The 62,080-nt window shown below is 37.5% G+C and overlaps 2 protein-coding genes across 3 annotated transcripts in view; one reads left to right on the top strand and one right to left on the bottom strand.

Moving 5' to 3' along the window:
* Positions 1 to 2,764: 2,764 nt before the first annotated feature.
* Positions 2,765 to 45,253, bottom strand: agps (alkylglycerone phosphate synthase). The gene is made up of 20 exons (XM_066687349.1): positions 45,047 to 45,253; positions 38,209 to 38,298; positions 36,409 to 36,499; positions 36,166 to 36,286; positions 35,992 to 36,066; positions 34,590 to 34,661; positions 33,342 to 33,421; positions 31,204 to 31,284; positions 29,508 to 29,633; positions 29,165 to 29,273; positions 24,942 to 25,069; positions 23,060 to 23,111; positions 18,900 to 18,976; positions 18,646 to 18,758; positions 16,220 to 16,289; positions 15,441 to 15,502; positions 13,015 to 13,104; positions 11,156 to 11,255; positions 10,834 to 10,891; positions 2,765 to 5,002 (listed from the first exon to the last, which is right to left on the bottom strand). Exons 1-20 carry the CDS (start codon positions 45,214 to 45,216, stop codon positions 4,881 to 4,883), a joined length of 1,887 nt encoding a protein of 628 aa, XP_066543446.1. The 5' UTR covers positions 45,217 to 45,253; the 3' UTR covers positions 2,765 to 4,880.
* A 12,940-nt stretch (positions 45,254 to 58,193) lies between these two features.
* nfe2l2a (nfe2 like bZIP transcription factor 2a) overlaps positions 58,194 to 62,080 on the top strand; it is an 11,819-nt gene continuing 7,932 nt past the window's right edge. Inside the window, exon 1 of one of the 2 annotated variants that reach the window (XM_066688339.1) lies at positions 58,194 to 58,400. In XM_066688339.1, coding sequence (XP_066544436.1) covers positions 58,359 to 58,400 — 42 coding nt within the window. In that variant the 5' untranslated portion in view covers positions 58,194 to 58,358. Of the gene's footprint in view, positions 58,401 to 59,268; positions 59,852 to 62,080 lie in introns of those variants that run through there. The other variant, XM_066688340.1, reaches the window with a different exon arrangement.

Raw genomic sequence — 62,080 nt, 5'->3', positions numbered from 1 at the left:
ATGCTTATATTAAACAATATGTATACAAATCACTCTCGGATCCTTTAACAGCAACAATATTTACTTGACAAAATGTTTATGAATGATGGATAATAAAAAAGCCTAAATTAATCCAAACCATTCTAGAACAATAACTTATTTTGAAATTATACAATTAGATCCAGATTTGCAGTTTTGTTAAAATGCTGACAAGATTTTATGCAGTTTGCAGAATTATAGGCAGAGAGAATAGGATAAAGCCTGTCATGATATTTGTTCAAATACTATATGAATTATTTAATCTCTAGTGAAATCGATGTGTGCATAAAATAATAATTCAGAACAATTAGAGAAATTTAAGAAAATTAAGGATGCATAATTATATTTCTAGATCATATTATATATTTTGAATGACTTAGACCCTGAACTGCACTGATTTAGTGAACCCATCTCCCCAAATCAGATCTTTACGAGAGTTTCTCCCACATATGTTCTAATTTCCCCCCTTCACCTGTACAAGCAGGTAATAATCCCAAGCACACATTAAACAAGGCCGTGTCTGCATCAGCCCCACCGCGGACATCTGTTCGCTGAATGATTAATATTTTAAATTAATTGAGATGCACACTTTGTGGGGCCGAACCGCTTGGCCAAGGAGGTTGTGATCTGAAACGACGTTAAGCCATCTTCAGCTGCAGCTACCTCTCTCCCGGATCCACACAGAAAGCTGGGCTCTGCGTTGTCGAGCAGCTGTGACCCCGGCGCACACTGCACCATGCCTGGCGCTGCGCTGCAGTAAGTGGGTGGATGAGTGGGTGGAATAGACCTCCTAGGGACCTTTAGAAATGGCTTAAACTGAAAACATATAGACACTTGCGTAACTCCTTGCTGAATTACCTTGAGAGCTGCATGGACAAAGTCACTGCATGTCTAAGGCTAAGTGGGTGAGTGGGCGGTTCAATGTACTGCGTTAATGTGGACTCAGCCTTTTGCTGTATAGACCATACAATATTCTGACAGTATTCAAAAACAATGGGGAGCATGCTGGATGGTAGGGATAGGTTATACAGCACAGAGGAGATATAGGTTATTCATTTCTCATAGTGCTTTTCTGCAGCTGCTACACCAGGTTCCTCCTTTAAGAATTGCGATTTTTTTTTTATTATTATCCCCCCCCCAACAACATTTATTTTTCAGAAAATGCTTTGTGAATGCTCCTGGTTGGCTCTGGATGCTGGGTTGTAGTTTTGGAAGAGTTAGACAGCGTTAAATCTAAAACTGAGCAAATGAAACCACCACAAACCCACCTGCCTGTCCTGGGCCGCCGACTGTGAGTAACTGCACATCTTTCAGCATCACCGGCGTGTTGCTAAATCTGAGGGTAAAGAGTCCACTTAAATATTCCAATCTCAAATTGTTCCTCTTCCACCACTTTATTTCTAGTGTCTCTTGTTGTTGAAGATGTGTATTTTATTTGAAGGCGCTATCCCAAGCAATGTATCTTTATAAATGTAGACACTGAACTAGTGTTTAATATCTAATGTTTATGATTTATTACAATAATTACACAAACTTTACTGGACTACTGTTGTACAGCTTAGTGTATATACAGCAGTGAATCTAAGAGCCACAGAGAGGATGCAGATGCAATCTCTAGCACACTGATCTGTACTCTTACAGTTCTCTTCTGATTTAACTTGAACATGTTGTCCTCGTTTCCTGAACACAGGCTGTGCTGTGTTCTTCAGTAATGATGCATTAAAAGTTTGCAGGTTGGTAAGATCATGTTACTACCAATTGTGATGGTTCACATGAAGAACACTTAATCATAAAGGTTGAAATCAGTTTAACCACTACATGACTGTATTAAATGATACACTGGGTGGATTTACTTCATGTATTGGGGAGGATTTTGTGTGAGGGGGAAGTAGTTAAGCCCCAAAGAGCAGGAATAAAATACCAAAATAACTACAAACTTTAAAGACTTTACTTACCACATAATCGGTTTTGATTCTCTTTTTAGGATGTTTTGTTCCCAGTTTCGAGCAATGAGATGTGATGTGGGATTCTTAACCGCTTAACTGCCGTTTCACCCTGATTCACATTAGATTTTACAATCTTCAGGAAAATGGGTGTCTGAAGATAAATAATGCAGAATTCAAGTTATTTACATACAGACTGACCGATAGACAGACAATTACACCTTATATGCTTAAGGAACGTCTGCTTAAACACTTTCCCTTTGGCCATCATTTTGTCTGTTAGGCCACAAAAGATCCGTTCCGTACAAAATCTCATCCCTTTCCGTTCTTCCCACAGACATCCTGGGCTGCAGGACTGGAGGTCCAGTTAATCTTAGATGAGGCTGCAAAGTGCATCCCCTCGTTATTTATTTATTCTGCTTTAATTGCGTTAATTCCCAGCTATACTGAAATACTCGTACACGGCCGTCTGCTCAGACCGTTCCCCTCAGGCACCGGACCGCACTGTGAGGTATTGTGAGTAATCAGGCGACGTCAAGGCAGGGCTATGGCAGCAGAACGAAGAAAAACAACTTCTATTAGATTGGGTCCCAAGTCGGAAACTCAGGAACAGATGTAGCTTGTCCAAACATCAACCAGCTATGTCTTCTCCAAAATCACATCCTTGTCCTTTTCTCATTTTTGCCTTTTAAGGGGGTATAAACCCATATTAGAAAGCTGGGTCTCAGTTCAGTCCTGAGGAGCTGAGTTGTTAGGTTTTAGGTCAGCACTACTGCCTTCAACTTGAAGTAAAACCACAGCCATGACTTCAACCATCCACCTTTTTTATTGTTTTTTTAAAGTTGTTTATTGCACCAATATTATTGACAAAATGTACTTAATTGTTAATACATTAAGGGAATCAGAACATAAAAATAAAATAAAATAAAATAAAATACATTGATAAAATTCTGACCAAGCTCATAACATGAATTAACTTGTTTAACTGCCTTAATTCGTAAAAGCTGGAAACAGTTCACAAAATGGCTGCTGGAGGAGGCACAAGCCACTAAATTTCCTTCGCCGAAGATCTGCTGAAATGGAAATCAAGGTGTTCAAGAATTCAGGTATTACACACGTCTGATATCACGGGTGACATGAATCACTGTAAGGCAACCGTTTAAAACAAACAAAACTATAACTGCAGAAAAAGAATAATTAATTTATTAAAATTGTAAATTGTACAACATCCTGTTTTGTTGCATCTATGACCTTACAGAGTTTTCATTGGTTTAAGAGATTTTAGATTAAATTGACATATTGATCAAAATTAACAAAACTAAATAACACTTTGAAATGTCAAACTGAACTTCATATTCCTGGGTTGATATAGGCTGATTTCAGTCCAATTCAACAACAGGCCTGTAACAGGAAATCCCCAGCTATGAGAACTGAATTCAAAACTATTGCTAGAAAAAGTACATACTGCTCTTTAGAAAGGCATGAAGATTTCTGGTAAGTACAAGTAGTAGTTACATTAACAGTCACAAATATTAATAAACTTGAGATTAAAAGAGAACCTCATTCTGGCTTGTGTGTGTGTGTGTTTCAAAAATACAATTTAAATCACATGATACATATACTAAAGTGTTCATGTATATATGTATGCATGTTTACCATATGTACACCATATACAAACATATACATACAGTATGTTGGTGTGGTGCATATATAACATCTGAAAGGCTGCAACTCTTTGGTACAAACATGTGCATCCCGACTCTGCAGTTAATCAGAAGATCGTCATTTGCTTACATGTTTACACTAAAGCACACTTGATGCACAGACTAAACGAATTGGATTCTGACTGTGAGACAAGCAGGGAGGACTATGTAGGATAATGTCACAAATCAGCCCGATGGAATCTCAGCGTTGCCGTTTATTCTAATTCTGCAATCGTCAGGGTGATATAATTAGCATGTGCAGTGGGGGGGAACATACTTCACTTTTTTAATGTAATGTAAAGTGTTACAACAGTTCCCACACACAATAAAAACATCTTTCAGGCAAGTTTCTTTCAAGATCACGTGTCACATTGCATAAATTCAACCATATTTGTTGGTTTCACACAAAACAGCACAAGAAAAAAAATTAAACTGGGCCTAAGAATGGTCTGTGAAGACGAGGGATAGTGATTGTGCTCTAAACCTTCACTCACAGAGAGGTATTAAGCACTTTAATCTTGCTTTTTACACCTCCCCAATTGATACAGCTAATTAAACTGTAATTGACCTAACCGATGAGCACAATAATACAAACTTAATTGGAATACAATGGTCGTAAAGGAAAAAAAGTTAGACACTGAAGGCACAATACAAACAAGATCCATCTAAACACTAAAGTAAAACCGTATGAATAACTAATAATAATAAAACAAAATCAAATACAATGGCAGGTTACAAATGGGTTTATAATAATTGACTACATTTAGCCAAACTGAAGTACAATGATTTTGACTGTGCATGGTGTGTGTTGCAAACAATTGACAACGTTTTTGAATGTAAAGGAAATACTGTGCAACTAAACAATCACACAGATTTGGAATTAAAATTTCTGGGAACTGGAAATGCTGACACCAGGAGCAGTTTTAATATTAAGGTTAGATGATCGTTGCAGCAATGCAAGTGCCATTATATACGATGCCGTGCAGGGAAATATATATATATATATTTTTTAAATGAAGCACGTTAATACAGTTATGAAATAATGCTTGACGAAGTGGTGTTTTAAACTACGCACTAAAGACAATGGCTTCAGCAGTATTCCAAACCCTGTTTGCCATCTCTGGTAAGCTTTTTTGTTCCTTTTAGTTTTTCAATTTTTTTCCCCTCCACCGCCTGCTACAGTTAAAAAAAGAAAAAAAAATAGTAGTAATAAAGATTATAGGAGGTTTCTGTTGCCAAATATGTTATTGGGATCCACATATTCTTTCACAGACTTCAGCATTCCAATGCCCACGTCCGAGATCGTCTCCTGCAGCCACCGCTTCCGTAACTTGCCCACTAGAAAGAAAAAGAGAGAGAAAAACTAAAAAAAAAAAAAAAAAAGAAAGAAACAACAGAATGCTTGAGTGTTCACCAGGCTGCTGGGAGCCAATCAATCTTGTAAGTGTGAGTGAATAAACACTGTGTGATAAATGCTTTTATTCAAAAATGAGAAATGTTTTGCATTCTGTGATTTATGGAGCCCACCAGACTATCAAACTCATTAGGCTCAATGCATTCCCCAGAGGAAGGCTGTGCCGCTGCACACTGTCTAGCTTCTGCTCAAGCTGGGAAATGCAGATGAAACTTGGGGTCCAGATAACAGGCCATTTTTATTGACACCGAAGTGAAGGCTGTGTGCGCTTTAGCAAAACCTGCATCCTTATGGACTTTTCTCTGGACACTAGATTAGCAAAGAACAACCATCTACCCTCTATGGGGTTATTACATTAGTTTGTATATGCAGAATTCCTAACTTTGAAGAAACATGTTGCAGTTGTGGCCAATTTCTGATTGGAAAAAACAAAACAAAAACTAAAACAAACAGCATTCAATATGTATGGCCTGGCAAACGCCCGTCTCTCTGCCACTATTCTGCCGAGTCTGAAGATGTGGCACACAGTCAGCCTGGGTCAGTATCGCACCCTGATCGAAGATCTACCAGCTGTCCACGCAGACGTACTTCAGTTCTTGCAGATTGCGAAGGTGGCATCTCTGGCTACAGACTCCCTGACAAAGGCATTTTCAACTACTCTCTCTGGGACTCTAGACATTTATTCATGCATATACCAACTGCTCCTGCTTCCACAAAACCCATTCAAGTGAACCCTGGTAGACTATCCCAGAACAAAAAAATATTGTCTTAAAAAACAAAAAAAACAAACACAAACAAACAAGTCCTGTGCACTCTTTCACAAAGTATGTTTTATATAGTTTGAAGCCACAAAGAACATCATTGAATTTGCCTTTTTCCATATTACCATCTCACTCAATACTAAATTAACTTTCATTTTTCTTTTAAAGGTATACCTATTTTTTTATCATTTAAAAAGTATAGCTGAAAATGTACAATGTGTGAGGTGACTAAGCCTGAAAACTGAAACGTGTTTTATAGATCTCTCTAATTAATTGAAACCTTTACTTCAGTTTCCATTTGCAGAAGGTTACATTTAAGTTAAATCCAAAAAAGCTCATGGACTTCATTGACACCTCACTTCTCTGGGGAAACAAAGTTTCAGAGGAACTGGCTTCATAAATATAACCTTTTTGTAAAGCCCTTGGTTAATACAAGCCACATTTGTGTTTTATTACTTTATTATAAACGTATCATTGTTCTGTGCATGGGAAGCCTGGAGCCAAATGAAAATGCGAGTCCTACAGAAATTCTCCCAGGATTTAGTTTTTGACAATGTTTATTTTGCCTTTGCGTTGCCTTCACCACGTAAAATAAGTAAGTATTTTCACTAATTGTATCCTTAAAAGATCTACGTGACCTGTATGTATGTATGTTTTTATTTCTAAATAGATGTATATTAGAATTTGAATGACCAGAGAAGGGCCATGTCTCTAAAAGTGTATTGTGTTAATTTATAATAAAAATCATTCCCCTTCTACAGCCCTGTCCTGACCGAGATCAATCCTACTTCCGTTTCTATTAAGAGGTGAAAAAATGCCCCACAACCTCTGACATTTGCATGAAGGTTAATTGTAAGGGTGGCTGTAATGTTTTCCTTAAAGAAAAGTTAAGATGGTTTCTTTTCACTTGAATAACTGAACTGCCATTTAAAAGTAAATACAGCTGTTCTCGTTTCAGCACATGGAATTGTGTTCAGTTTTTACTGAGCAAAAGCCCTTTACTGACTTGACCTCAGCATCTTTGAAGGCGTACACACGGGTGGGGAACGCAGCGATTCTGATCCTAGAGCCCTGACAGCCATATTCTGCCCATCTTGATCCAAAGTCTTTGGTAAAACAAGTATCCCAAGAAGGACAGAGGGTGTTCTGCTGGGGTTTGATAGTGCATAGGTGTGGAGAAAGAAATCCTTGTCTGTGCACTGGTTTAGGCCCAATCCATACCCAGGAAAGTTAACATACCCTGTGAGCTGCCGACGCACCTATTCCCTGTTTGCAGTGTCAGGAATAGGAACCAAATGGCAGGAAGCGTCTATTTATGACATCTTGGGAGTTTTCGGCTGCCACCACCATCCCCTGCTTTAATGAAGCTTCAACTGTTCAAATATGTGATTTTAGGTCAGCCTCCTGTTTCCACTGAAGCCTGTATATTAAACCCCACTCAGATTTATGGGCCCTGCTGTTATCTGGCCTGGTGGTGCGCAGACTGAGCTCACCGTGGGAGCTCCTTGTGAGATACACAGCACGGCCGCTTGAATGCCGAATCCTATGCCAGCCGAGGGGAGTCTCCCTTCTCTCGCCGCGAGGCTGATATCTGTCAAACTACAGATACATGTAACACATGGATAGACTTAGCAAACGAAGGGTGGTCGAGGACTTAAATCAAGCGCTAAGATGCGGTTCACACCGACCGAGTCTGCGCGTCACCCCGACTCTAACCCTGGATATCAGCAGAGGTCACACGGAGCCGTATCGGGGAAACTCGAGCTCTTCCAGTCAAGCGAGGGAATGGAGAGAGCAAGGAGAAAAAAAAAAAAAAAAAAGGTCTCGGGAGCTAAAGGTTCACCCAGGAGCGCAGGGTGTTATCATAGCCTCTGTAAACGTGGCCTGTGATTACAAATGTAATCGGCCAGTGGAGACGACAAAAGTGTCCCCTGACAAGCCGGGACAGATGAGAGACCACCGAGGCCACAGCGCTGCCAGCTTGCGCGCTTCACCCTCCGAGCGCACGGTTCCAGATGGGATCATACAGACAGCACCGCGCAACGACCCTATCAGCAGCCCCTGAATATTTAACAAACTTCGTAAGGTTCCCAAACGACCCCCCACCCCACCGCCGCCACCCCCCTTCTGGTAGAAGGGGAAGGGAAAAAAAAAAAAAACAGAAGGTGCTTGGAGTGCATCATTAGTCCTGTCACAGTGATAATTTACACATCTATCTTGTCACATTTCCTCAGTTTTTGGTGCTACTGTAATAAATCTAATAGGTTTTTGATCGGGCAGATGAAAAATGCAAGGCTGTATCCATGCCATGTATGGAATGTAAAGGGGGGCATTATTTGCAAAGTTCAAAATAGGAGTTTAGGGTAAAGGGGAGATTTGGGGGAAATTGAAAAATGTGTGAAAAGCACACATATGTGATTAACCTTAATTTATAATAATCCATTACACTTTCTGCTCAGACAGGGATACAGTTACACTTACAAGACGGGGATTATTTTGAAGCCCTATTAAATCCACATTAGGTGAAGGGAAAGCATACATTCAGTATGGATTTCTACATCAAAATAAACGGGCCACTGGGAAAATGTCTTTAGATTCCTCAGTGTTCCCAGGTACTTTTAAAATTGATGTTAAAAGTGTGCTGATCTGCCTTTATAATAAACAAACCCTATATACAAAAAAAAGACCTCTTACTGGTCTAATACAACAAGACAAGTATCAAACTTAAAAGGGCAGCCAGTACTGTAGACTAAAGTTAATTGGCAAGCATGATTGATTCAGTCTTTGGGAGATTAATGTTCTGTAACCTTTCTACTTCAACTTTGGTGACCCAATACACCATTACATTTCCTTAAACAGGGGCTTTAGAGCCTTCCTGATTTCACAAAGCCTTGCCAACTTTTATCCGGTAGTCCATACTGTGATGTTAAAATACAATCAGTCTTCTCACTGCTGTTCACACACACACACACACACACACTTTTTATTACAGTTGGAAAACACATTGGTGTAGGCGATATTTTCAAACATAAAATATTTATTTTCCGAGTTAGATGGCTCTGATGTTTTAAGTCAAACTCGTTTTCTTTGTGCCTCATGTATGCGCATCAAGTATTTATCAAAAAGAATTAAGAATCAAACCTTCAAAGGTTTCACACCCTGGTACACATGTGGGGTGGGGTGGGGGGGTATGTGTATGTGCAATAAGCTGATGAGACATCCATCTGTTTATTTGCAAGAGATACAAATATGTACAAACCAAACTAGATCATATTAAATATAATACAATTTTACATTTCTATCGTGCAATAATAATTGTGCTAAAGTGTGGATATAAATTATTTTAATATCCCCACCACTGTGCTGCTGACCTGTGTGAAGCCCTCTCCTTACTTGTGGTAGTTGTTGTAAACACTGGGTTAAAAATAATTTATATTTCCTGTAGTGCCCTCCCACCTCGCAGTCCCAGACTACATCTGTTTTCTTTGATACACAAAACCGAGTTAAACTAGCTCCATTTGTCACAGCGTGATTGTGGGCAGACACACCAGTCTGTCTGTATCCAGATAGCAAACCCAACTGTTATTAATCACAATTACAAGCAGGGCTCTGCAAGAGAAATTGCATCAATATTCTCTTTTTTCACAATGACAGTTAAATGCTCAAGTGAGAATGTCAGGACCAGGCTTTTGGGTCAGTAAATAAGACTGATAACAATAGGATCATTTACAGTAGCAAGTTGATTTTTTTTTATTACTGATCTTTTAATTTTGAAGCTTCCCTGCCCTGATAAAAATTGGGATTTAATATCCTAACTGATTCATTACAGGCCCTTTTTGACATGTGTGATTAATAGCCTGGAGTGATATATGAAAACAGTAAGGCGGATGGCAATATAGATAAGGCAGCCATTTAGTTTAAACCTGATAGGATACTTTTTTTTCTTCTCTTCCCCACATTTCATTTCTTCTGTGTCCAACTGAACAAAGAGCAAACACATGGACATTGTCTAGTCTTTGAACTTTAAAGCATGTGATGAAATGGCCTGCCTGCTGGGTGCCCGTACGAGGTGCAGTAAGGAACACTTCAGAGAATAACTACTTGTAGGGGGCACAAACAGACAAGGCAAGGACAAAAAAGTAACACTTTAAAATAGCCTGTAATCCTAACCCTGACCCTAACCTTGTTATACACGCGATTAACAGCAGAATCAGTTGCAGTGCATAAGGTGTGCATGTGTTATTCCTATGGTATTCATACATCAATTCATAAAGAATCGGTGCCCATTATTGTCAAGTGTGACCTAAATAGATGTTCTGTTGCACGAGATGTGGGCATTAGACCATCGTGTTTACATTTCACAGGTTGGGTGGTAGAAGTTTTGAGATCACAGTGATAGGCGAGACTTCTGTGAGTAGATGTTCCCTCTAAATGACTCGGCAACATTTTTTTTTTCCTCCCCTTAAAACGTAATAGACTTCTTTGAACACTTGTATGCTAATGAACCGATATCAAGACCAACAGATGAATAAACTAACGTGGAACCTTGCTTAGTATTTCCAACGTTCAGGACTGAAACTTGTGCCGGTGATGCCAGTAAAGGGTAGAAAACACTCAGACATCACTGTCAATCATCCAAAAAGGCCAACCAAACATGGCGGCGCTGCCCATTTCCCAATTATGGTTGTTTAGCCCCGCCATATGGTGCCATTGTGATATGTAGGACAACATCCCATACAACGGCTTTCTAATTGGATGTGCTTTAAACCTTAAACACTCCCCAACAAAACTTGCATCTCTTATGTTGTTGTGCCGTTAAGGAAATGGTTCTTTAATAAGAGGGATCTTGGGAAGGCGTCCCATCTGCACACGGTCTGTCTGACCAGCTGTTGTGCAGAAGACTGATGCTCCCCGTTCAGATTGAGAGTTGAAAGGGTTATGAAGCCACTGCACAGCGGAGCGCCACCAGCATCCTAACAAACATGTTACAATACCTCCGTGATGATGCGAGAGGCTCCCTCCATTGGCAAGGATCTCATCGCGCGCAGCATGCTGGAAGAAAACAGGGAGATTTGGGTCTTTTGTAATCCGCTTGCTAACCCTGCGCCAAGGACGACAAACACAGTCGTGCTCCTCCACAGTTCACAGGAATTATGTTATGTGTTCGCAAAAAAGGTTATGACTTTTAGCAAGACATTAAAAGACAAATATTTCACATACATTAAAAGTTATCTTGGCAGTATAAGAGTTTTTCATTTAATGTACTTAAAGAATTGAAAGCAAACACAGTTGTAATACAAAATGAGGTGACATTACTTCAATTTCATCATAAACCATGATGGGATCGCTGATTCCTCTGTAGTTGAAGGCAAAGTAGAAGTAAACACAGGCACCGGCATCGTAGGTCTGAGTCACCCTGCATAAGAAAAAGCGGTATTAGTGCACGGGGACAGGTAAATATTACAGTGGCCAACTATAGACATACAACAAGAACAGTTTTGTGAAAAGCACAAATATTGATTGCATTTGGATGATCAAAATTAAACCTGCTGAAAGAATTATATCCCAATAAAGTCATCTTCTGACCTAATTTTGTCAATGCAATGCATCACCCGACCCCCGTTTTTTTGTTTGTATCTTTAACTATACATACATATAGATAAACACACATTTATATTTTTTTCTAAGGCACACTTAAGGTAATTTTCAATTTAATAAAAGCATTTTAAAATGCAATAAGGGGCACGTTTGTTCACGATTCACCTCTGACCCCAATTCCAGTAATGTTTTTCCAAATACAGCTGAAGTAGGATGGATCTGTCACCTTTAATCTCATCACATTCTCCTTCCATTAAATAGCCATCAGCAATGGACTTTTACTAGATTAACCGAGTTCCCTTTCACATAATGTAAGAAATTGGACCTGCTTCCACCCAAGGGTTGGTTTTTGTACCATATATTTGTATTTCACATACACACAAAATATTACTTTTGAGAATGTTTGTACTGCATTTCTTATGGGACAAATATTAAATTACCTACAATGGTTATCATTTTTATATATTATTTATATAAGGTATTTTCCACTTCAGTTTCTGATAAACAAACTGGGGATGCAGTGTTACAAAAAAGCTGATGAGTGTAAGCATACAAACTATTATACAAAAACATTAATAAATAGCTTGGTTTTAAGAAAATTAGTTTTCCTAAAAATAGAAATAAGAGGATAACAAAATATAACTTCATCATTTGTCTGTGCAAGAGACCGATTCATACCACACACACTGCAGTATACTGTAGATTACTTACACTTCAATATCTAACCTATTTATTTTGTGGATCTGGAAGTATCAAAAAGTTCAGTAAAACTAAGTATGCTATCAAACAAAAGTGAAGTGCAGTGTGAGAAGGCCAGCGACGCAATCGTTTCCTTCGAAACCAGGAGTAAAGCACAGCCATCTCTGTTGTTCAGTTATAAATGTCCCTGTTCAAAAACATTATTCTTGCGACGCATTCTCAGGGCAGCCGGCCTTCCATTCAGTCCCCACGTCACTCAACGCGGTGTCTTTTATAGAGGTTAAATGCTCAAATCAATCTTGTCACAGTCGAAAGCCCACTGGGTGCCGGGGAAATGAATGCCAGAAGAATAATCAAGTGCCACTGTAATCTCTCTGCAAGAGCAAAGGGACTGCACTGTTACTTGTCAATGTCTTAGGCTGGGTCAAAGAGGAAGGTCAGAAGTGCTTGCAATTTAACCAGTAGCACCTTCCTCGCCAGATTGCCATTAAAGGATATTGGAATCTAATAATAGTCAACTGGGCGTATGTGCTGGAGGCTATTTGAGTTTTTGCTCATGGTTAACCTAAAACTGATTATTTGTGGGAGGGATGTGGGTTTTTTTTTTTTTTTTTTTTGTAAACCTGACTGTGTAATTAGCAACTACAGCCTTTGGTTGTGAAGTTCTGGACCTAAGGATCTACATTTTTATCCCCCTTCATGTGAATGAGCGAAGCATTTGCAGGAACATCCTACCCCAAAAACAGCACAGGAAAATGCATCTTAGTCCCAAGATAGACACCACAAACACGGCATTGTTTAAGGACAGCTTTGTTTTCAGGCATTAAAGCTACAATGTAGAACTTGTTACGTATTATTTTCTACAAACATCATCATACCTGCATGTGGACAAAGGAGGAAACTGCACCCCCTTCTCTTTGCATTCACGCACAATCCGCTCTTTGACATTACTACAAAGATCCAGAATCCTAAAAATGAGGAGAAACACAAACACAAATACAATTATTTCCCGTCTATCATGTTTCACAGAGACTAATACCATTAAAAGGATTAAAAAAAAAAAAACTAAAAAAAAAAAACAGAATTTTAGATTTCTGTGGAGAAATCTCCAGCCCTGTGGAGAGGAAGACAGTTTATTTTATACTGTAGGAAAAAGTTAGTACCCAAGAGGAGAGAGTAAAACAGATTCTTTCAGAGTTCACGACAACCCTTCTACCCCAGAGAGGAAGGGAAGATCTATTTTTTTCTAGAAACCTTCTGCCCTGGAGTTGGAAATAAGATAGTTTAAAGAACAGCAGATCATTACTGTTGCAACAGTCTTGCTGTGATGGGACTCCACCACCTACTAATGACTGCCACTCCCCATGAAAAGCACTGGCCCATGGCTCTCCGGCGGTATAATGGCCCCTTTCACATATATTCAGCCGTAAAGGCTTCCGAGCACATCATCCGTGGAGCCAGCGCTTCAGCACAGCTGCATACATTATCTTTCCTTCTCCTCATCAAGTAGATTTTAAAAGAATAAAACGAAGCTGCTTATAAAGCAGTAAGAGCATCTGAGTATGACAAGGTCACTTCCCTTCAGTAGCTAGTGCCCCACAGCAAGCATCATCCGACAGTATTTTCAGTGTGTAATTATATGTATGTATGTAGTATGTGTATCAAACAACACATTGACGAAAAACTGTTTACTGGTTTCACAAGACTATTCAATGTAATAGTGTGTAACTAAAACAAGCACATGCGTCTCTTAAAATGCTAATAAAAGGGAAATAAATGATCACTGGGAATGCATCAAAATGATGTATAAAACTAAAATTCAGCTTACTGTGTTTTTACTAATGACAGCCACTATCAGATAACTGTAGGTGTAAAAAATGGCAGCTAATGGTCTATTACAGTACAAACAGACAAGTGTAGCTTCTTTCGACAGGCTATACGCACCGCAGTATACCTACTGACGGACGCCTACGCAGTCTTTTAAAGCCTTTCATTAAAAAAATATACTTCAATGAAAAACTGAGCAATAAGCCTACAATGATTTAAAAACTATTTTTGACTTTGTTGCCGAAAAGAAACAAAGCTGTGAGTTTACTAATGAATCCACTGTATACCTTGGAATAGCACATTTTAAATATGGGTAACTTTGAAGACAGAATGGAAAGAAAATACTGCAAAAATGAAAAATATAGGTTAGTGAACACTACATTACAGTGATCACTACCTTGTGCAGTTCACTTACAGCTGATACTAATTGAAATGGACTTAGACATGGGTTATTAACTCTTAGTTAACTCTAAAAATCAAGGTACAAGAGATTTAATTTGAATATACCACCTCTATTTGTCTATACAAATACACAAACACAATTTGCTTGGATTAAAAAAAGAAAATCCTAATCCTGTAATAAATCTGCAGGGATCTTCAACACCCCACTATGAACCCCTATGTACCGACAATGTGTGAAATAAATTAATACAGATGTGTAATATACAAGAATGTAGGCAATCTTAGCACTAATCCCATTTGTGTAAGTGGCAATAAAACACAAAAGTGGAGCCCCTGTTAATCTAAGGGTGAGGGTAAATCAGGGCATCTGTGGGTTTACTGAAAAGCCTTTCCACCTACAGCAAACAATCTCCTGACAGGAAGAGAAAGAGCCTCACAGCAGAGAGTCCCAGAGACTGATGAGAAGTATACGTTTGTAACAGGTACTGAGCAAACCTTGTAGGTCAGAAAACGACCTTCAAAATCCATTTGGAAAAGCCACGGTCTAAGAACACACACGGGTTTCAGCAGCGGTTTTCTCCATATTCAGTCAGGTTCTGGAGGTAGTGGCAAGTGATACAATTGTCAAATGAAATCTAAAGCCTAAGGTCAAAGATTAGGCCCTTGATTCTCTAATGAAGGCATCGGTCATAAATAGTAGGATATTGAATCATTTTCCAATGGTGTGTCCTTCAATATAGGGTATTTTGACATCAGCAGCAGTTTAGAGAGCCCACACCAATGTCATTGACCACCAAGCTGCTCAAAAGGACTCTAAGGCACTGTGTGGCCACTGGATGTTCAGAGAAGTCCAACAACAGAAAAACATCCATGTTATTAACACCCCTACTAATGCATTACCTAAATGGATAAATAAGGACACATCCATAGGACCACAATCATACACAAAATTAAACCTTTGTGTTGTGGTTGTTACTTAATTCAATTGAACCACTAGTTTGCATCTTTCATTCTCAGTGGTTTTATTTTTCTATCCTTAAAGTGGTCAAGGAAAATTATTTAGCATTGCTTTTACCTGTCCCATGGTACGGACGTCTCAAACGATTCTCCTATCACATAGTAATCCATTCCCAAATCCTACAAAACAAACAAAGAAAAAAAAATAGTGGATTAGTAATGGGGACCAACTATAAGAACTTCAAAAGTTCGCCCATGGTGATGCACATTATCTAACAGGACCTTTAAAATTGTACCGAGCATGCCATGATATAATGCTTAAAAAACACAGCTTTGTGCATAAGGTATCAATCAAAATGCAATCTGTCTTAGCCTTTGTTGTTGTACAAATGCAGGCATGCTCTCAAATTCCCTAACTGACAGATCATGTAACTGTAGCAGTTTGAAGGTAGCATGACAAATCTATTTTAACACCTTCGTACCGCATTTATCAGCAGTAACTGAAAAACTTGCAAGGCTTTAGGCAACCATGCACAATCAAAACAACATTAAAACACTCATATATGTGATCACATAGACTACTATAAATAAAGTAAAAAATAAACGCCCAGTTGTTTGTAGCACCATTTGAGACACTGAGGAGATTTACAAGTCTTGAGGTAGGTTGTCTCAGACAGCAGGCTTTCTTTCAAGTCAGATTAGGTCTGTCTTTTGTAACCCTTGACAACAATCCTCTCTGTCGCTGAGCAATTCGGCGCACTGACGCACAGAGGTCCTTTCAGCTTCGAAAGAAATGTTCGACTTTAGAAGACTCATGGGCCTTCTTGTCCCCCATCCTCCCCTTCTTTGACAGGTTTTTAAAGGGACGATAAACATTCAGAGGGGAAAGTGACCTACCCGAAGGTAAGCGATGACAAATGTCAGCATGTAACCTCTCTGCCCATTGTCCTCTCCAGCTGCCAGGCCCCTGGAATTGGATAACACAGTTAATATTTAACCCTCTATTCATCCCCTCTGCCCTCCCGATAGCACAGCTGTCTCAGAGAAAAGATCAATGGAAAAAAACGTCAATAAATTCATAGAAGGCAATGCCTTATAAATCTCAGGCTTGCGCTTGACACCAGCAGTGAATAATTACTTTAAAATGTAGCACAAAAAACTCTATAAATAGCCATTTTCAAAGCCCCCTTTTCCCCTTTGAATTTTTCTATTCACACCCAACATTTTCCGGGGGGGGGGGGGGGGCAGAATCTAAATACGTTTCTTTCTGAAAGTCTTAAATTTGGGACTTTATTAGGAATTTTATGAAAATAGCACAAATCATGAATTCAATCATGACACTGTATGTGTATTTATACATAAAATATGCTGTAGTTGATATTACTGTGCTAAAGAAACCAGTGATATGCGAGATAAGTGACAAGGAATTATTTACACATTTTATTCTCAATTTCCAAGACTCAATTTCAACAAATCAATTATGCAATTAAAATAACCCCATTATTCACTAGTAATGATCAATAATCTTCAAAATATACAATAAACAATGTAAATTGTACCTTGAAAAACTTAATATGATTAAAAATGAGAAGACACATCACAAGCAGTATTTTAAATATTGCTTTTAATAAACCTTTCATAAAGCAAATGTAATGTGCTTATATTACAGTAAGAAATTTACCAAATTCAGCTTGAGACAGCTTTTTTCCCTCTATTCACAATGACTATGGGTTTGAATGTAAATTAAATACAAAAGGAAGATGTATGAAAAAAATGTATATACCAATAAAAGATACTACCACATACCTGAAATAAAAAACTACCTCTTGTTTATGAATGTTATTTATAAGCCTTTCAAAGAGCCATTTCTGCAAAGCAGGCTGTTTCCTGTAAGGGGTCCCTCAAACATCCAGAGCATAGTGGACGCCGGGCTGTTTGAATTTGACCAGGTCTGGGTTTACTTTGATGAGTCACAGCTGGACCTTATCAATAAACAGTATCTAACTGATGTAAATCCACTTTTACATAATCAGACGGTGATAAAAACAAGGCAAGAGCAAGGCAGTTACTCCACTCGCAAAAGAAAGTGTTACAGATAAGCAACGTGCTGTTCCTCATTTCCCAAAGCAAGGACACAATATAGGATATTTAGGCCGAGATCACTGTCATGGGCATATGGACCCTGTATCTAATGAGTTCTCTATACATGTTGAGACCGAAGTAACATCGCACAAGAGCAGATAACAAGAACTAGATAATACTCCCTCATGAAGCATAAACGTGAAACAAAAGTATTCCAGGGTGTGCGTGTATACATATATATTTATATTTACACACATACACATTTCAAACCATTTAAAAATAAACAAGAAAATCACTAAATATGAATGGTTTCTTTGCAATTTTACAACAATTCTGAAGCAATGCAATTATTTTTTGTAATAGTCCAACAGATCTAAATAATTGCTCATTAGCGTTTCCTTTTTTGAAAAAGGGTGTGCGGGGGGTGGTGGGGGGAGTGTCTTTCGTTAACTCTGACAGATAACTTATTTCCACCAGGGTTTCTATCGATCTGGCTCATAATCAATCAAAACGGGCAGGGAAAAAAAGCACCCCGCCATTACTCAGCCTGTTCACAGAGTGAGACATTCGCTGTTTCTTTCCAACAGTACAAAACAACCGATGACAAGGGGAGGGCTACAGGTAATTTATCAAATTTTGGTTTATACCCGATTTCCTTCTCAAAACACACAATCGCAAGGCTTTGGGACTTTGTTCTGTAGGAAGTAGTCCGATTCAAACCATTTCTTCTTTAGGTCAATTTGAAACCAATAAAAATGTCACACTCTGATGGCAACTCCTCACTCACTCAGCCGGCGTGGTAGAGCAGAGAATCAGGGGAAATGACCACCGTTAAACACAAAAACTATTTTATTTCAACTACGAGGGCCAAGATGTCGGTAGTATCGATGATTAGCAACAATTTAAATGCTATTTCTTTAAATTAATCCTATTAAAAATAATAGTATTTATTTATAATCCTTCTGTATGAGAAAGCAGTTATGAGACATGGGAACTGACCATAAAAAAAAATATATGTGAGTTGTGGAAGAAAAATAACAGATGCTGCACATATTCCAGGAGGATTTTGGTCATTTAAATAGATCTCTGTGATATTCCAGTTCGAGTTAATTACATGTATTTGCATTCAAATTTCCTCAAGAAGGTTGTTGATGGCCTAAGTCCTCAAGTCACAATGATTTAGTAAACAGAACAGTTATTAATCATTTAATGAAGAAACGGACAAGGACAATGATGCTTACCCAAACTTGGCAGCAATATCATAGACTTGCTTCTCGTGTTGAAGAACCCTTTCCCGATCTCCTTCAAACAGCAGAGTTGCCACGCACAACTGGTTGGGATCAAATCCTTTAAACTGGTAAAGGAAGGGCAAGAAATTAAGAAAACAAGACCTTGACATATTTGTTGTATTTATCATTCTTTTAGTTCGATCTTCAGGAAAGCTTTATATTTTCAAATTGTTACAGGGAAATGTGTTTTTTAAAGTTGATCATACCTTTGTGATATAGAATTTTTTCAGACCATCGAGGAATGAGGTAAAGATTGAAGACACCTGGGGCTTCAGAGCATGTCCTGCATTAGATAGCAAAATAAATAAAAGAATAAATGTAAACCAGCTGAATAGAGACAATAATTTAGAGGCTGTTGGACAGAATGGACAGCTCAAAGCAAACACTCGCAGCATTTCTTTTCTAACAACTGTAACATATTCTCAACATCTCACATCTTAATCTCTCACATATTGCCTTTGTGTACTTAAAAAACATTTCAATGTAAGATTTATTTCATTTTAAACAATACAAGGAAATTAGGAAATCGGAGTAAATGAACTTGCAGATAGCAATAAAGCATGGGGGTGTAAGCCAAGGCAGCAGCAATAAATCTGTTGACTAAAACAATGTCTGGTTGACACTGTAATATCTTTCTCCTTCAGCCATAAATACAGCTCTGGACAAAATTAAGAGACCACTACAAAATTATCAGTTTCTATGGTTTTACTATTTATATGTATGTGTTTGGGTAAAATGAACATTATTGTTTTATTCTATAAACTACTGACAACATTTCTCCCAAATTCCAAATAAAAATATGAATGGAATGGAACGGCTGCCATACATGTAGAGATGCTGATTTGAGAAAAAATTGCAGTGATCTCGTCATTTTTTCCAGAGCTGTATATACAAATTCATTTATTTATTCTTCATCAGACCATAAACTGTTCGTGCAACTCAGAACGACAACTGGATGCCAGGTGTAAAAGTTATCTTTCAAAATAAAAAAGACATCAGCTCATTGGAGATTTTATATATAAAAAAAAATCTTTCAGTCTTTTTAAAAGGATTAATTTATTTACATGCTTTTCATTTTAAATGCAACCACGTTTGTCATCTGACATTATCAACATAAATATACAAGTATTTCCTAACCCTACTAAGGATTTATGAATACAGAAACTCTTAAATCAAACCAGAATAAATAATTGTCTATGATTAAGCCAGTATGTACACTTTACTTTTATAAGCAGCATATAAATTACAAGATACTTTGTTTTACAGAGTTCTAAACAATTCAAATTTTTCTGAGTAACAAATTACTCTGCTACTACTACCTTATTTATTCAGTTCACATTGCACTACATTAGGCAGCATTTATGAAAAATTTGTCTGGCAATATATAATCAAGTTTATAATAGTCATTTTCCACATTCTCACTTTTTATCATAACCCTGAGGTCAATTAATTTTTTGATGATGAAAATATACATCCTGGCCTTAGTCCACATACTCAGAACTGGTACAACTAATTATAAATATTTTTCACTGGTTATTTATGTGTGTTTTGCATATCTGTAAATAGGGACTTGACTGGTCTACCAGTTACAGGACATTATGCTGAAGTATATGCAAAATGTTATTTTTACAGTTGAAAAAAGCTGCGAAATAAGGAGACAATTATTAAGAGCACAGAAAAATCTGAAGTATGCTCAATGAATTGCAGACTGGGATCATAAGGTTAAAATAATTGGCCATATATCTGAAGCCTCCCAATTAGGTGCATCTCTTGTGATTTGTTTCTAGTATCATTATAGACAAAACAAACATTTTGGTCTTAAAATTTACATCTCGACTCAATAGCTGCATTCATTCATCAGATTCACAGATCTCGCGTTTAACTTAGTCTCACATAAAGGCAGATCGCTGAAACGCCTGATCAAGCCATTTAGAAGAAAAGGATAATTAAGGAGTCAAGACAAAGCATTAACAGCTTTTGCACTGCAAGTTGTAATATAGCTCTGTGTTTTAGTTGTTAGCAAAACCCTGGAGACATTTCATCTTTCCTGCTTAATGCAAAGAAGTGCAAACACTGTAGAAAATCTTGAAATATATGGGAAGTAATGAGGTCCCATGGGAACTACACACTTTCTAAGGATGTCTGCTTTAGGCAAAAGGACAATATTTTCAATGAAAACTTATAGAAAATATTACAAAACTGCAATAAATGAAAATAATATTAATTGACATAAAGGTAATTTTCGCTATACTTAATCCTTATGTATTCCATAGTAAGTTAAATAAATTGGCAGGTTGAAGCTACTATGATTGTTATATACCTTGTTGGAATATTGTTTTTTTTGTCAAACTGTTGTCAAATGCAAACCAATGAAAACCACAATATAAAAGGATGGAAAGGGGTTGCTTAAAGCATAATCAGTTATCATTGACTGACACAAACAAATGACAGAATATCCCCAACATCAAAAACCAGCACATCACTCCAGTGCTTGTGTATTTAACTTCAACTGACATTGAAACAAAAGATAACTTCAGCTAGGGTGACTCTGTAGTAACTGTTTTGAATATCCACACACATCTCAGGGGGTTAAACCGATAGTTCAGGACTACAGAGAACTTACAGAAGAAACACATAAAAGCCTTTTGTTATATTCATGGGTTAATTCCATTCCACACAAATACTAAACCAAAGATACAATAGTCGGGTGAACCAAATGAAGACCCCACTGCATTTGATTTCCCCAATTTAAATCAATAAAAAAACAGCAACAACAACAAAAACAAAACTAGGTTGAAAAATAACTGCCTTGTGTAAGGGGAAGATTAATATTTGTACTCAACACATTCCCCCATGGCATTTACCTAATCTCTGCACAGAAAAAGTCAGCGCTCTCTTGAGATGCGAGGCTTTAGAGATAGTAGTAACAGGATAAACACAACTGACACTTGTTTCTTCCTCCACATTCAGCATTAACTTTATACAATTAACCAATTAAATTATCTCAGGACATAGGTATGTAACAAAAAATAAATAAACTTAAGTCAACGAACTGAAGTAGAGACAAAAAGGCCACAAAGCCTCGGCTGTCTTGAATAAATCAGGTAAGGAAAGAGGCGGGATGATGTAATTTATTGGAGCTGCTGAGAAGCCTTGAAACAAATAATATTTAAACAACGGGCATACGACAAATCCTGTCTTTCATAAACATATTAAGCATTTTACTACATTTATCGCATTGCATATTTTACACCAGAGGGAAAGCACAATCACATGATGGCAGCATTGTTGTCGTTTCTTCATTATTAATATAGACCTTAATGTCTGAAATAAAAGACTGAGAAGTGCCAGTAGAGGATAAAATGTAAAAAGCTTGCAGAGGAGGATACACCGGTACATATAAGCAGCCCCTACAGGGACATTAAATACTATCCCTGTCACAAAGCAATTTCCAGGCCTAATGAGGAATTCCACAGTGGAAGTCTGGTGGTTCCAATGCACAGTGATTAACTGCCTGGAAATCCCACTGTTATTCTTTCCCCGACTTCCAGATTCATTGCACGCAGCAAAGTGCTGACAGACAGGTCCAAACTCCGGATTTCCACCTCGGGGTACGCACACCACTATGACACAGGCTTTCAGTATGAAAACCGCATTTCACCAACTCCTTAGAAACACAGATGAACAGCGAGACAAGGCAGCGCTTTTACATTTAGACATAAATCATGGCGCATACCGTGCTGTTCGACTCACCTGATCCGACAACATTAGAACAGAAGCACAGAAATATTGTCTTTGGCATGACGTGTAATGTGATAAAATGCTAAATATCGCTCGGTGACCTGCACTGATCCTGAGCTACACCTTTCCAATTCCTTACAAGATCTCGTCCATGTCGATAAATGTCATGCTCTCAGTTTTTCTGTGGCAGTGTTAGATTATGGCAATGAGGCAAAAAGTTAAACCCTAGAAAAGGACCATGGGAATCCAATCTATCGAAATAAAAAGAAAAATAACTTGACAATGTGCATTCGTTTCATTTGTTGATGCTTCAGAATATCTGTTTGCTACTGGTTTCCTTGCATCTTCATTATGGTAATATATATGCTAATTGCCTATATAGCTGTAATGAAAAGACAGAAGTACAAGGGCACATCAGTGGCACTGGGCACCAAATCCAACCAGCACCAATCACTTAACATCACTTGTAAAATATACTGCATTTACTTAATCACTATCTAGCTGAAGCAGTGTCAGATTTGGTTTTTTTAACCAGTTTGTACTCCTTCTGTTTCTGAACGGCCTATGTTGTCCCCATCATCTCATTACCCAAGCAGTGGAATACTGGTAAATAAAGATTACTTACCAAACTGAAACTGTGCATTGTCCATTAGTCGAATGGATGCTGGTGCACATCTCTGTTGAGAGACATATAGGATTTAACAATCAGACGGTCATGGTATTAGATATCATGCTAAGCTACGATCAGTATTCAGGTGATTTAGGAGTATAACCGAGTCTGTTCTTTGTCTGGAGAGGGGAGACCTACCATTCCGTTTCTAAACTATTAGTCAATCCAATCTCTCACATAACAAAGACAGTTTAAAGGAAAGCAGAAGGAAATCACAATAATAATCCTATATGTGTTTTTGAGCTGTGTAACAAGATGAAATGCAGAAGCCAAGCGTCAAAGCCCCACTATCTGTCCTTCAGTTGCAGACAGCTTTCACGATAGCATTTTGGGTGATAAATCTGATCTAGCTGGTAATGGCGAGTCATATTAACATGATGACAGGGAACTTTCTTGCATGCATTAATTACATTAAAGGTTAGATTTTTCCACTTAAAAGTGTTTTAGCGCTGATTTATTAGATGTGGATCAATGCAGTTCCAAATTGCAGCTAAATAATATACCTATGAGCTCCTATTGCATGCAGAAGAGCCATAGGCACAGGAAATAAATTATGCTTAGAGCAAATAAGCACAGAAATAAACCCCTCCCAGGAGTGCTGCTCATGTGTTTGGGACTATTCCTTGGGGGCTCCTCCCAATAAAGCCCAGCAACATGATCAATAACTTAATTGTACGCTGGCAAGAACAAGTGAGGCTACAACTTAATTCATTTTTCTTGCAGTAATGACTCAATTCCACTGAGGCCCGACTGTCCAGGACCACACAAATCTCAACAACCCAGCTGTCAATAACAGTTTCATCTGTGATCTCGCTTCTACGGCCACAACAGTTTTAAGCGAGAACTGCCTGAACTTTCTCACAAGCTCGGACATTTCTACTAATTACGACACTGTAAGTGATCTGCCGATTCCATTATACAGTATAAGCCACCAGTTAGAAAGACATTGATCTGTGCCAGCACTTCCCAATCCACAATCATGACTGTACAAAGTGCTCCAGCAGCGCAGTTGTAGTGGCAGGACTCCAGAGACTTATGATCTGATGCCACTGTAAAAGCGCATGCTACTAAACACAAAAACAGCCTAATGGCTATTTTAAGGAAATCCCAAACCCTCTAGTACTTTTTGTTTAATGCAATAATGAGAAGCTAATGTATTATACATTGAGCATCTTATATTGTGCAATAGTACAATCATATGGTACAGTTGTGTCTATGCATTAGGTTGTTTTTGTTTTTTTTGCCCACCAGCTCAACCGTAAAATTGGTTCAGGCAAGCAAGGAAAAAGCAAAACAAACAAACATTATAGCAACTGTGATACTTTTGCCAACGTCTTTGAGGGAATAAATAAAAGGAGGATACCTTTGTGAAATGCTTAATTCAGAATATTGACAAGTTGAAATCTTACCATTACTGACATTGTCAAAAAGTTAACCTTCCGTGACATAATATTACATGTAGCAAAGATTACTTCCCTATTTAAAAAAATAAGAAATCTGATTAGAACAGATCTGTGGGAAGGTCACAGATTTGGCTTGCTTCACTGTCCGCCTCACTTCAGGTTTTCGCCTTATCTGCAGTTCTTAAAATACATGAAGTACTATAAATATACTTAGTGTGAGGTTTAAACTAACAAAAACAGTTTTATATTAGCTATTATATTAGAATAACCACAATAATTATATTATTGAATTGAATGGTCTATTTAAGAAAACATACCTTAGGTTATAATACATATTTTTCTAGAACATTGTATAGTGATGGACTGTACCCAATACCTGTGTTTAGTGAATTTACCATACCAAAAAAAAAAAAAAACAAGACAGATGACCATACCTGTTTAGCAACCTCTCTCAAACAAGCCACTCCCTGCTCAAAATTGGGGAAGACTACAGATCCATACTTCTGATATTCTGGGACTGGCCTTATTTTCAGTGTTACTTCGGTAATAACTCCAAGGGTTCCTGTGGAAGAAACGGTCAGAAATGTAAGGCTGTGTTGTTCAAGAAATATGTTGACTACAATGGACAGGATAATAGATAAATAGATATACAAAATATATTAAATACAATTAAAATACAAAGATGGAGCTGAAACAAATTGATTCTGGTAATCAATAATCACTTGTTTAACAATTCAAGTAAATGCAGCCTTTGTGGTGTGTCTGTATCCCACAGCTCTCGACCACAGTGATCTGGTTTCATTTAACACAAGGGTAATGACTGACACTGAAGAAAATAAATATATATACACATGTATGTACACACACAAACACCACCAATCCACTGGTAGATACATATGTGTATGTGTGTTATCCATGTGTACGTATCAAATGAAGCCCACAGCAAACATCAGACACAAATTAAATGTTATTTAGTACCTCACAGTATGAATCTTGTGGTTTCGCAGTACATGTTCAATTACTTTGATTAATCATTAATGGCTAAAAGCAGCATGTATACAAATATTTGTATGCATGTTTAATGTGTTTTATTTTATATATTTTTTATTGCGAGACCAAAGCGGATGCTGTTAACAAAACATCGAATATGACACCAAGGAAGTAAATACATTGCATTTGATTTTATTATACCATTAAGAAGAGTAATAAAATAATTAATCTCTGCAATCATTCATGGCTTATAATTTCTCTTTCAAATTTAACATCAATGCCCTATAACTACTGTACATGTAACTTTTACATTGGTGCAAGGTACAATCACGTCAACCGTTCGCTCGTTTAACGTTCAGCTTGGTATAAAAAAAGAAACAGAATCAGCAATGCAACATTGGGTCAAGAGTTCAAAGTCTTGCCCATTTCTTTCACATATTTCATATTCATTCCCAGATCAACGTGGTAATGTGGGCCATGTTTACAGCTCTCACATTAAGCAGAACTGCAAACACAAAATGTGGATATAAAACTAGTTATGCTCCTGCATATAAAAAGAGGCTTCCATAATGGTGGCATTTTAATGAGGCTGCATAAAATAGCCTAATAACAGTACTAACTGGGATCATAAAAATATAATTGCAATAAATCCATAATTGTGTAATCTTAATGGAAAATTATAAGTGAGGCTGTTTTTTTTTTCTCCTTCTTCTAAAGGTTTGACAATTATACACTCATTACATCACACATGTCATACGAATATTAACGATGGCCATTTCATGCATTTATTAGGATGGTTTTGATGTATTAAGACTGAAAATGTGATTATTTTCTTTTTTTTTTTTTTCTTACTACAAAACAAAGGCACCTGAATCTTACAGAGTGGTAATTTTACCCCCAGCACCTGAAAATCTACAGATTTAGCAAACTAAACTGTAGCTTTAGTAAATATGATGCATTACATTTTGTGAGTTTATATATTTCATGTCTTTCTTATAATGCAGGTACAGTGCATAAGATTGTTCAAACATGGAAGGACTATACATTTAGTGGACTTTAGATCAGTTTTGCAAGAACAAGCCATCCGACAACTCAATTTAACACAAACAGTTAAACTTATAATTACTACAAACATTTGGATTGCAATTAAAATAATTAGCCTTTCTGCAGCAAACAACAACAAAGCCATTAGCACGCTTGCTGCGGGTGCTGAGTGTTAATGAGCCACTAATATGACACTACATGCTGCTCTCTAGTGGCCTAAATGGTGAACGTAATCTCTTATCAGCCTTCAGCAAATAGGACTGTTTTAGTTACCGTCATTCCAGCACTGAGAGGTTCAGGAAATAAACAGGGCTGTGTGAAAAATGACTGTCAAAACTCTGGACTGTATTCTTTTGTGAATTAGAAACAGCCAGGCTTATCTGGATTAAAAGTAGTTCAGAGCAAGCCTGTTTATTGCAAAATACTTTTTAACCTTCAATCCATTTTATTAACACAGTTTCTGTTCTTTTGGAGTTATTTACAATATATTTTTAAATACAATCACTGCACTCAGAAAGACGTGCTCTGAAAGCTCTAGGGTAGCCACATTTATGTACTTTAAGCACTCTATTAGGTACTCAGAAGAGCATGAAAACCACATTCGGCCAAAAGAAGCAATAAGCATGCTGCTGTGAAATGCCACATTGCTTTGTAACCATTTTCACTCAAAGTAATTTCAAGAAGTCACATTAGCCTTAACCCTCAGTTTTACAACAGTCCTCCTAGATACAACCATAGCCCATATTCTGTATACAAACTTTCTTGGCATTAGTCCTTTGTCACTGGTTTAGAAACCTGGAAATCAGTACAAGTATTTTAAATGATGCTTCAGTTTTAGGATTAACAGATTAAAAATCAAACAAAAAAGCATAAAGGCAGTAAAATTATTACTATCTGTGCATGAAACAAAACCAGTAGTACTTCATTTTAAGAAGGACAAACATCAAAGTATCCTTACAATACATTTTAACCATTTCTTTAATTTGATAAAAGTTAACCTATCCCTACTAAACATTCCAGACAGAAATCTTTCATTCCTCAACATGCTTTTAGCGGTGCCCATGAAAGTTTTTGTTAAATGTCAGTGTGCAGAGCAATGGGGATTTTCAATCAAACAGAGTTACAGGAGGGACCTGCTTGCTTGGTGTCCCATGGCAGGTTTCAATTTTATTTGGGGCCTTAGTGATTGCCAAAGGACACACAGAATGCAAAGCACACAAGCCTGCTTGGGAAAAAAAAAAAGTGGTTTAACAGAGGGGAAAAACATCTTAATGATTCTTTATTGCCCTGCAACTCTGCTGCTATTTCCCTGGCATCCAGAAGGCTAATCAAACTTTGCCTAAAGGTCAGCAGCCAATCTTTTATAAGCCTGAGATAAAAGTCAAGAGTTTGTTCCCCCAATGCATTTTGTTTAATGCCAAAGGAAAATAAACACAGGTCCATAATTGGTTTGAGGTTGACCCCTAGTGCATCACACTGTGTAATGAAGCCAAGCTGGAGACTACAGACCTCAAACCACACAGCTTAATGATGCAATTACTGGCACAAACACCTCAAACCCAGAAGAAAATACAAAAACAGGTAATAGAAACCTTACTCTAGTTTAAAAACATTCTCAAGAAATCCAGTTCACATAATGCAAACTATATCTGCATAGATGCATCTGCCAGTGATGTTCTGTGGCAGGCAGTAAGGGATATAGTAGCATAAAAGAGCTCTAATGCAAAAAAATTAATTACATAATATTCAGAGCATGTAATTGTGAAGGGAAGGGAAACAAAATTCAATGTAACATGCAACATGCAGATAAGAACTAAAGCAAATATCTGAAACATTTGTTATAAACACTCCCCTCACCTGCTTGTCACCAAATGGAATACACCATACCAATTTGAGACCAGTATTTAAAACCTTCGATCTAAGGGAAAACTAAAAATCGGGCTTATTGCGATTTAAAATTGAATTTGTATATTGCTTACGAGATCAGTAGGGTACAGAACATTAAATTGTATTATATGGGAAATGTGCATGTATGTTGCATGTGCTTGGACTTTGTTTTAAAAGACTAAACAAACAGGATGGGTTTGGCTGCCGATGTAGTTAACAGGCCCAAAAACACATACACATGTCCTAACACACTGCCTCACACTGAGCGGGCTAATAGCTGCATTTTGTTTAGCTTGTAAGCAAGCAGATATTTAATATTACAATGCCAATACATGCTCTGCAGCACCCAGATTTTCCTAATCAAGCTGGAAGAAGCTGGCATATGGAAGTATTTTCAATGGGATCCCAAATGGACAAGGCACTAGAAAAAAGGCAGGTGTGTGTGTCTTATACACTGATCATGCTTTTGACTTTTTATGACATAAGTTATATAGTTATCTTCACACCCAGGTCATTTGGAGAATGTATTTTGTCCTTGAGTTTAGACGCACATACTTGGTTCAAATTAGTGTATTCAAAATATCAAAAATAAATAAATACAATATATTAATAAAATAGGATTGCAGCAAATTGCCCATCAACTACTCCACTCTGGTGTTCTTATAAACCACTGGTCCTTACAACTAACATACCAGCCCGTAATAACTTTACTTATTGAGAAATAGAATAGAAATACCTTCTGAGCCCAAAATGAAGTGGTGAACATCCGGACCAGCAGACATGCGGGGCACTTGACAACTCTTCTCTATCACTCCTCGAGGAGTCATCATCTTTATGTGGACAACCTGTCCGACAAGAATGCAAGAAAACAGGCATTTGTACGTCACACAGAGTCACACTAGAATCGCCTTCATCAGCTTGGTGATGATCACATTTATACACGCCTTAATCTTTCTTTGTATGTGATCAGTATGGTCAATGCCCATAGTAATGTTAGTGTAACACTTTAGAAAGAGGTATTGATTTAAATTCTTGCAATGTGTTTCCTGCATCATAAAACCATTATCCAATAGACTTACCAGGTCTTCAATGTTGCCATAGATATTCTTCTTCATGCCCGAGGCTCTGGTTGCCACCCAGCCTCCCAGGGTGCTAAACTCCATGGAGTCAGGCTCGTGCCCCGTGCAGTAGCCACTCTCATTGAGCTGAGGAGAGGGCACAAAGGCGCTGAATACAATGCATTTCTAAACTGCCATTACATGCTTCGGTGAAGTCCAAAAGCGCTATTAGCAGAACATTATTAACTGTATTGTACACATCTGTGCAAACCTCCTGTGGTCAAAACAGTCTGGAAACACCAGGCCTGAAAAGAAATATATAATATCTGCAAGGAACTAGTGCTGGTTTTAATGCAACTTTTTTATGTTAATTTCTAGTGTGCGCCTTCCAATATTTGCTAGTGCAATTTATAAGGCAATAAATATGTATTATTCATTATATATGTACCTTGATATTTTATTTTAAATGTTACATCTGTGCAAAGATACCATTAGGTATGGAGTCTAGTATTTAGTTTGTCTTCATAGTTATATATGTCCATTGTACTAGCAGAGCTAAAGGGTTCCTCTTAGAGCAGTTGAAGCTTTTGTGCGTGTTGCTCAGCAGTACAGGGAAACTGATAACAATACTGTCTTTGTCTTCAGTTTAAATCACCACACAACCATTTCACTGTGGGTTTCCAACAATGCACTGTGAATTGTTTACAATGACTTATTTGCATAGCAGTAGCTAAAGAAAGTACAGTATCATGATGTTCACTAGCCTGATAATGTGCCATTATGACCTCTTTCATCAATAGCTGAACTCCTACTAATACAAGTACAATTAGTCTAACTATATTTTGTACAAGTCTAAAGCAGATACGTGATAAATACATTGTCATGCTACAACCTACTGCAGAGAGAATGTTACCCAGCATTTAAAATAAGGAGCCAGCTTTAAGTTATTTAGCTCAGATAGGCTTCTAAATGAAATATGAGAAAATATTCCATGGAAGGTAAACTACCCTAATAAAACTCAGTTATTTCCAACTTTTAAGCCTAAACCTAAAACGAATGAGCAGCTACTTAAACAATGCGTTTGCACATGATAATAAATCTCTGGAATCCCAGAACTCTTCCTCAAAAGCGCTTCGGCCTGCGTCTTCTTCCATGTAATGTTTCGTCAAAGACACTAAAATCCGTCCCGTTTCTATGGTCTTTAAAACCAAATGAGATGTGCATCAACCTTCCAGGTTATCAAAGTAAAAACAGGCCTGCTTTATTATAAATCTCCCAAGGAAGAATGGATTTAATGTTGAGCCATCTGCTAGATGAAATTGAGCTTTCTATATGCAAAACCAGACTCTACTTGAGATGCAGAACACACATTCTTCTACATCAAATAGTAGCTAGTTTTCCATTTTTCTGAATTAGTTTGATGGAGCCATCTGTTCAGCACCTGAGTTTCAATCAATGCCCTTCAACATCCAGGCAGATGAGGCATTGCCATTACACTGGCTCAAAGACCTTTCCTGACATTTTTACCCTACGTGCAAGTTTCAAGTACCTTTCCTGCAGATTTAAATTCTGATTGAAGAGCAACCCAACACCTACTATTGAAAGCAAAGTGACTACACTCTGTTACAACTGTTGGTACATTTCGATTAACAAAGGAGATAAAGGTTACTATAGCCAGGATTTATTTAATAAAAATAAATAAAAATAATCTACTTACCAATCTCTCCAAGTCCTGTCCAATAATGCCCGCTTCTGCATGAGCCGTTAAATTTTTCTCATCAATCCACAATATTCGATTCTGTAATGAAGTTCACATTATGGTAAATGCATCATTTGTTAAACAATCTGTAAAAAATATCAAAATAAGAAACCAGATTCCATAAAATATTCTAACGGGACAGTAAATAGATGTCCAAATAGTGAATAGAAGCTGTAATAATAACCTATAGTTTGTGCAACAATCCACTTTATGTAAAGATATTTTCAAAATAAATGTTTATTATATATATATATATATATATATACACACATACATACATATATACATATACACACACACACACACACGTCTAACCCAATACCTTTGATCAATCCCAAACACAATCTTTTAAAGTGGCAGAATGTAAATATCAGAAACACATTCTCAATATTTTTCTTGTGCATGTAATTTATTTCAAATTCTATTTTTACAAAATACAATTAAGCGATTCGCCCCTACTGAATCCATATCTGTACAAGGAGATCAGGAAGCCTTTCTTACATTACATCAGAAATCTTTAAGTCAGACATACATGACCAGCATGAATGATTAAGAAACCACAAGGCTTCTGTAGACAGTCGGTAAACAGTGATTTCATAGAATTATGTACAGCATTTCAACCACATTTTGACAGCTCTAGTTTGTCTTGCAACTTGAGTCTGCAGACAATATTAAATGGACAAGTAACCTTTAGCCTTTGTATGTTATACATTTAGAAGGAAGGAGGAATTTCCTTAAATCAAAATCTATTGATTTACTGGGTTTAAAAATAAAAATATAACATATATATATATATATATATATATATATATATATATATATATATATATATATATATATATATATATATATATATATATATATATATATATACACGCTCTAACATTTTTTCTTACTGTTTACACTTCTACTCTATGCTACTCTCTTCACCAAAAATCAAGAACCTGTCCAGGTATAACAAAACAATAATAATGCACTAACGCACACAAAGGCAAATACAAATAATTCAAATGTGAACAAGATACATTATAAAGCTTAACCCCTGTTAACACTCAATTTTAAAATGCCTTTACTTTACACTGCTGGTCATGTCGACAAGTCACACAGCTTGAACACTTTCCAAACCCTTTAATCAATCATTTTTCAAAGGTAATAAACTGTCAACTGTTGTCATATGGTAGCTTTTATGTTCCATACTAAAACTCTTGATCCACATTACCCACATATATTATTATAGAGAGGTCAATGTACTGGTATTTATGCCACTAACTCCGTGACAGAGAGATTAAAGAGGTTGACAGTTTAGGACCACATCGAGACTTCCTCTAGTCCAAAGACATTCTTGATACTATAGCAAATATAAAATCAGATTTATTTATTTTATCTAGGTGTACCTGCCATTTTTGTAAAGAGAAAACATTTGTTAAACCCGGTGTGCAAAAACAAAAAGAGAGAGAGGGGGGGGGGGAAAAATGCAGTTTTTAAAGGCTCATTAAGTTTCAGGTAGGCAGGCTGGAAGAGCTCCCGAGGGCCTGCATAATGCAGTCAAAAGTGAGGCGTGAACAATGCAGTGCTTTGCTGTGAACACCCTGCCAATTCATTTTAGGTCCAACATCTCCACGGCATCCACCGCATCATTAGCCCCCTCGTCTCTGCACATGTTCTCTCCGCTTGGCCCCTGATCTCCCAGACACTGGAGGAGCCCTGGCAGGAACGCACGGCTCTGTAGGAGAGCTCTGTGAAGTGAATCCTGACTCCCCACTGCACAAACACGACCTTGTACATAAGCACTCTGTAATCCTCCATTCTCTTGCCTTAGCACAACATGAATACATGCGAGCTTGAAGTTACACACACAGACACACACGTTCCACCTCCCGTGGCCCCCTACACACAAACACATACATACACGATAATACACTGCATTTACATTCAGAAAATAATCATGGCATTCCAAGGGTGAAAATGACCTTCAGAAAATCGGCAACACCCTCTCTTCCTTCCCACTTCTCTTCTAAGGAAGATCATGATTTGTGGGGTTCAGAGTTTAATATTTCTGTCTTTTAAGGGGCAGTTCCTGGAATTTTATTACCAACCATTTGTGAGGTATCCAAGGAGACTATGGTCCTTTTCTCTTCAGGAGGGCACTCCAGGGCATTGGACACACTTGTACCTCCTGCAAAACAAGGACAACGATTACCGACCGGCTGATTTTATAGCAGGCGCTCACCTTTCCGCCTATTCTCTCTCAAGTAAAGGGCAACTGTCTCCGGACGACCCCGTACAGATGGGATTGTTTGGAAGCCGACATCTAGCTGCACGGCACTAAAGTACACCGAAGTGATTCAGGCGTGAGTCATGGTATGTCACTCGCTGAGAGAGGTCAAGCAGTATTAAAGAAAAGAGTACATTTGCAACATCCTCTGGATGAATCTAAGACACAGCAGAGCTTTTAGGCATTTTTTCAGAATATAAAACTAGAAAAAAGGTAACAATTACTTTTAATGAGAATATCATTTAAACCCTTCTTATACGGTTAAAGCAGCCAACTTTAAACAGTCAGCCAGCTTCTTAATTAGAATTTCTGAGATGCTGACTTTGTTTAATTGCATTTCTGAAGTGTACAAGAAAGAAAATTGTGCATAGACAGATCAGTGATTATGACAAATTGATTTATGGCAGAAAATTCTTCTGTTCGAGTGAAATGCGTATTTGCAATCTTTTCTTTTTTTTTTTCAAGCTTAAGCAGAATTTAAGGGTCCTTAATAACACTTTTTTTTCCCCAAGATACTTTCATTACTCTATCAGTCCTAGAAGTACATAAATGTCCGCTCATACAAAAGGAAGGAAAATAATTAATTTAACCACAATGAGAACAAAGTAAGAATTTATGTGCGGTAGCAGAGAGTAAAGTTCAATAAAAAAAATTGATGAAAAGTATCCCCAGGCACAGGGCTACACTGGGAGTCAGTATATTACAGAAATATAATCCATGAATCTGACAGCACTGGAAAACAGAGCATGTTTTCCAAGGAGAGAACCAGAAGCACTTTACTGTGAAAACTTTCAAGATATCTACGGTGGTCAGAATTTCTTTGGGGTCATTTCAGTTACAGAGTCTTGTTTAACAAATTAAATGTACCAAAAATCCATACTTATTATAAATGACAAAGAACATTTTTCTTTTTTAAACAAGAGTGATGAGAAACAAAGCGACAGGATGGAAGCAGGGAAACAGATACAAAAGTCAGCAAATAGGGCTGACTAGATTAGTTTTTCCTGTTCTTCAAAATGCTGCATGTTTTTCTTAATTAAACCTAATGTTCACAGTGTCAGACACTTACCACCATAGGGTATTACACAGACATTGTGTTGGCATGCCAGCTCCACTATTTTCACCACATCGTTATGACAGTCTGCAAGAGAAGAGAGAGTATAAAAAAAAATTACACACATTTTCATTAGCAATAGTGTCTCATTCGTCTTTTTTTTTTTTTTTTTTTAATTCCTTCCCAGGGAGTGTCAATGCAAATTATCTAATAGCTAAATAAGGGTAAAATGCAAACGAGTACAACAATTTTTTCTTTAAATAGCATTGTCCCTATCAAACAAACAATCTAGTATATCCTACAAATTATACATGAACATGTAAATTATTGGTATATAAATTATTTCAGTACCAGTCGTTAATAAACTGGCAAATGGGGTTTGGAACCCCAAGGGCACATAAAGCATTGACTTCATTAACGTAAAACTGACTCATTAAACAGCTGGTCTTATGTACAGTATTTTTTGAGGTTAGACGAAAAAACATAAAATATGATTTGAAATGAATAAACTGTAGAAATGCAATACATTAAAAGCTTTATAACAAAACATAGATTATGAATTGATTGAGACAGAGTTAGCCTATGGGCATTCTTGGAAGCCTTGCCCTTTGTCGAGGGTAGAGAATGACCCATGCCTTAGGCCTCCCCGAAGTGAAGTCAAGGAGTGTGATGCTCAGTGGGTGTTCAACTGGAGTACAGCAGACCGCCAGGGGAAATACAGGCTTGCTGCTGTAACCCATAAGATTCAGAATAGCAAGCACCCAGCTGAAGTCTCATGTGCAAGTTTAAAAGCAGTACATGTTATAAAGGTATATACATTATCCTAATGCTGGTTTACAAGAAGTTCAGATCTTTGTTAGACGAGTGGTCTCCAACATGTCTTTTTTTTTTTTTTTTAAATAAGAGATGATAGTACCACATAGCTTTTAATTTAGGTGTTCTGGTGTGAATTATTAAGAGTGATATATGCAGTAAACATTCTTTAAAATTAATTATATATATATTTAAAAAAAAAAAAAAAAAAAAAAACATTTGAGGGGTGGTGATGTTCAGGTTAGAAAAAAAAATGATTCTCCAATTTGTACACTGTAATAGAAGAGCTGTGATTTGCTACCCATTGGGGAGCCTGCTAATCAAATTCCAGCGATCAGTCAACACTCATTTGCATAATAAAATAGAGCCAGCTATAACAGCAGCGAACCAATCTCAAGAACATAATTCACGCTCACACTCTTCCGCTCAAAACCACTGAGTACTGGATGTCGATTGCACCCCCACCCCCACCACAATGCATTTTATTAAGCAACAACTCATACATATTTATGCTGTATATCTGCTGACTTTGTCTGCCGAGATTAACCCTTAATCACATAAGTTGAATGAAAAAAATAATAAAAAAACAAGACTAAAAACTCACTTGGCCACACCACAAGATCGGGAATGCGCCCACATTTTCCTTCACGAAGAGCAAAGATTTCATGTAAGCAGTGACCTGTAGGAATAGGAGGGGGGGAAACATGTTTTTCTCTAAACAATTCAAGATGTTTATTTATGTATTCATTTATTTTGAACGTGAATACTTGGTTCTGACCATGAGCACGAAATATCCGGTCTTCTGCTTCGTGGGAGAAAGGTATCCCCGCAGCGTTGAGCTCCTGCATAAACCCCTCATTGAGGATGGGTGCTGGGAGTGCAGCAGTGTTTAGAGAAGGCTGAAATATTTCAATCAGAAAATTAGATGGGAAATTCTTTAAACTTCAGGTTCTACAAAAGAAGGTATTTCAAGTCAGTTTCTATAGGTTTAAGAACTACAGAAAAAGAAAGAAAAACTCACTTTAGGTGGCGTCTTATGCTCTAGACTTGCACCAAATGTGCTTTCAAACCAATCCTTCAAGCCAGGAATTATCGTCCCGCTTAGTCGATACCTAAAATGAAAACACACATTCACCAAGAGCAGAGCCTGATTTCCCATTAAAAGATTTCATTGATTGGGCAAGATGTTATCCAACAAAAGCAGAAAATTAACATCAGGTTTTAAAAATATATCTCTTTAGATTTTGATTTAAAAAATGAATTCCATTGTATTTAGTATTAACAAGCACTAGAATTCCCCCATGAGGAATGATTCTGGTTTAAACAATTTAAATGAAGACGATTTAGTACTACAGAGGAGAGGGCAGTTTTTCAAGCTGGCATTACACTGGCTAAAACTTAATTTGCTGTCATTATAACCTACAGTCTAATTTAGCTTCTGGCAATGTTTACAGAAAATGATCAGGAGACCAGGAACTTCCCTGTCCTGCAGAGCACAAGAGAGACATTTATAATGAAAATGGCAAATGATCTGACAAGGCCTCCAATGAGAAGGCATAAGCTTTTAATTAGCATTTATTTACTAATGTTTCATTCTTAAACTACTAATGCAACTGAAACTGAAATAACTGCAGTACATCACAAAAGCAGTGCATCATTCATACAGATAAAGATCAAGGCTCATTTAATAGCTCAAATACCGATACAAAAATCTGTAAACGACTGCTACAACTTTTAAGTCACGGTATAACTAAATAAATGGACCCCTAAGCATTACTTTTCCATTTTCAACTCCTTAACCATAATGGTTCTATTAATATAAAGCCTTTGCACTCACCAAACTATGGGGACAATTTGCAGACAGAAAATATCCTAGAACAAAAACATTTTTGTAACCCAAGATCTTTTCAAATGTCCTTTAAGATTTTACGTGCATATCAACCACAAGATGGCACTGGTGTGACACTAGTAGAAAGAAGCTCATACCAAGCAGTATAAGTGTGCAGAAATATATTATCTAACTGATATCTAATTGTGCAGGAAATACAAAGGCAGAATAAGAAACATTTATGTCTGTATTTGACACACAAAAAAAACATACGAGGATTTCTTTGCCCATGTAAGCATTTTTTGTCTAGGTAGCGCTCAGATTATGAAGCCCTATAAAATACTGTACTAGCAACAGCAAAGCACATTGATTTACTAGCAGACACCTTTTAAACCTTGCACAACACATTTTGTCAGTTTCCTGGCATAACCCAATTCTGCACAGTTAGATACTGTACTATCATTCCCTTGCTAGGGTCTTTGCATTGCTGCGAAGCCATATCTGTCTTACAGCTTCCATCTATAATGTGGAGATATCGTCAACAACCAGTAGCTAAGGTTGCCAGTAGCAAAGACACTTCATTTCAACAGCTGTTATTATGGGATCATTATAACCACTGTGAGAGACACAAGTACAAGTGGTATGAGCAAGGAAATCATCTGTTCAGCTTGTGGCAGAAAATAAAATGGGCTTTGCTTTATGAAATGATATAAAACTAGGAAAAGAACATATACACCAGTCCATAAAGCCATCTGGGCAATATCGATTCACTAAAGAAAGTTAATGCAGTGTTACATAAAGGTTTGTTTATTGCTACTTAAAGGCATAATCTATACCATCAATGTAATATACAATGCAGAATGTCATTCTGCAAAGAAGCAAGGAAGCACTTATTTAATAAGGTCCAGGTGCTTGCAGTGGAGGGGTAAAATCCATGGCTAAATTGTATGCTGTTCAATCAAATAAATAATAAAAAAATAAAACATACTGTACCTTTTACCAGTAAATTCTGCTTGACCTTTCTTGTTGAACAAGAATCTTGAATCGCTATATCCCCAGCCATTCCACTTCATAATCTCCTGCCTATAAAAAACAGCAACAAAACATGTTTTAATTTAAATAAGTTCCTCTCTACAAACAACTACACAATTCTACATTCCCAAGACAGTTGAATAATACTCCTGAGAGGGGTTAAGAGATGATAAATAAAAAGATGATTGTTGAGGAAAGTAAGAGTGAAAATGAAGAAGTATATGTGAAACATCAAGACAAACAGACAAAGTATGCACTTGTTTACCTATTTGAGGCCATTAAGTCAAGTGGCTACCTGGTGCTTTTGTGTTGCATCCTGGATCTTATATGAACATGTATATAATGTATAATTAAAACACTGCATATAAAAATATAACATTTTATGTTGTTTATTTGATGATCATATTAGTTTCCCTTCTGTATTATTTAATAGATTAAACAGCTTTGGGAAAAGGGTAATACGTAAAGCTTTTTATATAATTATACTTGCACAAAGCATAAACGGAGTACATAAAATACTCGTTCCCTGGTCCCAAATAAGAGTGCTTAAGCTGATCAGGACCACAGACTTGTAATTTTAAAGTATACATAACATATATATAATTCAACAATTAACAATACAGTACTGAAAATCAACCATTAAATTATAACAACTGAACCTTAGAATGGCAAATTAGTAATGTCATAGTCCTGGTTAAATGCTAAAATGCTTGGCTGAATCAGTCTTATAGAAATATGTATTAAAATGTATATATTTCATGAAAGATATAATGACATAACCAATCATAATGAGAATGCATTGCAATTAAACTTTTTTTTTTTTTTTTTTTAATAATGCATAGAGCAGAACTGTCCTTAAAATAATGTACTGCATATTAAGGTCTTGACTCTTGCTTTTTCATATCATGAATGCAGGCCTATAGTTTACCATCACGTTTTAAGCATAGCAGTCATAACATTGAGATACATTACTGTGTGGGTAAGCGGTTTTCAATCAGTACGTTTAGTCAGCCACAGACTTGTTGACAGCTATCCCGGAGACAGAGACCCATCAGTTCCCAAAGACAATCGCAACGGAAGGCATTCATGTACCAGGCTGATTGTGAATGCACAGAACCCTTTCGCACTCATCCATGGCCAATCTACACTCTCATTCCCCAGAGTTGTGTTATCATCCAACAGACAAGAATAAGGCTCATAATTAAACATATGGCGCATAAGAGTGGAAAAAGACAAAACAACGTGTGCATCTGAGCAGTACTGAATGGCAAACATTTGTGATGGTTTTTAATACATTTCAAAAGAGTGAAAAATGGCATCTGTGTCACAAGAAATAAGAAAAGCTGACCTCTCATCAACAGGAAATTGTACAACCAAACCAGTAATACATGGCTCCTAGAATACTAAAATAAACATACCTGAACAATAACTGCGGTAACAACTGCTGTGTACATTGATAAATTGTTGTTGTGGTCCTTTCTAGTATAAGTGATTAAGACTTAACCTTAAAGTTCGTAATGTTATGCAGCTATGCGACACTGAACAGAAATATAAACGCGACATGCACAGTTACAGTTCATATACGGAAATCAGTCAATTGAAAAATTAATTAGGCCCTAATCTATGGATTTCTCATGACTGGGAGTACAGATATGCATCTGCTGGTCACAGATACCAGGGGTGTGGATCAGAAAACCAGTGTGACCACCATTTGCCTCCTTTGCATAGAGATGGCCTGTGGAATGCTGTCCCACTCCTCTTCAACAGCTCTGAGAAGTTGCTGAATATTGGCGGGAAGTGGAACACGCCTGTGGCTGGCGTGGTTACACATGGTCTGCAAATGTGAGATCAGCCTGTTTGACACACTGACAATCTCTAAAACGATGTTGGAGCCGGAGGCGGCTTATGAGAAATTAACGTTCAATTCTCTGGCAAAAGCTCTGGTGGACATTCCTGCAGTCAGCATGCGAATTGCACGCTCCCTCAAAACTTGAGACATCTGTGGCAGTGTGTTGTGTGACAAAACTGCACATTTCAGAGTGGCCTTTTATTGTCCCCAGCACAAGGTGCACTTGTATAATTATCATGCTGTGAGCTTCTTGATATGCCACACTTATCAGGTGGATGCATTATCCTGGCACAGGAGAAATGTTCAGTAACAGGGATGTAAACAAATGTGTGCACAACATTTTACAGAAATAAGCTTTTTGCGTGAATGGAAAATTTCTGGGATGTTTAATATCAGCTACAATAATATTGTAAACTATTATTATTAAATAACTCCACACACTGCTGCACTAGTGTAACATCCATGCATTGGTGGAGTAAGAAAAATCAATACCAGCATTAACAACATAACATCTGTTCCAGAGAAAACTTTATAGTAAAATATCGAATTGAATTACATAAACATGTGTGAGCAGAGGAGAACCTTCCCAAAGCAAAATAAATGAATGCAGGCTTGCAGACAAAGACTCTCTTCTGACTTGGTATTACTGTCTACCATCACAACACGAGAAAAACAAACATTCTGCACGGACAGAAAATCGTAACGCGGATGTCAGGAGATTAAGTAAGAATGAGAAACCAAAGTGATTGCTGCTGTAGTCCATCTACTAATACTACAGCAAACACCTCACACTCACAAGTTTCCAGGGAGGTCCTTGATCTGTATTAAAACACCATTGATTTTCAATTATGTTTCGGCACATAAATCCACATAACCTACCGTTCCTTAGTTCCCATTAACATTAATCCTAATTGAGTCTGGTGTAGAGCCTTCATTCTTTTGTCAGCACAAAATTATAACAGCTAGTTAAAACAGCTTGTTTGAATATCGATGAAATAAACAAATATAAAGAAATAACTGTAGCCAAATCAGTTCCTAGCATTTGACCGTGACAGCAGCTAGGGTTAACCCAGGTGAAACGGCCTCTTTATTATTTGCAATGTGGACAAGGCCTCTGGTAAGCACGGCATGTGAAAGACAGTACCGTCTACAGCACAGTGCGCCTTCTAGCCATAATACACTACTGATCTGAAATCGGATAATTAAATGGCTGTATATCAACTGCTCCAGTTTGCTTAAAAACGAATTTAACTCTAATTTACATCATTCGGACTTTGGATAAAGTCTACAACACATAACCTGTCTGGATTTGAACCTCTGACACTCATGTTGTAGGCTTTCAATTGGATGAGTCACCAGGAAGCCACAAGGGACTTAACGGTCGTACAGATGCATTATTTTGTGAAATCTGTCTAGGTCTAGGAAGCATTATCCAACTGAGCTATGTTCTTAACCTTGATACAGATTGCTACAGACTCAAGTTTAGTCATAACTGTGCTCATATGTATAAACAGTAAAATAACCCTTTTCACCATATTGTATAGGCTCCTAAAACAATACTTTGCAAAATCATGGCAGTAAAATATATAGCGATTCCTTTCCAAACCATTCTCTGCAGGCCACTACCAGTCCCACCACGGTCTTTAAAAAGTCAAACATTTCCATCAAGTGCTGCTAGAAATTAACAATACTAAATCAAACTATCATTTGTGCAGTTTACTTCTCTCCTTGACTGACCTTCCACGTTTCTTGCCTTTATTAATTGGTTTCATTTTTTGTCTCTAGAAAATGGAACTGAGAAATACTTGGCAACAATAGTCCAATAACATTAATTCTTGACAAATGTAGAAGTCACTTTTAAAAAGCTGTAGACCTCATCAGATCAGGTATCAGCAGAGGTACGATACATATTATTTATTTGCAGGCACTGATAAGGCCGACGTTGGAAAGAATTCCAAGGACACTGTTCTCAACTTGTTGATCCAGCTGAAAATGGACACCAGAAACTAACCTTACTAGAAAGGCAGTGTGTGCTGGGAATGACACAGAGACCATTTCTCAAGACATTGGCTCATTGTTGGGTCTTTCCACATCAAATGTCGTTTCATCTAGACAAACCTGGAAAACTTAGCCTATTTCTTTATATAAATTAAGAACAAAAACAAAAACAAAAAAATCTCCTTAACATCTTAATAGTTTACATGCATGTCACGTTTGTGGCTCTGCAGTCATCCATGACGCAGGTAATTTCCGATTATGTGACACTGCTGCCCATGATATTATTCACATCTACAGCAGACTGGGGAAGTGATACATAATTTCGGGAGTATTTTCTTAAATTTTGAACGATGCTATATATAAGGAGAAATTTTAATAAATATGCATGATTATATTTTTGATGAAATGCATTTACTTGCAAGGAAAAAATAAAATAAAAATGAAAGTAAACTTAAGTGCTTAGTCAATTTAATTCACACATTATCATAAAGGGAAGGTGTAGTCCAATATTGTTAAACATCTCATTTGGAGGAATCACTTAAAATGAAACATGCACCCATTATAAATAAGTAAACAAATAGAAAAGCTCAAAATTATGTATTATAAACTATAGGCTCAAATTGTTTGCATTTCGGCTAGTCGGCCTTCATCAGAACAAGCCGAAAAATCTTTGTACGAGTTCAATTTTTTTGACTAATACATCTCGACACCTTTGTGCGTGTGTGTTTTCTACTTTTTTGTTTTGCCTATTATAAATAAAAAGTTGTTTCTGAGTAAATTAATTCAAGATAAGAACCTCTCATGAGAAGCACACACGTGTAGTGTGAGAAGTCAGACCCCAGCCCATAAAAGCCAACAAATCCACTGCACCAAAAGACTGGTCTCTCAAAAGATGGACAATTGTAACTGCACAATACAAACTTCAGTTATAACAAATCACACACACCCAATACACACATTTAAATTATATAAATTTTAAAAAGTACTAACATTAATTCAAGTGTGGACGTACTGGTTAGTATCATTATCACACCTTCCAGCCACATGGTTTATTTCCTCAGAGCCAGAGCATTAACGTCCAAAACAAAGTTCAGTAATGCACTGACTGCAAACAATTCGGTTTCATTTCAGTGTAGACAAAACTTGATAAGCAACCAAAAGTTTTAAAAGTTGCTACTATGATAGAATTGATCTGGGAGATTGCTATACATCTTAAGTAGAAGAACACGTGAAGACACATAAAACCATAATTTTAGAAACCATGCATGTCATGCTTTAAGCAATAAAGTATAAAGTAGCACTTAAGTTTGCTGATAATCCATTGAATGTCGGAAAGTCGGAAAGATATTCAGTTGTACTGGAGTTCACAAACATTTAAAGCAACTGCCCTGACAACATTTAACTATTACAATTCTCCACCTAGAAAATAAATATTATCTTAGATCACTTATCAAAAGGAGATTATGCCAATTTAATTAACTTTTGTTTCCATAGTATAATACCTTAGTATGGCACACAAAAAAAAACTTTACACAAAAAGATCTTGAGTAGATTATGCAATATCATTTCCCAATAGTTGAGAAACCAAGTCTTAACTGTAAAGCACCTATTGATCAAATAGCCTTTTCACAATTTTAAAAGAGCCAAGTCCTTCATTAATGTAATGCCTCTAATCTTGAGGGATCCATGACACAGAAAGACTGCTCAATCTCCAACTATCGAAAAATGGAACAACTTTAAGCCTTTTGACATTTCTAGAACATCTCTATAGTTTTCCATAAGTCAAGTGTACAGGACATCTAATGGTTCAGCAGTTAAACATGCAAAATATTGTATTCAGTAAAGTTCAAGTTAAAATTACAAATGAAATAGACTACACATTTACACACACAAAGTCTGGAAAAGCAGAACACATTATAGGGTAACTGTTGCATAGCTGGTTTAAATGATAGTGATCATCCACGTCAAGAGATTGATTTATGCATGTAGCATTGGAAAACAACCCGCGACTTCTGTACAGTATTTTATATTTCATTGTTCAGAGCAGTGCAATCTCCATCAGGATCTTTAAGGGCCCAACACTAGATGTCACTGTGACACTAAATATGCCCACAAATCAAGAATCAACAACAATCAGGCCACTGAGAGTAACCTATCAGCTTTCAGTTGTAAAAGGCAAGTTTTACCCGCATAACTCAAACTATTAAATGCAATCGAATTACAAGCACGACGAAATCCGAATAGTCATTTCAAATGGACGTGAAATGAAAATGCGGTAGCCCAAGTTTTGTGCTGTAGCTCTTTCATATAGTCTAGCTAAACTACACAGCACTTCAATATGCAATGCAGCGCGTTACAAACCACGCTTTCTAAGACTAAGGATGAACAGGATGAACAGACTTGGCATGCGTCCTGATCTCAATATTTACCATGTATCCCATGGCAGATTTCAGAAGATCTCCTGGTTATCTGTGATAGCAATCACACCCTCTTCAGTACGCAAGTGGTAGATCTATACTGGAGCATGCCTGAACATAGGTCAGTATACATTCATCTACCTGGCATGATGCGCCTCCAGAACTTTGTGGTGACTTTCCAACATCAGGCAGGGATCTGATCCGCAATAGCCGGTTATCCGAAAAGCAACAAAAGGCGACATTACATGCATAGGCCTGGCAGCACCGCACCCAGCTGTATGAACATGAATGATCACATTGTGCGGAGACAACTCACACTGAATACTCCGTCAATGCAACCTGTACACTGAGGTTTCAAGCGTTAAAGCTGGGCAATCCAGTCACCTCCACCTAATTCGCAAGTCTTGCTTCGTCTGATGTAAAAGTTGGTGAAGTATCTGATGCAGCTGTCACCATGTCGCTACTTCCAGTTATCACTACAGTATCAAGCCACCAGATACGTCTCTTTCCCTTTCCTCACATCACCACCACCCACCTCCTTTTCGGGACCGTCTTGGGCTTGGTATTGTCTGCTTCTCCTTTACACTCGTTGGCAAAGACCCTGGCCGGCTCCTTGTTTCCATGATTTTGTATATGCCCAGCGATGATTTTCAATCTTTGCTGGGCGATTTGCTGCCGCTCGGAGCTGTGACTGTTGGACGCCATGCTGCTTCCGTGTTGTGCAGGGAAAAGGCTGGTCTGTCAGAGGTCACCGGTGATGACTAGGATATGAGGTATAAAAGCCGTCCCATCATGCATTGCACGGAAGACTTGCATTTCCAGCCCCGAAAGGTAGATGGAGGATGGAAGCTCACCTGCCGCAGAAACGGCATGTAAAAAGCAAGAAAAAGGGATGCTCCAGTGTCTTATAATACTGTTTCCTGGAGGTTTGCAATTACTGAATAACAACACAACATCAAATTGACAAAGAAAATGGCATTGTTAATTTATTATTATAAATGTGGCCTATTTACCATATCTGCAAATGGTTACAGCTGTTGCATGTTAATAGAGCCATTATGTTCAATGTAATACCAGTACAGGGATATAATGCTACCTGGGGAGTTTCTTATTTGAATGGCTCTGGCAAGGAATAGCTCACAGAAATCTGTGGTATGTGTGGTATGGCAATGGGAAATGCTATAATCCCAAAATGGCATACAAAATAGTATATAATAAACCCAAACATGAATAGGATGGAATAGCATTTATAGACATCAAAACTGTGAAACTCCCTGAATATGAACAAATGTTTCTATACCTAAACTAAACAATTGGCATTTCAAGCTTGATATTGGCCAGGACATTTTCATTTGACTTTATTGTGATTTAATTCTCAGTTGTTGGTTTTTTTTTTTGTTGTTGTTTTTTTAATGTACAATATTGTTTTGTCCTTGAGGATATATGTTTCATTGTGTTTTTGTAAAAATATTGTCAAATACATGAATTCATACTTTGGGATATCATATGTCATCTATTTTCTTATTCATCTCTTTGGCTGATGATTTTATCCAACGCAACTTACATGATACAATGGCTCTCAAAAGTATTTAACCCCCCTGGACTTTTCCACATTTCATTGTGTTACAACATGAAATCAGAATGGATTTAATCAGGGTCAACACAGAAAATGTCCATAACGTCAAAGTGAAAAATATAATCTGCAAATTGTTCTAAACTAGTTACAAATACAAAACAGAAAATATTTGAATGCATAAGTAATCACCCCCTTCAGTCAATACTTTAGGCTTGCACCAAACATAGCGCTTAGTGTTGAGGCCAAAGAGCTCTATGTTGGTCTCATCAGACCATAGAATCTTCCTCCACTTCGTCTCAGAGTTTCCCACATGCCTTCTGGCAAACTCTAGCTGAGATTTGATGCGAGTTTTGTTCTCTCCCATAAAGGCCACTTTTGTGAAGTATGCACAGTGTCTCCCAGCTCAGCCATGGAAGACTAACACCTTTAGAGTTGCGATAGGCCTCTTGGTGGCCTCAACGAATAATTCCTTTCTTGCCCAGATATTCAGGCCTGATCTAGGCAGATTCACAGGTGTGCCATATTCTCTCCATTTCTTAATAATGGACTTTACTGTGCTCCAGGGGATATTCAATGCCTTGGAAATGTTCTTATATCCTACCACTGATTGGTGCTTTTGAAGAACCTTATTCCTGGATATGCTTTGACTGATCCTTCCTCTTCAAGATGTAGTTTTTGTTAGGAATTGTACAAACCAACTGTGGGACCTCCCAGAGATGGGTGTATTTAACCTGAAATCATGTGACACACCTTAACTGCACAGAGGTGGACTTCATTCAACTCCATTCTAAAGACAATTGGTTTCACCACAGCTCAATCAGGTGTGTCATAGCAAAAAGGGGGATTACGTATGCATTCAAGTATTTTCTGTTTTGTATTTGTAATTCATTTAGAACAATTCGCAGATTATATTTTTCACTTTGACGTTATGGACATTTGCTGTGTTGATCAGTGGCAAAAACTCCGGATTAAATCCATTCTGATTTCATGTTGTAACACATTGAAATGTGGAAAAGTCCAGGAGAGGTGAATACTTTTGAGAGCCACTGTACATGAGTTGGGTTTTTACTGGAGCAATCTTAGAAAGATACCTTGTTAAAGGGTACAACCACAGTGTGTTACCCAAGATTTGATCCCACATCTGGTTCAGGGCCCTGCACACTACTTCACACTGCTACCCAGATCTCACTCTTGTTCAAGACATTTAATTCATGTATTTGTTGTCATGCAGTGTACATATTTATCTTGCACAAAAGGCAAAAGGAAAATCCTGTACTGGAAAAATAAACCAAAAAAGGTCAAAGTATTTTTTTTTAAATCTAAGGGTACTTAAAAAAATCCCTTACCTTTAAAAAAGCAAACTTCTTTTGTTTTTAAAACAAAACAATGAACATTAGTTTTAGATATTTAGATATTATCACTATTTATTTTTACTATGGTAAGCATGGTTTTTTATTATTCCTAAAACATACCTTACCTGGTAAAAAGGTGCATTTTTACCCGCCTACTAACATTTTAAATGCTATTGTTACACTAGTCTTTCCAATTCTTCCATAATTGTTTCAGAATAAAGTGAAATTGTCAAGTGTTTCCATCTCATTTATCCATGTGTGCCACTAAGGTACTGTGCATGTTGTGCTAGAAGAGCATAGTCTATACATCTCACAAATATTATATTTCACATTACATTTGGATCAATGTTAAAATCAAAACGGTGTCATCCTTGTGAACTCGCCTTTATCATGCAAGAGGCATTTAATCCGTTTGCTTTGTAGTTGATGTATTGCAAACTGTAAAGTGTAAGGACTGTTCAAACAGTCCACAATCACTTTCTCATGGGCTTCCTTGACTATGAAGAGGATCAAAAAAGTTGCTTGGAAAACTTAAAATAGCATTTTTCAAAAACACTCACATACATAATGTATAGTTTATGAAAGAATTGTACATTTATTTAAACATTTCTTTATTGTAGAGTCCATACAATATATTCTGTAAGTATAAAAAGTGCTTGTCATAGTTACATTTGGTATTTTTCATTAAACAAAAAATCTAAAGTGGACAATCAAATATGAATATTTATTATTTCGAACCTTTAGCAAACAATACCAAGCTAAATGTTTTCAGAACAAAATAATGGAATTTGAACATGATCTGTATAAAATGTTGTTTCGCAATAGACAGCTAAAACGTTTTTGAGCATTTTCTTGGTCAATGTGTTGTCCAGCTTTCAGGAATGTAAAGAAAAGTCTAATCTATTAGTTCAGGCTGATAACTTCCAATGTTCCAATGTTCAAATTATGTATGTTTGTAAGCAATGCTAAATAATTTACACATGACAAACAAAACAATATTATCCTTGCCGATACATGTTATGTACTTACAATTTGGGTTCCATTGGTTTTCTCCCTTAAGTGAAAAGTAGTATTAAACTATGCCTGAAAACTAGGCCAAAAGAACCTGATATGTAAAATGTAGTTGCAAATATCCCATTTCTATTACTGTATTTTGAGTGAAGCATGTGTTACGTTGATACATGCACGTGATACTCCAGCATTGTAGCAAACTCCAGCATATGCTACAAACCTTCAGAAGCTTAGTTGCAAACTAGGTATTTGTCATTACATGTTCTTATTTTCAATATTCTTGTTACTTTGATAGAATGTTTTACTTGGCACCCAGTATAAATAAGTAAACAAATAGAACTCACACACTTACTAAAGCTACATACAGATAATTATTTATTATAAACTATAGGCTCGTATTGTTTGTTAACTTGTCAGCCAGTCGGCCTTCATCGACTGTTCATGTTTTGGCTTGTTCTGATGAAGGCCAAAACATTAACACACAATATGATCCTATAATTTATAATAAATCATTTTTTGGAGCTTCAGTAAGTGTGCAAGTTCAATTTTTTTTTACCAATATATCTTTGACTCGGCACCTTAAATGTGGGTGTGCGTGTGTTTTCTACTTTTTTGGTTTTGCCTATTATAAAAAAAACTTAACAATAATGAAGTTGTTTCTGAGTAAATTAATTCAAGATAAGAACCTCTCATGAGAAGCACACACGTGTAGTGTGAGAAGTCAGACCCCAGCCCATAAAAGCCAACAAATCCACTGCACCAAAAGACTGATCTCTCAAAAGATGGACAATTGTAACTGCACAATACAAACTTCAAAGTTACAACAATCACATACACCCAATATATACAGTAGAACTATATACAGTTTGAAAATTACAAACATTAATTCAAGTGTGGACATACTGGTTAGCATCATTACCACACCTTCCAGCCGCACGGTTTATTTCCTCAGAGCCAGAGCATTAACTTCCAAAACAAAGTTCTGTAATGCACTGACTGCAAACAATTCGAGTCTAAGTGTATTACAGAACTTTACTTGGAAAGCCACATTGCAGACATTTTCTTCTGGGGTAACAGTTTTCACCACTCCACCAAAGCAGCACCTTTAAAATGAAGCAAAAATAAAATTAAATAAAAGGCATTACAAAATGTTATGGTGGTGAACACTGAATATGAATGGGAATGTATTTAAGCAATTACAATGGTATGACAGCTATCTGGGCCAAATTGCTACATGCTTAATATAAGCCTAGAGGGACAGCACAGGAAATTATAAACTGTAAATAACAATTACACCACAATAATGAGCGGTACAGATAAACAATGACATTGTTTTAAAGTGGGATACTTATATATATATTTGCATAGTTTGAGTTCATTACATTCAATCACATATGTATCTGTAATTAATTTAACCCATGTAATTCATGGCCTATTTTCCTTCACCGTTTTCCTGCAAAGATTCATTGTAACTTGTGGGAAAAAAATTATAATTAAATCCTGGAGGAAAAAACTACACAAAATAATGCAAGATAATTAAAACTATTAATCAATTTAATATTAAATGAAAATACATTAAACACATTCCTTAAATTGTTCAGGATTAGGTAAGACTTATTTTCGTGGACCTAGATCTACAGTAAGTATTATTCAACCTGGTAGTATATCTCTAAGGCTGTAAAGTTAACAACTGGGAGAGTCGATATCTAGAACAGCTGACGTGTCTAAACTTTCCAAATTCAGAATCGTGAATAGAAGTCAATTCCAATATCAACATAACGTTTTAATACATAGGAAACCTTACACATTGTTTTGTACTTTAAAATATTTTTCTGTTTGCAACTTTTCTTACAGACTGTATGTCACCTGGATTTGAAACATATGGAATGTTATTCATATTGATCAGTTAGTAAATACTTAAACAAATAGTAAATACAGGCCTCCGTTATTGCCTTTGCTAAATATTAGACAAATTCGCAGAAAAGCAGCTATGTCGTGCACATTTCGCGATATAATCTGTTAGAAGTTCAGATAATGGCAGTTTCCATATGCTTCATTTAAAAAAAAAAAATTAAACAAATTACATGCATTATAGTCCTTATATTCCAAATGCAATGCTATATGCATATATTTGAGTGTTAGCAGCACTTCACATAAAGGAAGTATACATACCTGGCTCAAGTAAACGAGCATTAAGGACGCCAGCTGCAGGGAGACACGCAAGGAAAGGAATCAGAAATGCAAATTCGTTTGCGAACATTCGGATGCTGACATTCGAAAGTCGCAGGATTCACGATATCTGTGAAAATTGCGTCTGTCGGCCTTGCCAGGTCCTAACGTGAACTGTTCCCGGGGTGCCCTTGCCTCGGCGCTCCTCCGTGTGTGCCAGCCCTGTGCAGATGTGTGCAGCTGGAAGAGTGTCGACGTGGAGCTGCCAATCGTGCGCGCGGGCTCGTGAACGCGCCTTGCAAGAGCACTTTGTTACTGTGTCATTTCACACCAGGCTGCGCTGTGAGCAAAGGTAGAGGTAAAGTGAGGTTCCTAACAGGTACGTGTAAGAGCGCCTGCGAGAAGGCCCTGCTCCATTATGAGACATATTTCGTGGAAGCAGCTTACTTGCACACTGGTGACAGAATGTGCATCTGTTTCTTTATGTTGTCTCTGCAATCACTCTCCCTTCAAACAATTCCACTATGTTCATTAAATACACGTTGTAATTTTAATTTGAACAGAAATATTAAATGCTACATAAGGAGTATGGTTATGAATGCATATGTGCTTCTGACATTATACTGGATTGTTATTATAAACAATATCAGTTAATATCTGCTAACCTAGGAATCCATCCACTATAAAGTAGCATATTGCAAGTATGGAATCTGATTTATTGTTTCTATGGTAATTCTAGCAATTTGTAATCTTCATTGTAGCATGCAACAGAATCAGATTATATGTCATATTTTCACATCTGTTACACAACAACCATAATTTATAACAGTGTGACACTGCTGTATGAAATATAGAGTGGGCTGTATAAGCATGAGGCACGTGTGCTGTATATACTGTCGAATAGAAATAGCTATATATATATATATATATATATACACTCACCTAAAGGATTATTAGGAACATCATACTAATACTGTGTTTGACCCCCTTTCGCCTTCAGAACTGCCTTAATTCTACGTGGCATTGATTCAACAAGGTGCTGAAAGCATTCTTTAGAAATGTTGGCCCATATTGATAGGATAGCATCTTGCAGTTGCTGGAGATTTGTGGGATGCACATCCAGGGCACGAAGCTCCTGTTCCACCACATCCCAAAGATGCTCTATTGGGTTGAGATCTGGTGACTGTGGGGGCCAGTTTAGTACAGTGAACTCATTGTCATGTTCAAGAAACCAATTTGAAATGATTCGACCTTTGTGACATGGTGCATTATCCTGCTGGAAGTAGCCATCAGAGGATGGGTACATGGTGGTCATAAAGGGATGGACATGGTCAGAAACAATGCTCAGGTAGGCCGTGGCATTTAAACGATGCCCAATTGGCACTAAGGGGCCTAAAGTGTGCCAAGAAAACATCCCCCACACCATTACACCACCACCACCAGCCTGCACAGTGGTAACAAGGCATGATGGATCCATGTTCTCATTCTGTTTACGCCAAATTCTGACTCTACCATCTGAATGTCTCAACAGAAATCGAGACTCATCAGACCAGGCAACATTTTTCCAGTCTTCAACTGTCCAATTTTGGTGAGCTTGTGCAAATTGTAGCCTCTTTTTCCTATTTGTAGTGGAGATGAGTGGTACCTGGTGGGGTCTTCTGCTGTTGTAGCCCATCCGCCTCAAGGTTGTACGTGTTGTGGCTTCACAAATGCTTTGCTGCATACCTCGGTTGTAACGAGTGGTTATTTCAGTCATAGTTGCTCTTCTATCAGCTTGAATCAGTCGGCCCATTCTCCTCTGACCTCTAGCATCAACAAGGCATTTTCGCCCACAGGACTGCCGCATACTGGATGTTTTTCCCTTTTCACACCATTCTTTGTAAACCCTAGAAATGGTTGTGCGAGAAAATCCCAGTAACTGAGCAGATTGTGAAATACTCAGACCGGCCCGTCTGGCACCAACAACCATGCCACGCTCAAAATTGCTTAAATCACTTTTCTTTCCCATTCAGACATTCAGTTTGGAGTTCAGGAGATTGTCTTGACCAGGACCACACCCCTAAATGCATTGAAGCAACTGCCATGTGATTGGTTGGTTAGATAATTGCATTAATGAGAAATTGAACAGGTGTTCCTAATAATCCTTTAGGTGAGTGTATATTTTCATCATCCTCATCATCAGCCTATATTAATCCACTGCTGACCTCCCCAAGATGTTTCCACTAGTAGAAAAAGCCCAGTAGCCATTTAAGTTAGCGGAGTCTCTTTTTACTATCTGATCATTTGTAATCCTTGGAAAACATATATACTACACGTATATTGCCTGACCTCACCTTCTGATTAGCAGCTCTTACACACAACTCTCTACAGGTTGGAGACAGGACGACCAATCACAGCAGCCTATAAGCTGAAACTACACCCTCTCATTAAGATGTAATGTTGAACCAAACCAAAGGACTTGGGGGCCTCCTAGGCCTGGAGTTGCTCCTCCCTAATCTATAGTGAAGTTGTAGTAGAAAAACATACAGAGGCTATAACTGTAAAATACTGTATTGACGTGTTTGTATAACAGAGAGGAGGCAGCACACTATACTAGTATATGCATGTTAATAGGACAGAGATAGGAGAATGCTCAGATGAACTGAAAGTGAATTGAGAAATAGACCAAAGATTAACACATAACATAACTGACAGGATGGATGGGAATAGCAATTACCCTGTTACTGAAATATTCTTTTTACAGTGGCTATTGGACGTATTCACTCACCTTGGACTTTTCCACACTTTTTTGTGTTGGAAACTGAAATGTTTATGCATTATAGTCACTGTATAACCTACGACAGGTCAATTACTCCATTTCCTACATTTATGCAAGTGATGAAAAAATATCCCCCGAGTTCCTACAGCTTAGATTTTGCGGATGAATCATTCATGATTCACCTCATTAAAGGCTCTCTGATAATCCATATACACAATATACCGAAGCCAACATGTATCAACAATTTTAGCTTCTTTAAAAATGTAAGCAAACATTTAAGCACAATATCATTCCACAGGACTGCTGACTATCTCAACACTGGATATATACACTCACCTAAAGGATTATTAGGAACACCTGTTCAATTTCTCATTAATGCAATTATCTAACCAACCAATCACATGGCAGTTGCTTCAATGCATTTAGGGGTGTGGTCCTGGTCAAGACAATCTCCTGAACTCCAAACTGAATGTCTGAATGGGAAAGAAAGGTGATTTAAGCAATTTTGAGCGTGGCATGGTTGTTGGTGCCAGACGGGCCGGTCTGAGTATTTCACAATCTGCTCAGTTACTGGGATTTTCACGCACAACCATTTCTAGGGTTTACAAAGAATGGTGTGAAAAGGGAAAAACATCCAGTATGCGGCAGTCCTGTGGGCGAAAATGCCTTGTTGATGCTAGAGGTCAGAGGAGAATGGGCCGACTGATTCAAGCTGATAGAAGAGCAACTTTGACTGAAATAACCACTCATTACAACCGAGGTATGCAGCAAAGCATTTGTGAAGCCACAACACGTACAACCTTGAGGCGGATGGGCTACAACAGCAGAAGACCCCACCAGGTACCACTCATCTCCACTACAAATAGGAAAAAGAGGCTACAATTTGCACAAGCTCACCAAAATTGGACAGTTGAAGACTGGAAACATGTTGCCTGGTCTGATGAGTCTCGATTTCTGTTGAGACATTCAGATGGTAGAGTCAGAATTTGGCGTAAACAGAATGAGAACATGGATCCATCATGCCTTGTTACCACTGTGCAGGCTGGTGGTGGTGGTGTAATGGTGTGGGGGATGTTTTCTTGGCACACTTTAGGCCCCTTAGTGCCAATTGGGCATCGTTTAAATGCCACGGCCTACCTGAGCATTGTTTCTGACCATGTCCATCCCTTTATGACCACCATGTACCCATCCTCTGATGGCTACTTCCAGCAGGATAATGCACCATGTCACAAAGGTCGAATCATTTCAAATTGGTTTCTTGAACATGACAATGAGTTCACTGTACTAAACTGGCCCCCACAGTCACCAGATCTCAACCCAATAGAGCATCTTTGGGATGTGGTGGAACGGGAGCTTCGTGCCCTGGATGTGCATCCCACAAATCTCCAGCAACTGCAAGATGCTATCCTATCAATATGGGCCAACATTTCTAAAGAATGCTTTCAGCACCTTGTTGAATCAATGCCACGTAGAATTAAGGCAGTTCTGAAGGAAAAGGGGGGTCAAACACAGTATTAGTATGGTGTTCCTAATAATCCATTAGGTGAGTGTATTATTCAATTTCTAATTATTGATTCTATACTTTTTGCAGTGCAGTTGCAGTTAAATCTTTTTAGCTTGGAACAAACAAAGCTTCAAGTAGATTTTATTTAGATATTTCAAACCTTTAAAGAATAAAACAAGAGTAAATCCAAAGCAGTGTTAATACTTAACCTGGAAATTACAGTCATGAGACACCAATGGAAATTAAATGTAAGTAGACTAAGGGCTGAGAACACGAGAACACACATTTATTTATTTACTCTAGATTTGTGGGTTTGTAGAACAGTCTGCCAAGCCACAATTTAAAAAGATTCACTGGAGGTCTTTCAGAACCAGATTGATGAGGGTCTTGTTCCTGTTAGATACAGGCGAGTGGACAAACATCCTGTTTGTACCCTTTCCTATTTTTAATTTTAACTGGTTTACATACCGAACACAAATAGTCCCTCTCTGCTCTGACTTAAATGTGGCAGTATGACTCTATTAATGTTTACATATCTAATTGCAGCGATCAAGACAATCTTGTGTTTATTTAACAGAGATTAAAAACACTATCTAATACTGAAATATGGAATAATTGTACAATAAATAAAATGTTATCTCTCTTCAATCTGGATAAGTAATTATGTTTATGTCAGTAAAACATATTTTTTTTAAAGTTATAAAATAATAATACAAAATCTTACCAAGTGTCTTTCTGTTTTATTGTGTATAGTATTTTACATTTACATATAAAAACAATTCAAATTTTTAATACTTGTGATACCAAGTGTCTGCAGTTATAACACTTTAATTGTAAAAAAGTTGTTGTCTGCAGATTGGGGCACTAAGCTGCCATCTAGAGTTTGGCACTCTAACATTACCTCCCATAATGCAATTTGACTGGAAATAATTTCAAACAAGCATGTGTGTTCCGCTGTAATAGTAATATAGCCCATAACCAATGCTCCATTTAGCAATAGACTTGAATGAGATCATTTCAAAATATCTTCCTAAAATTATAGACTTGGAGTAGTCACTGAGGAAGTGCTGGGGGAAGTGTTATTTCTTTCACCCTGTCTGTGGTGCAGCTGGCAAATGAGAGAAAGGATCAACCAAATCTGCATATCATCTTGGGTTAAGCATACTACAGTGGAAATACCTTCTGGTTGGATATCTGAAGAATTGTCTCAGTCATGTGTCATGTATTTTTAGCATCTCTAATTAAGTAATACTAGAGAGGCTACATTGATGTGGAAGAATGGAAGCAATGTTCTTGCTGTATTAAACACATTAGACACAATATATCAGTAGTCTTGCAGCTTTGAGACTGGAAATAAATTATTTTTTTCAAGGCACAGTCATGTGTTACTATATCTTGAAAGCAGGCATTTAGCGGTGATCTGCTTTTTAAGTCTAATTACAGTACAGCCTTCTGTGCCTTAACTTCCCATGATCATCCACTGAGCTGTTCTCGGTCTAGGATAATAAAGCCAGTGGCATGCTCATCATCTCCAACAAGCCGTTAATAACTGGTTTACTCCTCGTGTCCTGATGAAACTTTCAGTGGACTGCAAAATATTCATTAGTTAACTTAAGATGTGGGAACCGCACCCTTCCTTTAGCCTACCTTAAGCTCTCCAAAGACAGCACCCTATTAATGATAGACTATTTAGTTAAGTTGTTTTGCAGAGCTTTAATGGTTGTCGATTAGCATTGGAAAGCTGTACCTAAATGAATATGACTTGATTTTACAGAACTTAAAAAGCCAATCCATAAAAAACACAGTCAACTAATTCCTATTCCCTAAAGTAGTCACTCTCTATTAAAGGCAATTTAAAAGTGATTTACCATATGATCTATTCTAAGACTCTCCAGACTTTATCTGCATTAGAGCTTTGCTTGTTCTACCAAGAACAGTTCACGAAAGCATTGCATTTGTTCTGATTACCACCACTAAGTGTCGCTAAGGAACAAGTACATGCAGTGGCCTCCATATTTATTCACACACTTCATAAAGTGTCACTTTGAACAAATTTTGACAAGAAAATGCGGGTGTGAATTTTTCTATATGATACAATCAATGTAAAGAACTGTATTGTCTATCATTACTGTATACATCAATATGATATTCATTAAGATGTAATGTTGAACCAAACCAAAGGACTTGGGAAGTTGTAGTAGAAAGACATACAGAGGCTATAACTGTAAAATACTGTATTGACCTGTTTGTATAACAGAGAGGAGGCTGCACACTATACTAGTATATGCGTGTTAATAGGATAGAGATAGGAGAATGCTCAGTTGAACTGAAAGTGAATTGAGAAAAAGACCAAAGATTTACACATAACATAACTGACAGGATGGATGCAAATAGTGGCAGATATTTGTAAATGCATGAACCCAGCAATCACTATTTTCTGAATACACTTTGGTTATAACATAGAGCAGAGGTTTCTTATAGCCTTATAATATGGAGGGTTGGCATTTTGACCCCCGTTCAATCCTCACATTAACGAGACTCTACAAAACGTAATATGTCTATGGCTAACTTCATCTAAAAATGTAAACCTTCCTAATACTAACTTTAGGCAATAATCTAAAGTTATATCTATCCTAGCTCTATGGTTAGGTTTTACAATAATCTTAATCCAAACCCAGCCCCTGCCATTGGTTGAAGTTGAGCCCAAGCTGCACCTAAATATTCAACAGGAATGCCAGTTAAAATGTAACCTTACACTGATGGAAGTTCAAGTTCACTTAAAACACTAAATCAAATGTTTGCCCGGCCCAGACCTGGACTTTAGTTTGAACTCCATCAGCGTCCCAAGAGACCCACAGACACATGTTTAGTAAAAAGGAACTGGATAGAATATGAAACTACAACATAAATGTAACTCTAACATACAACCTCCTCTTAAATTGTAACCCAAAGCCAACCAAAACACTGAAAATACAACCAACATTTAAACCGTTCATTATTACAACACAAACACACCTTGGGGCTGCAACCCACTCAGATTCTCAGAGCTACCCTTGACGTGGACTTGCAGAAAACGGTGGCGTTAATAATCTAATTTAATCTACTTGTGCAGTAAAAATACAACAAGAAAGAGTGATTTTGTCACATTGAATTTGATTTTTTTACACGTCCCATCCACAACACGTCCCTGTACTGTATTATATTAATAGTACAGTATTGCCGTGTGAAGCAGAAGGGGAGGATCCGTCCGCAGTCACTCTGAACGTCCTTGACTGGCTGCCGCAGCAGTAGTGGGCCGGGCGAGTGAGGTGCGGGGGTTTTCCGTACATTTTCACAAGATCAGAGGCAAATATTCCCAACAGTGAGACAGTTCCGACCTGGTGCGTTTATTATCAGTCCTATTAGTCTGAGCAAGAATATTGACATTTTGGATAGTGGGCGTTTTAGCAACGAATTAAGGGATTATAACTCAGCACAATGATGGACATCGAGTTGAGGAAAATGCACCAGAGTCAACAGGTAAGCAGCTACATTGCTTTCATCAGCACTGCCTGGAGTGGAAACCTTACTGTGGGCTTAGCAGGAAATAACTTAGTTTGACAGGGCTCAGTTATTTGTGTTATTGTTTCCAGCTCAGCTGCTTGTGTTTTATATAGAGAACATGCTGTAAGTGTTGTTATGGTGTCTCTGGACAGTGAGATGTACATACATAGTCATATATTTATACTGGATACCCCTGGAAGAGTTGTTTTAGTGGTATAACGTGAAAACTCGTTACTTTTATGGCCATTAGTCAGTGACGCAACAGTGCACGACATTTCATTCCAGAATGTAAGATTGTTATTCCAGAATGCCGGATTCTGCTCACGCTGGAATCACTCCTCGGTGCCGTGAAGTGCAGGCGTCACGATTTCCGATTCTGCGCTTGTCACGCATTCACAGAGAAATTCTGCGAAGTCATCCAAGGCAGCCCGGTTCGTCTATCCGAATCAGAGCGACGTGGGCCCCAGAGCTATATCAAATTCCAACTTCATGAAACAAAAGACATATATTTTTTCCCCCTTCGCTAAGCCCGGCAACAGAAAGTTTTCTCTTGGTTTGAACTCCCCCCCCCCCAGCAGTTTTTCATAGACTGCCTGTCTGTTTTGTGGCGTGTCGAGTCCCCCCTGACGCCGTTAGGTCCCCCATAGCGTGTGACTGCTGTAAAGATGGTATCGCTTCGCTGTGCAGCTGATTACACAACCGAGGGCGGCACTGTAGTAACCAGGAATGTAGTGTTGTCTTTTGCCATTATATATCTTACCACAGCATGTATGCATAGAATACACACGTTCATAAGCGACGTTTTCATGACCGTTCAGCCATGGATTAAACCTAACTTCATTTCTCCAGTTTGATTGGCCGAGCCGGTGCTTTGCGTAATTCCCTTTAAAATGAAGGATGTGAAAGCGCATCGGTATATTTCCACTTAGGGCGGCATTCATTGTACGAGGGCTCGTCCGTACAGGTGAAAGTTGATATGAGCTGCTGACGCAATGGCGTGAACTTGAAGTGCAATCAGGAAAGACGGGTTCAGGCTGTGCGGTCGTCTGAGTTCATGTTTCATCCGCACACACTTACCTGGACGCATGAACTCTGCCTTAGTCGCTGCCCAGGGACGGGTGTCCTTCTTGTTCACCTTTAACTCATTTCATTGATGTGACCTGGTGTGTGCAGGAGGGATGGCTCATTGATCAGTTCTGTATGGCGTGCATAGGTGTAGATTAATAGTCCAGGATTGCATTACATTTATGGGGGAAGTGGAGATGTTTAAATAACATATTTATGGCTGCCAATGTGATGTCATGAAGACTTAGGCTGGGCATAGAGAACATGCATGTATACTTCATATTGATTTGAAACTGACTTTAAAAATATATATAGCTGCTGACCTATCTTCTTTTTGGAGAATGAGAAAAGCGTTCACACTGGTGAGTTTGAATGTGTGTTTGTTTGTATCAAGAGCTGGTAATTATTTAGAAATGAAACACTTTGGATATATTTGGATCTAAGCACACCTTTAAAGATCTCAACTGAATTATTCCAAAAGTTTGGGCCATAAACAGATGATATTAACCTACAGATTCACAATGTTCTAACTTAAACCCTGGCTTTTAAAGGTCAAATGGCAAAGAATTTTAAAAATGTCTTGATATTTTGTCTGTTTTTACTTATCTATATCTAAAGGCATGACATCCTCTCCTGGAGCGTTAAATATAGGCGCTGTGTGTATCAATTGTAATTCACCATGGATAAGGGCATCTTAGAAATATAATAATAATATATCATTTGGTTTCCACTGCCTTGTGTGTTAGTGGTATATTTGTTGGCCACAGTCATACTTTTTTAACTCAAACCTGCTGCCCACATTTCAAGAAAGTTTGTTTCATTTTCCTTTGACCTTCAAACAATAAGTCAAACACAAGGTAGGCCTAAATCCAAGTGATTTGTGTGTTGTTTTAAGTACACATACATATGATATGCATGGTAAACTACTTGATAATTCCGTTATGTATGCTTGTAGAGTATGGTTTTGCATGCATTTACTTGTGAATGATTAGCTTTTAGGGTTTAGCATTTATTTCCCATGAGCATTATGTGTGCAGTCAGCCTCTGATCGTGATGCAATAGGTATAAAGGAGTGGTGTCAGTTATTGATAAGGAATGCTTTCAGAAGTGGTACTGAAATAAAGGAACAAGCTAAATTGTGAAAGTCCAGCTTTGCTGTATCTTTCTTGTCAAAAATAGCGCTTGCTTTGACGTTTACAAAACAGCTACACATACAACATAAGAAACAATGCAATGCGCAGGTTTATTTTGTTAAACCGATTGCCTTGTTTTTATGTAAGGCAGATGTCTAAGTGTGAGTAGCTATATACAAATACTGTTATTTTCTCAAATTGCTCTGGAACCTCAGAATATCAGTTTCAGCCACGTACCAAAGTCAGGTCTCTTCGCAGTGTGATGCACACCTCTCTGTGTGACCAGCTTTAGGTAGATTTTAAAATGTGGAATTCAGATCATTTATCAGCCATATTCATGAGGTTGGAAGAGAAACAATCGTTCGTTTTGTTGACAGTAATAGGAAATATTTGCTCCGTACTTCCCAGTTATAGAGATTTCCCAGATACAAAATCAGATATTGGATCTATTATATGCATTTTTAAATAACTTCCTCATCAATCATTTTTCTTTGTATTTTTAAAGATGAAATATACACGTAGGTATCTCAGAATGACTGGAATTAAGGGAGTGAAGAATGAAATGAAGTCCATGTTACTCCCTAGCTCGACACACTAGTATATGTGTATAAAACTGGGGTGTATTTTGTTCCTCTACTATGAAAACTAAAGGAAAAGACCTCATGGTCACACAAGTATAATCACAATCAAATGTTTATAACAAGAAACCTGGAGTTTTCTAGATGTATTTGATTTATAATGATGGTTAAGGTAAAAATGTAATGCATATATGTGGTGATTGTGAGACTGATAAGTGATACTTGTCTGAATATAAATTAAGATTTGTAGGGAATTTAACTTTAATTAAAATTAATATTATTTCTTGACTAGGTTGACTTTCTAAATTAATAAAACACTCCTCACGATTTGTTCAGGACCATTTAATATAAATATAGATAGCCAAGGAGGCTGTTTGCTTGTCAAATAATGAAAGTTCAATCTTCAAACACAAATAAATTAAAGCAACTCACCAGTAAAGTTTACATTTGAAGGAGTGCTCTTACATCATCTACAGTACTTTGCCTCTGCTGTAATGACCTCTGGAGTGTAAGATGGGGGGACTTGAGGGAGGTTCACTCGAGCACAATTCTGTGTAAGATCAACGGCAAAGAATTCAGAACTTTATTGAAATTTGGGCCCCTAGTAACAAATATTTTACCAGAAATTAATTATTGACATACACTTATAACATGGGTATTTGTACCTTTGCTTACTGTCATGCTTAAACCTGGACTTCAGAAAACTGTATCCGTTTAATTTCCAATATTTCATGTCACCGATGTTGCTGAGAAAGGAAGATAGAGAGTAACATTTTTGTGTAGGAGAGATTTTGTGCCTGAGCCCTTAAAGTGTCAAAATCGTATATTGCTGAGTGGTACGCTCAAAGTCAGACTGGTAAATAAAAGCATGGCATAAATT

This window comes from Amia ocellicauda, chromosome 16 (assembly GCF_036373705.1).
Source record: "Amia ocellicauda isolate fAmiCal2 chromosome 16, fAmiCal2.hap1, whole genome shotgun sequence".
NCBI classification, from domain to species: domain Eukaryota; kingdom Metazoa; phylum Chordata; class Actinopteri; order Amiiformes; family Amiidae; genus Amia; species Amia ocellicauda.
Note: the sequence above shows the minus strand (reverse complement) of the source record. Positions and strands in the feature narration are given on the sequence as shown.

Coding starts and splice junctions, on each gene's coding strand:
- agps (XM_066687349.1), bottom strand. CDS start 45,216: ATGGCGTCCAACAGTCACAGCTCCGAGCGGCAGCAAATCGCCCAGCAA. Junction 36,500..38,208: donor GCAGAATTTACTGGTAAAAG/GTACAGTATGTT, acceptor TTTTCATTTTAG/GTATCGACTAAGCGGGACGA. Junction 13,105..15,440: donor ACGTCCGTACCATGGGACAG/GTAAAAGCAATG, acceptor CCTCATTTTTAG/GATTCTGGATCTTTGTAGTA.